Consider the following 66614-nt stretch of genomic DNA (forward strand, 5'->3'; position numbering starts at 1 on the left):
ATTGAGCCCTATGGGAGACTTTCCTTGGGCCGGGTTGGAGCTGCAGAGTGCCATTGAGCCCTATGGGAGACTTTCCTTGGGCCGGGTTGGAGCTGCAGAGTGACATTGAGCCCTATGGGAGACTTTCCTTGGGCCGGGTTGGAGCTGCAGAGTGCCATTGAGCCCTATGGGAGACTTTCCTTGGGCCGGGTTGGAGCTGCAGAGTGCCATTGAGTCCTATGGGAGACTTTCCTTGGGCCGGGTTGGAGCTGCAGAGTGCCATTGAGCCCTATTGGAGACTTTCCTTGGGCCGGGTTGGAGCTGCAGAGTGCTATTGAGTCCTATGGGAGACGTCAATATGAAAAAGTCGTGACTTTTCGCGCAAGTCGTAATGGTTACGAAAAAGTCGCGTCAATTTCCGAAAAATCGTAACGGCGACGAAAAAATCGCAAAAAATATGAAAAAATCGCAAAATGTTCGTTTTCCAATCGGAATTTTTCCAATTCAGATTCGTGGGTTAGTAAATGTGCCCCCATGTTTCCTGAGGCCTTGCTTGCTTGTAACAACAAACATTATTGAGACACAGACAGACAATATAGCAAACCTTACTATGGGACAGTAGATGGCAGCTCATATTAAAGGAGAAGGAAAGGCTAATAAAGAGTTAATCCCAAGCTGCAGGCATACCTTCAGTTGTCTCAATAGTGCCCTTAAGTCTCCCCATATTTCTTCCGTTCAGAAGATCAGAAGCCAAACACGGAGAAAAAACGCTGAGCTGGGTAAAGAAGATTCCCATAATGCAACGCTCCTGCCCAGACTTGGGGAGTTGGACTGTAGGCGGCGCATGCGCACAAACAGGAGTGCTCCCCCTAGCGTCTGGTTGCAATGGTGACCACCGCCCCTATTAGAAGCGGATGCAGCGGCAACTGGGGCCATTAGAAGAGGACGCAGCCAGCAGGTGCTGGGGGGGAAGAGGCGCGAGGAGAGGAGCGGGCGGGCTTTTGTGACAAGAAGAAGCAGGTGCTGGGAGAGGCGAGCGGGGAGGGGAGCGGAGTGGAGCGGGGGGGTGACAAGAGGACACAGCCGGCTGACGGGCGGGGAGAGGAGAGGAGCGGGGTGGGCTTTTGTGACAAGAGGACGCAGGTGCTGGGAGGGGGAGAGGCGAGTGGGGAGGGGAGCGGAGTGGAGCGGGGGGGGTGGTGACAAGAGGACACAGCCAGCTGACAGGTGTTGGGGGGCGAGAGGCAAGCGGGGAGGTGAGCGGAGCGGATCGTAGGGGGGGTTGTGACATTTTGTGCTCTCATGAACGCGTCTAGGGGGAGGAATAAATTAAGAGCATGCGCTTTTAGTTTGCAGGCACCATCTTGCAGACATCAGTGCTAAAAACATGGCGGTGCAGACACAGGAGAAATACTGTTTACTTCGGGAGGACCGTACTGGTCAAAGGAGCATTTTTATAAGAAATGATTTCAGTGTTCAGGTACATGCAGGGGCCCTCTATTACATACTAAAAGATCAGTAAAACCCTTTCCTTCTCCTTTAAGCTCTCTTTATATGTGAACAGAAATAACATTACCTGACAACTCAAGCAGATATTTTTTTTAAAAAAAACACCTCAGGTCTGCTCGTTTTAGGACTATATCCATTATCTCATGTTGAGAATTACTTATTAACTAAAGACTGAAAAAAGGGCAGAAAGGCTGGTAAAACTTAGCTTTCTGCTCCTATTATCTTATGTCACGCAATAAGGTTACAGTTTGTGTTCTCTATAAAATCCTCTGTTTAACATATGACTCACAAGTCTAGAACTGTTCATGTAAATTCTCAAGAAGTTGTAGCTGATCTGCAGAGAAGAGACCATTGCTGGAGCCGGCACACAGATTCTGGGACAGGATTCACAAGGTACAGAGGCCGTTGCCAATACAGGGACCTGTGGGATTGTTATATATGGGCCCTGTACTAAGGTGCAGATACAGGCAGGGAATGTAACAGAGTGGGCAGGACAGGGTCGGACTGGGGGGTGCAGGGCCCACCGGGGCTCCCACCCCAGGGGCCCTGCAGGTGCCCCAGCCGCGTCCCCTAACCCCCCCCCAGGGGCCCCCTAACCCCCCCGAAGGGCCCCCGCCTGACGTCCTCCCCGAGCGCGTATAAATTGAACGCGTCGGGGAGGAACAGTCAGTAGCGGGGAGCGCCGGCAAAGGTCGGACTGGGCCGCTGGGGCCCACTAGGGCCGGGGCCCACCGGGATTTTTCCCGTTGTCCCGGCGGCCCAGTCCGACCCTGGGGCAGGATATTATTATAATGCAATATATATACATGTACCTTATAGCTGGATGGGCTGTGGGGCCGGCAATGGGTCTGGTTTCACTGCTTGTAACAAATCTTGCATCAAAGGAACATGTTTATCAATTAAGGGGAAAGATTACAGTATAGCTCAAGGGGAGAACTGGTTTCTTGGGATATTTTACCCAGTGCCTAAGCATCAAAATCACACAGGTCCCCATATTTATCAAATGGTGAGTTCTTTCACCCACTGATAAATACACTTCTAATAATCCGATAGGAATTAACAGAACGTGGGTGGGTTTTTATGTATTAAGCTCTAAACGCACATTTTGATAAATCTGCCCCATATTCAAGCAATAATAACATGCTTTATATTTCTATTAAATCTTTGCTTAGATTAGAAAGAAATCTTTTTCAACCAAACATACTGTAGTTTGGTAAATCTATGCATTTTGGGCATCAAACTGTTCATTAGGCCCTTGGCGTTCATAGTTAGAATGTTTTATGTTGGTACATTTTGAAAAATGGGTTATATTATGAGGCAAAATGCAAGCTTTGTGAAGATTTTCAGAATTTTTTTGTTCTGTTTAGCATAGCTTTGTAGTTTGGTAGTTTGCAGTAGAAAGATGTATTTACGCATTTTTGTTTCTTCTGAATGTGTACTTTCAGAAAATATATGGTTTTCTAGGGGCTCCGTACTGTTAGGGGGTCTTATGGCACATAATACATATCCTGGATGCTTATATCGCAGCTTTCAGAGCGTCAGACTATTTTAATTTGGTTTCCTCTGTACCCCACATAGTTTGGTAAATCTCTGCATATTGGGCATCAAACTGTTCAGTAGGCCCCTGGCGTTCATATTTAGAGTGTTTTATGCTGATTATATACATATATATATATGTATATATACTTAATGTATATATATATATATCCGGATGCGTTATAGTTCTGCTTATGTTTACACCGGGAAAATATATATCTGGGTGCGTTATAGTTCTGCTTATGTTTACACCGGGAGAAATATATATCTGGGTGTGTTATAGTTCTGCTTATGTTTACACCGGGAGAAATATATATCTGGGTGTGTTATAGTTCTGCTTATGTTTACACCGGGAGAAAATATATCTGGGTGTGTTATAGTTCTGCTTATGTTTACACCGGGAGAAATATATATCTGGGTGTGTTATAGTTCTGCTTATGTTTACACCGGGAGAAATATATATCTGGGTGTGTTATAGTTCTGCTTATGTTTACACCGGGAGAAATATATATCTGGGTGTGTTATAGTTCTGCAGATGAAGGTTTCCAGATGAAGGTTTCTGTGTGAGACCGAAACATTGAGTAATAAACCTTTCTATTTTTAGATTTACATTTTGCTCACAATTCTTTAAATCCTAGGAGTGCTGTCCTTGTTCCAGTATATATATATATATATAGTCCCAGCACAGGAAGCACACCACAAACAAAGTTATAACTGCCCGGGTGCTCATGCAAGAAAATATACACACAGAGAAGCAATAGAGGCCAGCACTCACGGGACGTTTCAGTTCCTAACAGGAACTTTCATTAGGGAAAGCCTTTCCCTGATGAAAGTTCCTGTTAGGAACTGAAACATCGTATGAATAAAAAACCATGTAGATATATTTTTTGTATATCATTTATTTTTGCTGATAAGCTATTTCACAAAGTTCCGTGGGTGCTGGCCTCTATTGCTTCGCAATTTGTATATATATTTATATATAAAGTCAAAATGCAATACTGGCACTCACGTATAAATCTCAAATCCGCCTGGGTGCAGTCTTCACAGTGAAACCGAGATAAGAAGAAAAAGAAGCCGCTCTCTCAGGACTTAGGTGCAAAAATAAAAAGTAATTTATTGAGTAGACGAACTGACGTTTCGGCTGAACACCTCAGCCTTTCTCAAAGTCAAAAACACATTGTGAATGCTAACATTAAATACAGTGACTGGCGGGAAAATACAAACAGAAACTGGGTGTGACGTCACAGTTTCACGTAGTCCAATACACATCAAGCGTGAAATACTCATTAGCATAATAAAAATGCGTGTCTCATTGTTTATGTATAAACAAATGCTTTGTACATCCGCAATAAACATAACACCTAAAGAAAGAATCGATACCAGTGGACAGAAAGAGTGAAACTAAAAGTATCACGTATAAACAAACAATGTATCAGATATTGAGTTGAAAGGAAATTATCCAACATGTAACAAGTAGTGAGAGACAAAGTGACACAGGGGTGAGGTTACAGTTAACACGACCAGGGGGAAGCAGTATATAAGGAGCAGAGAGTATAAGTAGCCACAAGAGTATATATACCTGCTTGTTAAGGTAGCGGGAGCTGTTAGCTATGAGTGAGAGACAAAGTGACACAGGGGTGAGGTTACAGTTAGCACGACAAGGGGGGAGCAGTATATGTAAAGAACAAAGAGTATAAGTGGCCGAAAGGGTATATATACCTGCTTGTTAAGGTAGTGGGAGCCGTTAGTAAAGAGGCAAAATGTCAGAGGCACCAATGGGACCACATAATGCCCTGAGCAAATGCTATCTTAGAGTGCAGCAGTCCTTGGGCCAACATTAGGTAGTAAATTGGGTTCAGGGTTACCACTCACTTTGCCAGTTGTAGGCGTAATCGTAGAAGGCTTGTCTTTCAAAGTAGAACCATCCCGGATAATAGGCTGCACTGTTGCATGATCCCAGGCAGTATATGCATGCAATCAATTCAACAGGTCTTGCCTACAGGACAGGGTTTACACAGTTTAACGCTGTTTGTGTTGTGGGTATATAGCCCATAAATAAAGAGTTGGTACCCAAATTATGGCCGAATGGCCCGAGACAGGGACTGGTCAGCACAGGTGGTATTAGTACCCCCCATATGGAGGACATAAACCAACCAGGCATTCCTATAGTGTCCCGTCAAAATGGAAGTAAAAAACAATGCCCATGTTAGAAGCTTGGTCATAGGTTGCTGCAGGTGTCTATTAAATAAATCTCAGTAGCACAACCGCAAGTCACTGCAGTCGTGTGCCACAGTTAAGGGATGCTGGAGATATTAAGCTAATCTACACGAGAGCAGGTAGTTTGTAAGTATTTTATAGACAGCAGAATTGAAAACAGAAATGTCAAAAGGACGTATTTTAAGAGGGAAAATACATGCACTGTAAAGAGCGGAGCCGGGAAGCAACTGAAACCCAAACGAGGGGAGGCACACTTATTGATACAAATACACCGACTGTGACAAAAAACACGTAACACATAACAATGATTAAAAAGTAGCTAGGCATAACAATGATTCTAGAGTAGCTAGACACTATATAGGAACTTGTAGGAACTGAATGTTCAAAATTATTGTTAACCAACAAATCCAATAGCAGTGCCTACAAGCCTGTATTACATTCAGTGTCAAAATAGGTGTATAGAAAAATGTACAGACCAATTACTGCTTTGCATATCATGAAATGACGATTACATGCATTTACTCGTGTGTTGTAATAAAGGTGATGGTTACAAGAGATCAGTCAAGCTAATTCGCCTTCAATTATGGTAAATAAAATGGTGAATATGAGACAAGTTCATTCAATCCAAAAGGACTCAGCGTGTTGAGTTTGTGGATCCAGCGGAGTTCAGCTCGCAATAGTAGCTTTTCTCTATTACCACCACGAACCGGAGGTGGAATAAAGTCTATAATCATGCTCCTCATACTAGCCAGCGAGTGATGGTGTGTCAAAAAATGTAGGGCTACCGGAGTGTCTGCCTTTCCTGTGTCTATTGCAGTACGGATTGCCGATCTATGGTTCGCCATACGATCGCGAAATGTCGTGATGGTTTTGCCAATGTAGTATAAACCACAGGGACATCTGATGAAGTATATTATGAACTTGGATGTGCAGGTCACCCGATGCTTGATGGATATTGGCTTGCCTGTATGCGGGTGATGAAACACGGATCCTGTGATTAAGTTCCCACATGTTGTACAAGATGGACATTTGAAACATCCCGGTTTAGTATTACTAAGCCACGTGGTTGGTTTATCTAATGCAGTGCTGTCCAACTTCTGTTGTACCGAGGGCCGGAATTTTTCCGACCTACGTGGTGGAGGGCCGATAATGGAAGCCAGTTTTGACCACTCCCCTTTTTGAAACCGCACCCACTTGAAACCACACCCATGTTATCACATGACCATACCCATATTAATGGTTGTAGTACAGCAAAAACCTGCCATACTCTGCCTGCCCTACCCTGCCTGTGTGCCATACTCTGCCTACCCTACCCTGCCTTTGTGTGTGCCATACTTTGCCTTCCCTACCCTGCCTGTGTGTGCCATACTCTGCCTGCCCTACCCTGCCTGCGTGCCATACTTTCACTGTGTGTGCCATTCTTGGCTGGTTTGTGCCATACTTGGCCTGTGTGTGCCATACTCTGCCTGCCCTACCCTGCCTGTGTGTGCCATACTCTGCCTGCCCTACCCTGCCTGTGTGTGCCATACTCTGCTTGCCCTATGATGCCTGTGTGTATGGCACACACAGGCAGCATACAGTGACACAATGCTGGCACTGCTCCTACAGTCTGCACAATAACTATATATTAAAAAACTTTTTTTTGCAGTACCACCTCAGTATATGTTCTTTTTGTAGTATGCAGGGATTATTTGTGGGTTTCTACTGCTCCTGAGGTGTGAACAGGGGAACATGTGGGTGATTACAGCCTGAGCCTGAGGTGTGAACACTGCAGGGGGTGAACAATGCAGAGATTAAAAGGTGTGAACAACACAGGGGATTACATATTTAAACAATACAGCCTGATTACAGCCTGAATCTGAGGTGAGAACCATGCAGGGGGGGCAGTTAATCACAGTACTGATACCATTTAAAGCTTACACAAGAGTAAGCCATCAAAGCAGCCAGACAGGTGGGGGGCCACACAGAGGGGGGTCTTTTTGTAGACTATTACTTACAACCGTTGGTACAAGGCATGTCCACTTATATCAAAGACTCTGGTGACTTTTTGGATAAATTACTCCAATTGCAACCTTTGCCTCCCCATGTATGCCTAGCCACAATGGATGTGTCCTCGCTATATACAGTAATTCCTACTAATCAAGGTCTTGAAGTGGTTAGAGATTCTCTGCTTAGACAACCTGCAACCAATAGACCACCAATAGACTTTTTGATACATCTATTACAGTTTTGCCTTACCATGAACTATTTTAAATTTGAAAGATCGTTCTTTTTACAAACAAGCGGAACCAGTATGGGTTCGAATGTAGCACCTTCCTTCGCGAATCTGTACATGTCAAATTATGAACATACTCATATTTTACCCAATTATGGGACCTACATTTTCAAATTGTACCGCTACATCGATGATTTGTTCATCCTATGGACTGGTACATGTGAACAATTTTCGTCTATGATCACTGAACTAAACTCCTTGCCCTCACCAATCCGCTTTACTGCATCAATTGACACACAACAAATATCATTTTTGGATCTGACCATTACACTAACACCAACGGGAATCCATACTACCACATATAGGAAACCAACGGATCGTAACACTCTTCTTCACCACTCCTCTTGCCATCCACCACATCTCCTTAAGAGCATTCCTTTTTCACAGATGCTCCGTATGGTCAGAAATAATTCTCATCCGATACACTTGGAAGAACAACTCGAAGATCTGATTGAGCGATTTTTGAAAAGAGGATATAACTTCCATCATTTGGTATCCTGCAAAGAAAAAGCACTGTCCTATAGCCAAAAGGATCTCCTGGGGGTCCGGAAAAATAAATCGGATACTATGCCAGAGAGACTCACTTTTCTAACCACCTACAGTCAGGACAAAAAACCAATGATTGAGTCAATCCACAATCACTGGTCAGTGATGGCCAAAGACAAGACACTTCCACCCATATTTAGAACTCCCCCCCGCATTGCATACAGACGTGGGCGGAGTCTAAGGGATCTGCTGATGAAAACAGACCCCATACACTGTTATACATTAGATAAACCAACCACGTGGCTTAGTAATACTAAACCGGGATGTTTCAAATGTCCATCTTGTACAACATGTGGGAACTTAATCACAGGATCCGTGTTTCATCACCCGCATACAGGCAAGCCAATATCCATCAAGCATCGGGTGACCTGCACATCCAAGTTCATAATATACTTCATCAGATGTCCCTGTGGTTTATACTACATTGGCAAAACCATCACGACATTTCGCGATCGTATGGCGAACCATAGATCGGCAATCCGTACTGCAATAGACACAGGAAAGGCAGACACTCCGGTAGCCCTACATTTTTTGACACACCATCACTCGCTGGCTAGTATGAGGAGCATGATTATAGACTTTATTCCACCTCCGGTTCGTGGTGGTAATAGAGAAAAGCTACTATTGCAAGCTGAACTCCGCTGGATCCACAAACTCAACACGCTGAGTCCTTTTGGATTGAATGAACTTGTCTCATATTCACCATTTTATTTACCATAATTGAAGGCGAATTAGCTTGACTGATCTCTTGTAACCATCACCTTTATTACAACACACGAGTAAATGCATGTAATCGTCATTTCATGATATGCAAAGCAGTAATTGGTCTGTACATTTTTCTATACACCTATTTTGACACTGAATGTAATACAGGCTTGTAGGCACTGCTATTGGATTTGTTGGTTAACAATAATTTTGAACATTCAGTTCCTACAAGTTCCTATATAGTGTCTAGCTACTCTAGAATCATTGTTATGCCTAGCTACTTTTTAATCATTGTTATGTGTTACGTTTTTTGTCACAGTCGGTGTATTTGTATCAATAAGTGTGCCTCCCCTCGTTTGGGTTTCAGTTGCTTCCCGGCTCCGCTCTTTACAGTGCATGTATTTTCCCTCTTAAAACACGTCCTTTTGACATTTCTGTTTTCAATTCTGCTGTCTATAAAATACTTACAAACTACCTGCTCTCGTGTAGATTAGCTTAATATCTCCAGCATCCCTTAACTGTGGCACACGACTGCAGTGACTTGCGGTTGTGCTACTGAGATTTATTTAATAGACACCTGCAGCAACCTATGACCAAGCTTCTAACATGGGCATTGTTTTTTACTTCCATTTTGACGGGACACTATAGGAATGCCTGGTTGGTTTATGTCCTCCATATGGGGGGTACTAATACCACCTGTGCTGACCAGTCCCTGTCTCGGGCCGTTCGGCCATAATTTGGGTACCAACTCTTTATTTATGGGCTATATACCCACAACACAAACAGCGTTAAACTGTGTAAACCCTGTCCTGTAGGCAAGACCTGTTGAATTGATTGCATGCATATACTGCCTGGGATCATGCAACAGTGCAGCCTATTATCCGGGATGGTTCTACTTTGAAAGACAAGCCTTCTACGATTACGCCTACAACTGGCAAAGTGAGTGGTAACCCTGAACCCAATTTACTACCTAATGTTGGCCCAAGGACTGCTGCACTCTAAGATAGCATTTGCTCAGGGCATTATGTGGTCCCATTGGTGCCTCTGACATTTTGCCTCTTTACTAACGGCTCCCACTACCTTAAACAAGCAGGTATATATACCCTTTCGGCCACTTATACTCTTTGTTCTTTACATATACTGCTCCCCCCTTGTCGTGCTAACTGTAACCTCACCCCTGTGTCACTTTGTCTCTCACTCATAGCTAACAGCTCCCGCTACCTTAACAAGCAGGTATATATACTCTTGTGGCTACTTATACTCTCTGCTCCTTATATACTGCTTCCCCCTGGTCGTGTTAACTGTAACCTCACCCCTGTGTCACTTTGTCTCTCACTACTTGTTACATGTTGGATAATTTCCTTTCAACTCAATATCTGATACATTGTTTGTTTATACGTGATACTTTTAGTTTCACTCTTTCTGTCCACTGGTATCGATTCTTTCTTTAGGTGTTATGTTTATTGCGGATGTACAAAGCATTTGTTTATACATAAACAATGAGACACGCATTTTTTATTATGCTAATGAGTATTTCACGCTTGATGTGTATTGGACTACGTGAAACTGTGACGTCACATCCAGTTTCTGTTTGTATTTTCCCGCCAGTCACTGTATTTAATGTTAGCATTCACAATGTGTTTTTGACTTTGAGAAAGGCTGAGGTGTTCAGCCGAAACGTCAGTTCGTCTACTCAATAAATTACTTTTTATTTTTGCACCTAAGTCCTGAGAGAGCGGCTTCTTTTTCTTCTTATTTATATATAAATGTAGGATACAGAATAGGGTAAAATACAAGCTTTAAGACAATTTTCAGAAATTACATAAAAATTGTTACAGTTAGCTTAGCTTTGCTGTTTGGTGCTTTGCCATACAAAGACATATTTACCCATTTTACATTAGGCAGAATATGTATTTCCTACTTTTACTACATTTATTTCTGCTACCAAAAAATATTCCACCTGATTTACACGCCATGAAATATGTATGCACTAACTTCCTTTTGGAGTCTCTAAATGCCAGATACATCAGTGATCCTATGCACAATTGGCATCAAAATGTTCTGTGGACCCTCGGCTTTCATATTTTTTTTTTCACTTGGTTTTGCTTTAAAAGCAGTGGGTGAGCTTTAGCCTATAGGATAAACCCATGTAAATGGGATTTCTTGGAGCTTGTTTGGAATTCATTCCCAGAATTCCTTTTGTTAATTTGTATCTGTATGAGGCAGTCTCCTCAACCCTTATGATTTGTTTGTGAATCCATAATTTTTTATAGAAACTGCTAAATTCAGTAAAGCATTGCTGTTTGGTACTTAGGAGTTGGAGACATGGGTACCCATTTTGGATTCGGCAGAATGTGTACTTTTCAAAAATGTATGGTTTCCTGGGGTAAACCTAATGTTCCAGGATTTTTGGCTTTGGAATCTAAAGTATGTCGTATTCTGCTGTAATGCTTTGAAAATTTAGTAATTTACTGCTGGAAGTTTTTGATCTATAGAAGTCAGAAATCTCCATAAAACTATACATATCAGGTATTGGCATGTTCGGGAGACATGAGGCTTTCCAAATCAGTAGAATTTTTGTCCATAAAATAAAATATGTTTCTGGTATAAACACCTATATCATGAAAAATATTAATTATTCTTTTTTGTTTTGTATTTTGAGCTCTACATCTTGTTCCAGAAATGGAAACACACAAAAACAACATGAGGTGTATTAGGCACGGGAGCCATACATATTGATACCTAGTTTCAAGTTGCAGTTGGTCACTTGAAAATAAGTTGACAGTGATTAGGGAGTGATGTATCTGCATTTGTACAATATACATTTAATAATAGGGGTAGTAATGCTAATGGCTGCTGTACCTTACAATAGAGAGAGCAATGATTCCAACAATATGTAAATCTGAATAATGCAGCCGTAAGGGGGGAGCAGGGAGTCACTCTGATACAGAGACAGATGCTTGGGGTCTAGAAAGAGCTGATTGTACTGAGGCAGCAGCACAGGGGCCTGGGTAAGTTCCCAGGCAATACAGAAGGATATTAACCTGTGCACAAATCAGTAGTATGTAGGTGTGCGGGCCTGAGACCGGCTTGTTCCCTATGGTTTGGGCAGGTTTGAGCTGGTGAATTTACTCCCAGTAACGGTTCCCCTTCTCCAACTGTGATGGTGTCCCAGCATTAGCATCTACATATTACCTGCCCTGCCCCAGCTTCTCCAGTCTGTCTCTTTGCCCCACCCATCCATGACATCACCAAAGGGGGCAGGTTTAAACACTTTGGAGAAGGATCAATTCGGGTTGTGGCCGGGTCAGTGTGAGTTGTCAATTAGTCGCCCTGTGCATCACTAATAATATCCACCCACTTGGCCCCCCTGTGCTGCTGTATGGGTATCCAGGAAGGATTCCCAGCTGTGGGAGCCCACATTTTTATCATTAATGGGCCACTGTAACTTTAAAGGGCACCTGTCACCCTGAAATTGCTTCCCCCACCACAGGCATGGCCTAATAGAGTACACTCTCCAGTTGGGGGAACAATAGCTTTTCTCACAGCATTTTTTTCCCCCAAACTATTGTTTTCCCCAGCTGGAGTGTGGCTCTATTAGTTCTATTATCTCTATTAGCTCTATTAGCTCTATTAGCCTGCACCTCTGGTGGGGGAAGTAGTTTCATGCTGATAGTTGCCCTTTTAGATTTCATAATAAATTGCACTTGGAACAATTATTAGTGGGATAGTTTATTGTATCTCTTGTGCAAACTAAGGGTTAATCCATTAGCCACATATTGTGCAAAGCCATGGGGCACAGAAACAGGGTGCCATTACAGTAACAGTAACTGTTATATTACACATTCAACCAACAGGGAAACTTGAATCTTCCAATAAATCCCAGGTACCTTTCCATGTAACATTGGTTTGGCTGCGGCGCTGCCCAGGGACAGTATTTAATAAGAAACTGAGATTATGGAACAAATTGTCAGTGTTTCAGTATGTATGTTTGTATATATGTATATTTTTATTTATGTTTTAAGTGCTCAATTTGTGTGCGTGTATATGTGCTATTTGCGTGTATATATGCTTAGATTTGCGCAGACGTGGCTGCATTTAAATCTTTCCGCCTGTTCATTTGTGGTGTATTTCTGACTGCGCGTTCTTCACCAGTATATCCGCAGATTTGAGCTACAATAAACTCAGTGCAATATTTATTGAAATTAATTTAGGCATGTCATTAATAAAACCATGTTAATGTTTCTGACATTAACATTTACCCTTTTTTTAACTTTGTACAGGTATAGGACCCATTATCCAGAATGCCCGGAACCAAGGGTATTCCGGATAAGGGGTCTTTCCGTAATTTGGATCTTCATACCTTAAGTCTATTAAAAAATCAATAAAACATTAATTAAACTCAATAAGATTATTTTGCATCCAGTAAGGATTACAACAACAACAACAAACATTTGTAAAGCGCTTTTCTCCCGTGGGACACAATCTTAGTTTGGATCAAATACAAAGCACTGTTTTATTTTTACAGAGAAAAAGGAAATAATTTTTTAAAATCTGAATTATTTGCTTATAATGGAGTCTATGGGAGACAGGCTTTCCGTAATTCTGAGCTTTCTGGATATCGGGTTTCCGGATAAGGGATCCCATACCTGTACTTATTTATAAAGCCAGTTGCACAACAATGCACACCAATTGTCGCACTGTGCAATATAATGAACGCAACCAAACTGATTTTGCCAACAATTTAGCCGTAACCCTGAGCCATCTATGCACATAATTTAAGTTTTGCGACCTCATATGCGCATGTTTGTATGGCGCAGCCGTTTGCCTCAAAACTAGCGCATTAAACTTTAAGCGACTGTTTGCACTATACTGTTAAATATGCTTATGCACAGGGCTAAAGTTTTTTTTTAGAACCTTTACAGTTTGTTTTTATGTGTACATGTTGTCAGAAAGGGAACATTCCAGCCCCTTATATACAGGGTACAGCATATTAACACATATTCTCTATTTTGTCAATAAATGTTTGGATGTTCCTTTTAGAACACAGATTTCTTCATATACAGATTAGGTACAAGCGGTGCTGTAACCCGTTAATTTATATATTTCCCAATTGCAGATTAGGCTGTTGGTTGGTGATTATGGGACCTGCTATTCTCAAGATTGTGCATTTCTTTGGGCTCTTCATTCTCTGTTCCATGTTTGAAGGATCCCTTTCGGGTAAGTGTTTATTTTATATACACAGAATGTCTTTATGCCAGTAGTGGGTGCTGAGGTTTCAAATCTGAAGGATAGTAATGGCAGCCCATTACCCTTGCACCTTCCCATTCCTACTGCTAGAACTCCATGACTAAAGCTAATGTATGAAATGTAACTTCTAATTGAATGAGTTAAAAAGATGTCAGCTGAATGTTAGAATAAAGGAGTATAGTACCGGTTCTGCTAATATCACTCAAGGATCCAGAGATCAGTTATTGAAAAAAATCTTATACTTGAATCCAAACTCAGTCAGTGGCATGGGTAGCAATTATATACTGAATGTAACATGTTACAAGTATTCAGGCCATTTGTTAGTATCAATCTCCCTTGCATGGCAACAACTGTACCCAGTGCAGCAGTGCTGCAGTGACTGTATTACAGTCATTCAGTTTGCTCTGGCTGTATTACAGTCATTCAGTTTGCTCCGGCTGTATTACAGTCATTCAGTTTGCTCTGGCTGTATTACAGTCATTCAGTTTGCTCTGGCTGTATTACAGTCATTCAGTTTGCTCCGGCTGTATTACAGTTCATTCAGTTTGCTCCGGCTGTATTACAGTCATTCAGTTTGCTCCGGCTCTATTACAGTTCATTCAGTTTGCTCCAGCTGTATTACAGTTCATTCAGTTTGCTCCAGCTGTATTACAGTTCATTCAGTTTGCTCCAGCTCTATTACAGTTCAGTCAGTTTGCTCCGCTCTATTACAGTTCATTCAGTTTGCTCTGGCTGTATTACAGTTCATTCAGTTTGCTCCGGCTGTATTACAGTTCATTCAGTTTGCTCCGGCTCTATTACAGTTCAGTCAGTTTGCTCCGGCTCTATTACAGTTCATTCAGTTTGCTCCGGCTGTATTACAGTTCATTCAGTTTGCTCCGGCTCTATTACAGTTCAGTCAGTTTGCTCCGGCTCTATTACAGTTCATTCAGTTTGCTCCGGCTGTATTACAGTTCATTCAGTTTGCTCCGGCTGTATTACAGTTCATTCAGTTTGCTCCAGCTCTATTACAGTTCAGTCAGTTTGCTCCGCTCTATTACAGTTCATTCAGTTTGCTCTGGCTGTATTACAGTTCATTCAGTTTGCTCCGGCTGTATTACAGTTCATTCAGTTTGCTCCGGCTCTATTACAGTTCAGTCAGTTTGCTCCGGCTCTATTACAGTTCATTCAGTTTGCTCCGGCTGTATTACAGTTCATTCAGTTTGCTCCGGCTCTATTACAGTTCATTCAGTTTGCTCCGGCTCTATTACAGTTCATTCAGTTTGCTCCGGCTGTATTACAGTTCATTCAGTTTGCTCCGGCTGTATTACAGTTCATTCAGTTTGCTCCGGCTGTATTACAGTTCATTCAGAAATGTGTGTCATCTGCTAAGTTTAGTCTGGAGGCAACTCCTCCTGCCGCCATTTAATCCCTTCATCGATTTGGGTGGGGGGTGCTTTTGTTTAATTTGCTATTGTAATTGGGTGCTGACGTTTCTGGAAGAATCTGTACCTATAAATTAAAAATATTCGATAATTACCTCAATGCGATGGAAATAACGCTTTGCAATTATCTGGATTTTTGCACATGCGATATGAGTAGTAACACATGCAAAATGAGTTTTGATGAATCGGTACTTAATTAAAGAACACTTTTTAATGCATAAAACTATCTGTTAAGTGATAATGACCTTTTTTGAATCAGCCCCAAAGTCAAGTTACTGTCAAAAAGATGAGGAAGGTGGTCCCTGCCCTGTAGAGCATATTCATGGGGTCCCTGTCCCCGACTTCACCAGAGTGACTAACAACACTCTTCTGCCTCCAGCACAGTGCTGCTTCCACTGTGAACACAGGCAGCCAAAGAGACAGACCCCCCCCTGCTAAACACTATATCTCAGTGCCAAGGGAGTGGTCTCCCTGTTACCCAATAAACACACATATGAACTCAAAACTGATACATGGGCCTTTGCCCAGAAACAGCACAAAACCAGGAAGCTGCAGGGTTTAAAGCCATAGGGACTAGTTAACCCTATGGATCCCTACATTCACCCGGGGGGAAACCCATTCCGTCCCGGCAATGGTTCAAACACATTTCAAGCATAATATACAGTGCAAGAATCAGTGCAACACACAGTACCAAACATCCCCTTCAAGTACCCTCTCCTGAGGCATAGCGGGTACAATGGTTCCTGTGGACATAAAGAGGTTAAGGCACAAACATTAACTTTATTAAGCCCACTTCTGCCCCACCTTTATGGGCAACAGAACATGATCATCCCCCTAAGTGTCTCTGTCCTTGGGAGTCCATAGGGGTGACCAACCAGTGGGAAATCCGGGCATAACCTCGCACCTTAGGTTTCTCCCAACCTCCCGGCCTTTATCCGCCATCTCTTTGGACAATAAAGCAGGGTCTATGGAAAGTCACTACAGTTGGGGTGTTCCACCGCCGCAGTAACACCCGGGGGAAATGGCTTTCTTACCCCCCTCTCACAGCAATCCAGTCCGCAGCCGCAGTCATCTGGAACTTATCCGGTTGCAGTCCTCAGTGGTAGCAGCCGCTTACCAACTCCCAATCAGGCAGCATGTCTCGCTTGCATCTGGGTCCGAGGTCTGTCACAAAATGGCCGACGCTCCGCGAAGTCTCGTCAACAAGCGTGACTTCCCGCGGGATCTCACAGAAGCGCGCCAAACTCCACAGCGATTGATTGATGGCTTCAACAGCCAATGGGTACTCATGGGGGAACCTTCAAGCCCGAACCCACGGCCAAACACAACGTAGAATTCACGATCAGCATCCACAGGTGCCTTTTCCTATCGAGTCCGGCAGCATGTCAGCAAAATTTAAAAGTACATGCACACCAGCTCAGCACCCTCAGGATAATGCTCCGCCCTGTTCAAGGATGGCTCTGCCCCACGTTGGGCGCCTTAAATGTAACCCTTTCTTGGCTGTAACAAGCCAATAGCACGACTAGATAGGTCTAGAGCATGGGGTACATGCGACTCAGTCCTTCAGGATGGGCCTTCGCTATGTGGAAGTAACCAAACGGAGCTATGGCGTAGTGCAACTACAACTCACTGTAGCTGTGTGTAGTGCAGAATAACAAATGGGCGCCAGAAGGTTCTTGCAGTTGAACAGTAGAACTGGTTTCTTTTCAGCGACAAGCAATTTGCAGGGTATATTTGCAATATACTCACACACATCAGTCAGCATAGCTTTCTCTGAGGACAGCACAGAGAGGGGGCACACCCGCTCCTCCCAACTCCCCTTGAGCCTGGGCAGGGTCAGTGCCACCGGTTCAGTTGCTCACTCTGTGGAACAGTCAGCTGGATACCACACTCCTCAGGCCCCACGGCAACTTTGGATCAGGGTTCAAACTACCTGCCTCCTAGGTCTAAACCGTGGCCCTACGCTAAGGCAACAATGCCTGTCTGGAAGGGACTCCCACAGCTACTTTCCTCTGAGCCAAACTGCTCATGCTCTCTTCCCTCACTATCTCACTTTCCTAGCAAGTGCTCCACAAAACTTGCTATCTAACTGCTCCTCATTCACAGGGTCTCTGTCCCCGACTTCACCAGAGTGGCTGACACACTCTGGGGCACATGGCTTTACTGGGGGCCTAGTTCTTCTGCCTCCAGCACAGTGCTGCTTCCCCTGTGAACACAGGCAGCCAAAGAGGCAGCCCTACCCCCCTGCTAAACACTATATCTGTGTCCCAAGGGAGTGGTCTCCCTGTTACCCAATAATCACACATATGAACTCAAAACTGATACATGGGTCTTTGCCCAGTAACAGCACAAAACCAGGAAGCTGCAGGGTTTAAAGCCATAGGGACTAGTTAACCCTATGGATCCCTACACTTACATAGTAACATAGTAACAAGGCAGAAAGGTTTCAGTTGGGAAGTGCAGTATTCTAGTCCTAATGTACATGTGAACCATTTATATGTGTTTCTTTCTCTATATATCTATTTTATTTATATTCATTGCTCAGTAAGGATGAGTTCTTGCCTACTGTGCCTTCCTGTATATGAGTGTAACGGGCTGTTCCCCTGTGTATAGGGCAGATCAGTGATGTTGGATATGATCTGTCACATATTAACCAAACTGGCTGCCATCAGCCTTCGTATTTGGTTCCAAACATGCTGAGGATATTGGCTGCCGATTGTACAGTGGTGTGAAAAACTATTTGCCCTGATTTCTTATTCTTTTGCATGTTTGTCACACAAAATGTTTCTGATCATCAAACACATTTAACTATTAGTCAAACACAAAATGCAGTTTTTAAATGAGGGTTTTTATTATTTAGGGAGAAAAAAATCCAAACCTACATGGCCCTGTGTGAAAAAGTAATTGCCCCTGAACCTAATAACTGGTTGGGCCACCCTTAGCAGCAATAACTGCAATCAAGCGTTTGCAATAACTTGCAATGACTCTTTTACAGCGCTCTGGAGGAATTTTGGCCCACTCATCTTTGCAGAATTGTTGTAATTCAGCTTTATTTGAGGGTTTTCTAGCATGAACCGCCTTTTTAAGGTCATGCCACAACATCTCAATAGGATTCAGGTCAGGACTTTGACTAGGCCACTCCAAAGTCTTCATTTTGTTTTTCTTCAGCCATTCAGAGGTGGATTTGCTGGTGTGTTTTGGGTCATTGTCCTGCTGCAGCACCCAAGATCGCTTCAGCTTGAGTTGACGAACAGATGGCCGGACATTCTCCTTCAGGATTTTTTGGTAGACAGTAGAATTCATGGTTCCATCTATCACAGCAAGCCTTCCAGGTCCTGAAGCAGCAAAACAACCCCAGACCATTACACTACCACCACCATATTTTACTGTTGGTATGATGTTCTTTTTCTGAAATGCTGTGTTACTTTTACGCCAGATGTAACGGGACACGCACCTTCCTAAAAGTTCAACTTTTGTCTCATCGGTCCACAAGGTATTTTCCCAAAAGTCTTGGCAATCATTGAGATGTTTTTTAGCAAAATTGAGACGAGCCATAATGTTCTTTTTGCTTAAAAGTGGTTTGCGCCTTGGAAATCTGCCATGCAGGCCGTTTTTGCCCAGTCTCTTTCTTATGGTGGAGTTGTGAACACTGACCTTAATGGAGGCAAGTGAGGCCTGCAGTTCTTTAGATGTTGTCCTGGGGTCTTTTGTGGCCTCTCGGATGAGTTGTCTCTGCGCTCTTGGGGTAATTTTGGTCGGCCGGCCACTCCTGGGAAGGTTCACCACTGTTCCATGTTTTTGCCATTTGTGGATAATGGCTCTCACTGTGGTTCGCTGGAGTCCCAAAGCTTTAGAAATGGCTTTATAACCTTTACCAGACTGATAGATCTCAATTACTTTTGTTCTCATTTGTTCCTGAATTTCTTTGGATCTTGGCATGATGTCTAGCTTTTGAGGTGCTTTTGGTCTACTTCTCTGTGTCAGGTAGCTCCTATTTAAGTGATTTCTTGATTGAAACAGGTGTGGCAGTAATCAGGCCTGGGGGTGACTACAGAAATTGATATTGAAATTGAAAATTGAAATTGATAAACCACAGTTAAGTTATTTTTTAACAAGGGGGGCAATCACTTTTTCACACAGGGCCATGTAGATTTGGAGTTTTTTTTCTCCCTTAATAACGTAAACCTTCATTTAAAAACTGCATTTTGTGTTCAATTATGTTATCTTTGACTAATAGTTAACGGTTTTTGATGAGCAGAAACATTTAAGTGTGACAAACATGCAAAAGAATAAGAAATCAGGCAAATAGTTTTTCACACCACTGTATATAACTATGAGCTGAACTGCTATATGATTCTCTGCATAATCCCACAATCGGGCAAGTGCCAAACTGCAGCAGCAAAGTCTGCGCTACACACTGTAACTGCCCTGCTCAGCCAGATTGGTCAGTGATGCTGAAAGGTCATCTTTGTGCTTGGAGATATGTCTGTGCATCTGAAATTCTTTCAAATAATTATCTTTCAAATCATTTTCAATTATTCTATGCTGTGTTTTTAACAGTCAGATTTACGGTTTCTTCTACAACATCAGTTGTTGCTGCACTTGGATCAGATGTGGTGTTACCTTGTCATCTGACCCCTGAGATGAACGCAGAGAAGATGGAAATCCGTTGGTTTAAGCCTATGTACCAGCCCTATGTTCATCTTTATATTAATGGGAAAGACGATTACACAGCCCAGATGCCACAGTTTGCTAACAGAACAGAACTGCTAAAAGAGAACATCACTAGAGGAATTTTCCCTTTAAAGATCCGTAATGTCACAGCTCAGGATTCTGGGGAATATTATTGTTTTGTTGAGTCCACTGAACATCACGGTATGGCAGCAGTACAGCTACAGGTTACTGGTAAGTGAGCAGAGTTTTACTAAAGCCTCTCTGGTATTTTTTTAATTGATAATGATTATACTGGTCCTTAGGCTACTACTTAAACCTGGCAACTGAGAAATGATATGTCCCTATATTATGGAAAGAAATACAGATTGGCACAGAGTTTTAGCCATCTCCATCTTGGCCCTGCTTGATTCCCATTAATCAGAGAGCAGGCACGTGTGCATTGGGTGCTGGGATCCTGTGCCGGTGCAAATGAAGTCTCCCATCACAGGGATCCAAGCAGGGATTAGACATGACAATGTATAAGTGCTCAGTGTTCCCTGGGTCACTGGGAGTACTAGTGGGCCTCTGAGTACCATCCTGTGATGGGCAAGTGGATATGGGCAGGTTAGCTGCTTACAGAGGTGCAGTTATATTGAATTAACAGGGTACAGCACAGAGGTATATTTATAGGTTATGGTGCCTAAGCCCTTAATGAAGGATATTGCCCCTCAATTTTTGGGAAAAACTTTATTCAGTCATTTTGCCTTCCCATTTTGATATCATGCCTTTCCACTGGCGATTTGCTATGTTGCCAGTGGAAAGGCATTTTGGAGAGATTAATTGCCAATGGTAGAAGAGATTTATGGCGGGTGACTAACATCTCAGTGGGGCATTGGCCTTATACTTTACAATATATCCAATATATAAATAGTATGTTCTAACATCAGAATGCACTGTTTATAACATAAAAAGCCCAGAACTCTGACAAGCTCTTCTATCAGTATGGTATGTCACAGCCTATTGCAATGCAAACAAACAAACCAAACAAATTATACAGAGAACATAAGTACTGCTTTGGATTTGGGTTTTTTTCTCCAAATTGAGAATATCACGGCAAAAAACGTGTTTGCAAATATATTAGCATTTAAGTTTTTCAAACTCGAATATTTGAGATTTATTAAAGTAAAAAATCAAAAATTGACATAAAAAGATGGTGGCTCTGAGGTGACGGCCAGGAACGTACAGGGAAACAAATGAAAAAAATGTAGGAGCAGAGGAGTGAGGGGATATGAATGTTAGAAGATGGAATTTGTATACTATCCTTTGCTTAACAGGCAGCCATGATTGGGATATTACTTGGGGCTGAGCAGGTTCCCTCTTGGGAGAGAGCAGGAGGGTCCTGGCAGCAGAGTTTAAGATTGATTGCAGGGGAGAGAGGTGGGAGTCTGGGGGGCTGGTTAGTTGGAGATTGCAGTAGTCTAAATGGGATAGAATAAGGTCATAGATTAGCAGTTACTTGTGAAAGAAAGGGGGTATCTTAGTAACACTGTGAATGAAAAAAATAGCAGTCAGCTGTATCAAAAGCAGAAGAGAAATCCAGGAGAATGAGAATAGGAAAGTGTCCTTTGGCCTTGGCAGCCTGGACATTCCAGGAATGGGGGTAAGAAAGAGACAGGGAGAGAGTTAGACAGGATTGATCCAGTAAATAAAATGTGATTAGCAGCGCCGGATTTGTCCTTTCGGCGCCCCTAGGCCACCCCCGTTGGTCGCCCCTAAGCCCCCCCCCCGTGTGCGCATGCGCGAATGCGGAACCACCGCCCCCATGTGCGCATGCGCGAACGCGGAACCACCGCCCCCGTGTGCGCATGCGCGAACTCTGAACCACCACCCCCCGGTCGCAAGCGCTCATGCGCAAGCATTTAAAGTCCGATACGGAGCAGTGGGGAGAGGTCCCCATTGCTCCGTAAGGGAGGCAAACTTACACATTTTATTGCGGCGGGGCGGCATGCCGCCCCTAAATTTTTGCCGCCCTAGGCCCGGGCCTTTGTGGCCTCGCCACAAATCCGGGCCTGGTGATTAGTACTCATACCAGTCACACAGGAAAAGCCCTAGTGGGCCCCAGCGGCCCAGAACCAACCATTGCCGGCGCTCCCCCGGCCGACTGTTCCTCCCCTGACGGTGGACCCTGCAATCCCCAGTTTGACCCTGGCTGTCATTAATACTCATGAAAACCTATTTAAGTTAGTTAGATATATAAGCTTGTGAGCTAAGGGGCTCTGACCAAATGTGTAACCTTAAAGTGGGGCTTGAACCAAAAAAGTCTCCGAGCCACTGCTGTACGGAGTTATTGCTGTGTGTAGCCCGGCAGTACAACTGCACCGCTAATTACATTTCTCTGTTTGTAGCTGTGGGAAGTCTCCCTGTAATTACCTCCAACACATTTACAAGTAATGACACTGCCTTTTGTGGGTCCTGTGGCTGGCTTCCAGAACCTTCCCTCATATGGACTGATACCCAGGGGAACCGAGTCATCCCATCTATGGGAAATGTGTACAAAGATGAGAAAAGTTTCTATTGCATCTTTAGTATAATATTTCTACCAAATGCTTCTAATATCACTTGCACTGTCTCCAATTCCATAAATCAGAGCAAATATGACTCCAGGCAGATCAGAGGTGAGTTACAGTCTTCCAATTAGTCTGCCTATACGGTAAAGTGGTGATGGGCGAAATGTTTCCCCAGGCATGGATTCGTGGCGAATTTCCGCGTTTGCGATTATTTCGCAAAACGAATGAAAAAATTCGCCGTGGAAAAATTTGCACGTCGAAAAATTGTCACCGGCACCAAAAAAGAATAGCCGTGTGACAAAATAATAGCCGCGGGCGACAAAATAATAGCCATGTGACAAAATAATAGCCCCGTGTGACAAAATAATAGCCATGCAACAAAATAATAGCCCCGTGTGACAAAATAATAGCCATGCGACAAAATAATAGCCCCGTGTGACAAAATAATAGCCATGCAACAAAATAATAGCCGCGGGCAACAAAAGAATAGTCGCGGGCGACAATATTTTTTGCCGCATGACATTTTCGCCATTTTGCGGATTTTTTGAAAGATTTGCAAATTTTTTGGCGAAGTGAAACGGAACAGATTCGCTCATCACTACTGTCAAGAAATCATTCTGGCTTATCTAGAGTCTCAGTGGGTGAAGTTACCTGCAGTGTCTGAGGGAATTGCCTTGTGTTGTCATTTTGGGTGTTGGGGTGCCCAGGTATCTAATAGCTTCACTGGCAGGTACGTCTGCGTTTCTGTGTATCTGTCGCCTGTCCCACAGTTCCACCAACGGTTCCAAGTGATTGTCAGAAAAGGCTCAGGATCACTCCCTACTCATCTCTGTCACCTTCCTGTGAGTTCAGACGGGTAACAAACACCTGAGATCATGGTGGGCTCCATTGCCTTTACAGGGCTAATGTTATTTAGAGAAATATTTGTAGGAACATTTCATGCCCGTTGCACTTGTGAAACTTGTTGATACTTGAAGTTCTTCTTTAAGACTGTCAAAGTATGGGATCTGTTATCTGGAAACCTATTATCCAGAAAGCTCAGAATTAACGGTAAGGGTGTCTCCCATACACTCCATTTTAATCAAATAATTAAAAATGATTTCCTTTTTCTCCTTTTTAATAAAATATCTCGTACCTGCCCCAACTACGAAATAATTCTATTGGGTTTATTATTATTTTTTTTATCAGACTTAAGGTATGGAGATCCAAATTATGGAAAGATCTGTAATTTGGAATTATCAAATTATTATTTTATTATTATAATTATATAATCTTATATTATATATTACGGTATATTTATTATAATAATTATTATAATTATTATTTTGGATTATTATAATCTGAACGATTCCGGAAAACCCCAGGTCCTGAGCATTCTGTATGACAGGTCCCATACCTGTACTTTAGTTAATATAGCTGTACCATTCTAATCTCACTTTTTTAACAGAAGCCTTACTAAAACTGTGCCTATGATTGTACATCTCCTGGCACGCCCAGGTTTAAAGTGTGTCCCAAGCAATGATTTATACACAAACGGAATCATGTCTCCTTTTCATGTGAAGCTTTTGCTCTTTGTATAAAGCAAAGAGTTGTGATTAAAAAAATAGAATAAAAAATCTAAACTATATTGTTTATCCATTCATAGACCCTGTCTGTTTCATGCAGGGGTAAGTGAGAATGGGGGTAGGTGGGTATTAGAAGCCCAACAGTGGGGCAGGTATAAATGCTTAGACAAAGATAAATTACATGACATTCTGTGGTTTTAAATTAATTCTATGTATATTTTCCCTATAGAAACAGGACTTCCAGAAGCCTGCAGGGATCAGTACAGTCGCTACATTGTATTCTGGCCTTGTCTGACTTATTTGCTTGTTTGTATTGGGTATATATGCCATCAAAGCATGAAACTCAGTAAGTACCTAAAGAGATTTATTGCCACCTGATATACATGACATGTTGGAATGGAATATTTATGTGTATATAGTGTAATTCCTCAGGAAGCTAAACTGTTCCCTTTCCCAGGCCCAGTCCCAGGTCAGACCAAGCCACATCCACCCGAATTGCAACAGTTGCTCCTGCGGCTGCTAATGGAAATGTGGCCACTATCTCAGGGCATAAGGCCGGCATTAGGTCTTTGGAAAGTACTTGTGTGAATCCAAATCCTAATTGGCATATTATAATTAGAGAAAGATAAAAATGGCATTGTCTGTGAATAAATCCTTGTGTGCAGCTGTTCATATGACTTTAACGGTTTGTATTTACACTGTACAGGCTATAAGAAAACATGTTTATAAAATTTAATTTTTAAGTACTCTTCCTATCACAATTTCATGATTTTTTTGGTATTTTGTCATTTTGTTTTTGCATTTTGTTAAAATAAGATGAAGCAATAAGTAAATGAGAAATTGTTTTGCCATTGTCACTTTTTATGCCTCTTATGTGACATTACATGTTCAATTCATTGGACAAAATATATGAAGTGCTATTTAGTATAACTCATATCTGCATACCGTTGCCATTCTTTGCCCCTGCTTGCTGGAGCCTCTATAGGCTTTGTAAGGCCTGAATTGGACTTTATAGTTGATAACAGAGGTCTATGGAGGTTACATATTAAAAGGCACAAACTTTGCAGAGGAGTAGTAATCTATTGCAACCAATCACCATGTAGCAATTACTGGTCACCTGTTTAAAATCAAACATCTTATTGGTTGCTAAGTTACCACACCTGGGCAAACTTAGTGCCTTTTGTTACATATGAGGGAATGGGTTTTATTTAAAGACTGCTGCCTGGGAAAGCCCCCCTCCCCAAAGTAAATAAAAGACATGTAACCCTTTCTTGGCACATTCACTAAATTTTGGCTGTATATAGCTTTGATACAGGAGATTTTGTTCTCTTTGATTATAAGATACTGGGATATAGTGCAGTGCCTCCACCTAGTGGACACTACCCCTTTGATTCAACCCTCATCTCCTTCAGGGGAGTCACTTTCGGATATGGAAGGCTCATAGTAGGACTTCTGTACTGTTCCGGGCCTGATGACCCATCACATGGCACTTGTAACATTTCCCTTGGAATTTCTTACGTCGCCGGCAGTTTGGCCTATTCTATCACACCGGTAACACTTTGGAGGTTTCCTCATCTCAGCTGAGGTTTTGGCTCTCTCAGACAATTGAGCCTTTAATTCTTTCAACTCTTTGCAAAGTTTTTTATTTTCCTCCAGCAGTTTTGCATCAGCAGGGGACTTCTCTGCATGCCCTAGGGTGGAACTCCTCCTCACCCTCACATAGGCATCAGCCTCCTCCCGCCGATCTATCTCCATCAGAGCAACATAGCCAGGGGTTGGTGTATCCTGGTAGTAAGCTCTAATTGTCACGGCAACAGGGTCACTATTTAAAGTCCCTCTCCTCATTTGGCGAATCCTCAGGGAATCCATTTCAGAGCTTTGGATTACCCCACGACTCACCAGCAGTCTCAAGCCTTGCTCCACCCACACCAGATAGGCAGACAGGGCTTCCTTCTCCTTCTGGAAGGTAGAGTGGAAGTTGTGGAGCATCTCTGTAGTACTTGCTACAGGGCCAAATGTCACCTCTAGGACTTCAATCAGGTCACCTGAAGTAGCATCAGGGTGACTAACTAGGTAGGATTTCCCCACATCCACAGCAGGGCAGCGAAGGCTCTCAAGGATCTTCTTCCTCATGGTTGCCTCAGGGCCGGACCAATCTCTCACGAACACCACAGTGGAGTCTCTCCAACTCTCAAAGGACTCCTCACCCGAGGGTACCGGATCTGTGCCTGAAAACACTTTAAGTCTTTTAAAATTACCATTCCAGGCCAGCTGAGTCAGTTGGTCAGTCAGTAGTCCCAGCGCACTCACAATATCAGGGGTATCCAGCTGGCCTCCTGAGCTAGGCCGACTCCCCTTGGAGACCGCGCTCTCACTGGATGGACATTGCTTTACTTGACTCTGTTCAGCTGGCGAATCAAACAGTCTCTTATTGGGCAGCACACCCCCCGTGCTGTAACTGCAAACTGGGAAACAAGGGTGTCAACATGGGTAGTTAAATCATCTGCGTCATCAGACAGATCTGGCAGAACAACCCTCCATGGCCCTTCATCTCCCGCCTCAATATCCTGGGGAACCCTCTCACGGTCTAGCTCTCTGGGGCTCTCTATAAGGACATTCAGCAGAACCCTGGCAGAATCTCGCCGTGACGCAGCCACGCTTGGGCAATAAAATATTGGTTCCCCATCAAGAATTTCATAAATAAAATCTTCTTTTACTCTTGGCATCATGGGCCCCACAACAGCAACCTTCCGGGGGTTAATTCCCAAAGCATTGCACCACTGGCGAACAGTTTGTGGGGTTTCATGTGCAGACATGCTTTCATCCAACATTCCCAGCTTCCCAATAGAATCTCAGCAGTGCCTCCAAAATGTAACCCTTTCTTGGCACATTCACTTAATATGGGCTGTATACAAGAAATTAATTAATCCAGAGGGCCGCCCTATTATTGCAGGTATAGATTCCTTAACATCTAAACTATCTTTATATATAGATCTCTATTTGTAGCCTGTAGTACCCTGTATCCAGTCTTATTTAAAAGATTCTGGAGCAGTGATGGAGATGTTACATGGCATTTCTTGGGAATGTGGATATATTTTGGTAACAGCGGACATTTCGGCCCTCTACACCTCTATTGAACACAGTAGGGGTGTAGAGGGGGTAATGAGAATATTAGAAAAGTTTAATTTCCCGGAATCGAAACAAAGAGAATTTTTGAAGGAATCAATGCTTTTTATATTACAACATAATTACTTTAAGTTTGGTAAAGATTTCTTTCTCCAGATCAGGGGGACGGCTATGGGAACTCGGTTTGCCCCTAGATATGCGAATTTATTTTTGGGAGATTGGGAAGATAGACACATTTGGGGCCCTAACCGTTCACCAGCATTGAAAGTATACCATCGTTATATCGACAATTTGTTGATTATTTGAGATACTAGGGTCTCTTCTATAGAGGAATTTTTTAAGACCCTCAATGAAAATGATGACGATTTAAAATTTTCCTTTAAATATAGTGATACAAGTATAGAGTTCTTAGATTTGGAAATTTTCGTTGAAGATGGTAAAATATGTACAAGAACTTATTTTAAGGGGGTCGATAGAAATACCTATATACTTAAAAGTAGCCATCACAGAGATATTTGGCTCAATAATATACCTAGAAGTCAATTCACTAGAATACGTAGAAATTGTACTAATGATTGTGATTTTATGGAACAGAGTACTTTTCTCTTTCAGAGATTTGTGGAAAAAATGTACGACAGAAAGCACCTTATAAGCAAATTTGTTAAAGTAGCGGGTGATAGTTTTTCTGTGTTTCTTCCAAGGTTAGGTAGGTTAATCAGAGCAGACCAAATAGGGTCTATTCCTTTCAAAAAGACCCAGGATACCCAGATGAAAGATGCTTTGGATTCCTTTCTTGAAAGTGAATGTGTTGGGGAGGCATGTGTGGGAGACATGCCAATGTCCATATGTAATTACAAAAGGGGCAGGTATGACAATAAGGGCAAAATGAAAGATAAAGAGGTCATTGATTTGGAGAGAGTTAGACCATTAGTGAGGACCAAACAGAAAAAGTACTTTATTAATAAAATAGAAGAAATGGTAGTGTTACAACCCACTGTCAATGAGCCGTCCAAAGTGTATGGCGAGTTGGCTTTAGTGGTGCGGTACCACTGTAAATTAAGAGAGATAATACATTTGCTTGAAAAATATTGGCCTATATTATTGAATGACCCCTTTTTGAAGAATAATTTACCTAAAAGTTTACCCGTGATCTATAAGAAAAATAAATCTTTAAGGGATATCCTAGCACCTACAGTTTTGAGACAACATAGAAAAAACCCTGCTACTAAGGGAGAGTCTATTTTAGATTATTTTTGCAGCACTTTAAAGGAAAAGGAAAAAGGGAAGAACTTGGGGTCTGGGGGCTGGCATGTGTGCGGTAGATGTTCCCAATGTAATTATTGTCTGAAAAAAATTACCAGCATGGAATGTTATAACACAAAGAAAAAATATCGAATTAGGAATCATATTTCATGCTGGTCTCAATACGCAATATATGTAGTTGAATGTAGCTGCAGTAAGAAATATGCGGGATGAACTATAAGGTCATTTCGTACGAGGTTGTATGAACATATTCTGAAAATTAGATTGGGTTCCTCTGAAATACCATTATATAAACATTTTAAGGATGTACATACCTCAGATGTGAGGCACCTTAAAGCATGGGCCATTGAACAAGTAGAGGTAGACTATAGAGGTGGTGACAGACTGGCAACCTTGGATAGAAGAGAATCCTTAACAATGCCCTCAGCATAAAGGTGCTGACATACTGGTAGCTAGGGTTTAAGGAGAATCCATTTGGATTTCCAAATATATGTGAACCAGCAGGCTGTATTAAAAATTGGAATACTAGGAGTATTTTGGAATAGGGTCTAGTAATGTGGTCATCTAATGAATATTACCAGCGTGTGTGCTGGGTAGCCTTAATATGGGTTCTTATACCCTAAATAACTATTGCCTATTCCCTTTCAGTAATACTATTAGGGTGCATGGGAGTAGTGTGTTTTTTTTTTCTTTTTCATTTATACGGTTATTTATATTTGTTTTTAATTTATGTGGCTTTTATTCAGTTAGTTGATCCTTTTTAAAATATTGTGCCTAATAAGTTTTAATTCATATAAAATGTGTATTTGAAGGGTTAGTAACGGGTTAATTCATTAATGATGTTGAGTGCATGCGGGTATATAATGGGGGAGGTTAGTCCCTAGGGACTTGGTAGTCCATGAGGAAGCACAGAGCCAGAGTGCCTCTCTCAGTTTGATCCCAAGTAAGTTCCCAGCCGGGACAAGGGAGGGTTCGTGTCTGTATTTAAGTCCACATAAGGCTAATCTTCTTATTATGTGCCTGTGACTGTGTGGAGGGTATAGGTTAATTTATTAGCGTACTGTGTACGCAGCAATTATTATATTCTTATGCCCATTTGTATTCCCATTACCTGCACTGAGTGAGAGAGGAAGTAGAGGTTATATTGTCTTAATCTATCTACCGAATGTTTTTTATTCGGTTCTATAGCCGCGATTTTTATTGCCAGCTGTTCAATATTGCATTCCATACATGGATAAGCTAATCAAGGAGCTAATACCTATATGGTACTCTGAGGCTCTGTCTTCTTTTGCTTATTAATTGGGGGGTATTGAGAGTTTTTAACCTACTATTTTATGGATTATCCTTTTTGAAGTTGTAAATATGGGTCAGATTAATGAATTCCATTTAAATTTCTATTGAGGGAATGATATTTATTAATTGCGCAGAGAGCATAAATCACATTTGCCCCCGGCTCATTTAAGTGCTATAAACACTGTAGAGAAGCTCATTTACTGTATATAAACTGGAGCTTCTGTAGCAAAATGAGTTGTATTTGTGTTGGTAACAGTAAGTTGTGGTGCTGCTGCTAGCCATACAGAGATGGGTATATGTTTATATGGGCCCTGAGCAGATATAGAGGGCTGTGAGGCTAAATGGTGCTGAGTGCAAGGGAACCCCCGGGCTGGAATAGTTCTATAGTGTCTCTTTTTGTACAGACTGTAAGAACTTGTATTAATATGTCCATCTGTGTGTATATAAAATAGAAGTACTCTTCCTATTAAAAGTTCATGACTTTTTTGCCTTTTGTCTGTTTTCAGGAAATAAAGATGAAGTGATAAGTAAGTGAGAAATTGTTTTTCCGCCATTACTTTTTATTTTTCATAATACAATGTAATATAAACATTATCTTGTGGAAATAAGAAACTTTCTAAATAGAAATAATTAATGATCCTATACTATATCTGGGTGGGCAACATTAGCGCTGTCCCAGTGCCTGCATTGGGCAGATTGAGGCCAGTTAGGGGGGTGCGACATGGCCCTTGGGGATTGGCTTAAGCTTTACTGATTTGGGAAGGTTGTGCCAGGGTGATTACTGCTATTGGCCAAAGCTCCTGACCGCTGAGGATTGTGGGGGGTTTACAGTCCAAAATGAATTTACAAAATACTTCACTGAACTCTATAGTTCTGAATTTCAGCAGTCAATATTATAATAAACCAGGCTCACCCAGACCAGATGGGATTTATGCTCAGTGACATTGGCATCAACATCAGATGCTTTTTTGAAAACACATACTATACACAGGACATGGCTGAGTGATGGGATTGGCCTTGTCTATGGGAATTTACAGTTCCACTATGACCTAAGAGGTATATGGCAGGGCCACAGCCCTACGTATATGAACCCCCAGGGCACTGGCAAAATTTGAAAAAGTTAATGCCCCAGACATTGGATGACTCAGTAGCACATTAATGATAGATGGACATTATAACATGATATAACATTATAATGTGGCAGTAACACTGAGCACTTCCTTGTGTAAACAGACTTTATTTGAGCTACTTCAAAGGAAGCCCATCTTCTAAAGTCCTATTCCTTCTGTCCTTCCATCTTCACCCTATCAGTATTCTCTCACCACTGCGACTTTTCCCCTTCTACCTCTTCTGTCTAATTTTCTACTCTTCTATCTTCAATGTTGAATAAAACGTTAAAGGAGAACTAAACCTTAAAAATGAATATACAGGTATCGGACCCCTTATCCGGAAACCCATTATCCAGAAAGCTCCGAATTACGGAAAGCCTGTCTCCCATAGACTCCATTATAATCAAATAATTAGGATTTTTAAAATTGATTTCCTTTTTCTCTGTAATAATAAAACAGTACCTGTACTTGATCCCAACTAAGATATAATTACCCCTTATTGGGGCAGAACAGCCCTATTGGGTTTATTTCATGGTTAAATGATTCCCTTTTCTCTGTAATAATAAAACAGTACCTGTACTTGATCCCAACTAAGATATAATTACTCCTTATTGGGGCAGAACAGCCCTATTGGGTTTATTTAATGGTTAAATGATTCCCTTTTCTCTGTAATAATAAAACAGTACCTGTACTTGATCCCAACTAAGATATAATTACCCCTTATTGGGGGCAGAACAGCCCTATTGAGTTTATTTCATGGTTAAATGATTCCTTTTTCTCTGTAATAATAAAACAGTACCTGTACTTGATCCCAACTAAGATATAATTACCCCTTATTGGGGGCAGAACAGCCCTATTGGGTTTATTTCATGGTTAAATGATTCCCTTTTCTCTGTAATAATAAAACAGTACCTTTACTTGATCCCAACTAAGATATAATTACCCCTTATTGGGGCAGAACAGCACTATTGGGTTTATTTAATGGTTAAATGATTCCCTTTTCTCTGTAATAATAAAACAGTACCTGTACTTGATCCCAACTAAGATATAATTACCCCTTATTGGGGCAGAACAGCCCTATTGGGTTTATTTAATGGTTAAATGATTCCCTTTTCTCTGTAATAATAAAACAGTACCTGTACTTGATCCCAACTAAGATATAATTACCCCTTATTGGGGCAGAACAGTCCTATTGGGTTTATTTCATGGTTAAATGATTCCCTTTTCTCTGTAATAATAAAACAGTACCTGTAATTGATCCCAACTAAGATATAATTACCCCTTATTGGGGGCAGAACAGCCCTATTGGGTTTATTTAATGGTTAAATGATTCCCTTTTTTCTGTAATAATAAAACAGTACCTGTACTTGATCCCAACTAAGATATAATTACTCCTTATTGGATGCAAAACAATCCTATTGGATTTAATTAATGGTTTATTGATTTTTTAGTAGACTTAAGGTATGAAGATCCAAATTATGGAAAGACCCCTTATCCGGAATACCCTTGGTCCTGAGCATTCTGGATAACGGGTCCCATACCTGTACCTAGAAATCCCATATTTTATCTACTGAGCTTTGTACAGGCTGAGCTTTTTATTATCATTTCCAGCATTCCTGGACTGGATATCGTTTTTGTGGGTAATTTCTTTGCTCAGGAAACAGATCAAAGGCCCCAGATGTCCTTTCCCAACTCCTTCCAGAGCAGAGAAACATCAGAACCCTTCTCTGTTTCCCTTCTGAAGGGATATCTCTCTGTCTGTAGTTACAGCAGGTGGCACTATTGTTATAAAATTCATTATATTGGCAGTTAAAGGGGTTGTTCACCTTTGAGTTAACTTTTAGTATGATGTAGAGTGATATTCTGAGACAATTTGCAATTGGTCTTAATTTTTTTATTTGTGGTCTTTAAATTTTTCCCTTTTTGTTATCTAGTTTCTAGGGTTCAAATTACCTTAGTAACCAGAGAGCGGCTTCAATGAGAGGCTGGTATATGAATAGGAGAGGACCTGACCCACTGTTGAAAGTTGGAAAGAGTAAGAGAAAGCAAATAGTTCAAAAACCTATGAAAAATAATAATGGAGACCAGCTAAAAAGTTGCTTATAATTGGCCTTTCTATAACATACTTAATGTTAACTCAAAGGTGAACCTCCCCTTTAAATAACTCTGAAACTGGAAAAAATAATGAATGTAAATGGCAAAAGTGCCTGGAAACTCCCCGAGCAATATTACATTAGATTTTTTTATAGTTTACTTTTACATAGAGGGTAATTGGGTGACTTTCTATATATTTCTATTGGCACAGCAACAATGCAGGGCCCCGGGCCCCTAAGAATTAGAACAGATATTGGGTTTGTACAGACTCAGTTGTGTAAATGAATTCACATGTTTATTCCCAGGAGAGAGTGACACTGTGGGTTCTGGGCAGTGGGTTTCTCACCATTTGTATTTCCAACCTCATTCCCTTGAGTCTCTCCGACCCCCAAACATAAATAACATGATCTCCCCCTTCATTTGCAGAACGACTCCGGGCGGCACCGGATAACTGTGAGTAATGGCTCCCCTGTCCTCTTATTTACTGTTACTGCTACAGGAACTTCAGTGCAGCTATGGGATCCGACAGTCTGTGTTTAGCCAGCGGGGTATTCAGCGGGTTATTCAGCGGGTTATTCAGTGGGTTATTCAGCGGGTTATTCAGCAGGTTATTCAGCGGGTTATTCAGCAGGTTATTCAGCGGGTTATTCAGCGGGTTATTCAGCGGGTTATTCTGGGGGTTATTCAGCAGGTTATTCAGCGGGTTATTCAGCGGGTTATTCAGCAGGTTATTCAGCGGGTTATTCAGCGGGTTATTCAGCGGGTTATTCAGCGGGTTATTCAGCGGGTTATTCTGGGGGTTATTCAGCAGGTTATTCAGCGGGTTATTCAGCGGGTTATTCAGCGGGTTATTCAGCGGGTTATTCAGCGGGTTATTCTGGGGGTTATTCAGTGGGTTATTCAGCGGGTTATTCTGGGGGTTATTCAGCGGGTTATTCAGCGGGTTATTCTGGGGGTTATTCAGCGAGTTATTCAGCGGGTTATTCAGCGGGTTATTCTGGGGGTTATTCAGCGGGTTATTCAGCGGGTTATTCAGTGGGTTATTCAGCGGGTTATTCAGCGGGTTATTCTGGGGGTTATTCAGCGGGTTATTCAGCGGGTTATTCAGCAGGTTATTCAGCGGGTTATTCAGTGGGTTATTCAGCGGGTTATTCAGCGGGTTATTCAGCGGGTTATTCAGCGGGTTATTCAGCGGGTTATTCAGTGGGTTATTCAGCGGGTTATTCAGCGGGTTATTTAACACTGAACAATGTTTTTGTTGCAGGCAAACAGAATGAGCACCACAGCGAGGAAGGTAAGCGGCTTTAATAGAGAGTGCAAGGGATTTTTATCAATGTAGTTCTGATAATTGAGAAGTAAATTAGTATTAAAGAGACATTTGAGGCAGCAGATTTCTATCCTTTCCCTCATACAGATCTCTCATCCTGTTTCTGAAATGAATGGGAGGGTTGGAATTAGGAGTTTGAGCCATAATAGTTTTGCAAGAGGATAATATTATACAGAGTATGTGGGTGTGGGAACAGAATCTCCCAGACACTGGGGCTCAGTGCAGCCCCCCAAGCCCTATATATTACTCATGGTTTGCTTTAGAGCTTTATACATTACTGTGTGTGTATAAGCTGAATAACCCTGCCCCTACACTGGGGCTATATCATATTATTGTACCTCAGCACTGGGAAAGTGCAACAGCACTGCCAGACTCCAGCCTATCCAGTTGGGTTAAACACTTACATATTGGGGTAAATGGATATGCACATGTAGATTTATTGGCTGATTACACAGAATGTGAAGTAATATATTGCTTAATTACATTTCATTTCCCTCCGCAGGATACGTCTCTAATGGCTGTACCCCATCTGATCATGGAACTCAAGGGAAAGGGAAAAATTCTGCAGTTCACTCACAAAGTACTGTACAGGTATATTGGCAAAACCATTGGTAGCAGTTACATGGGAAATGCATCCGTTTTGCTCTATAAATCTTTGAACTTTTCCCCATTGTGTCCAACTCAGGGTAAAGGGTCTCTATGCTAAAGAGGTGGGCACAAAATCATACCCCCCATTTATTTATTTATTTTATTAAAAAATGGACAGCTTTCAATGAGGGGGGGGGCATAACCTATTCACATTGAGCCAGAGGGGCTTATCAGACCCCACCATTGAAGCTCTTGCTCTTTAGGGCCAAGGGGCCTCAGTTACCCCCAGGGGTTCCCCGGGACCCCACAGGTTGCAGTGGGCCATTGCCTGACTAAGTCCATGAATTTACCTTAATCCCTGACCAGTTAAGAGATGGGAAGTTAACCTACTAGGAATGTTTCCAGTGACCCAAACCTGCTCATACCCACAGTAGGGCTCCTGATCAGCTGCCCCTTCTTTTGTTTTGTGTTGGGCAAAAAACAACAAAAAAGAAAACCAAGGGAAACAGCCCTAAGGATAAAAAAAATGTATAAAATGTATTGTCACCAACCCCACAGTCCTACATATCATATTGGCCTGTATATGGGGACCATCCAAGCAATATCTGGTTGAAAATCAGTCAGATATTGATCAAGCAGGTTTAAAAATCAGGACAAGACTCCATCAGCTCCTTGATGTGCCCTCCCAGCAACAACCTGCATCCATATTGTTGAGAGCCCAACAGAAGAATCAGCCCCATGTTGCCCAGCTCAGTGTGGGAATATTGGGTTAAGAGACGCTCATTTGGCTCTTTATATATACGCCCAGCTTTAGATTTAAACCTGACACCTCCAAGTTGAATAAATATTCAGTAAATACTGCCCAAACCTGCATTTCAGTCTAATTAAATGAGCCCTTGTGCTTTGGGCTTCTGTCAGTCCAACTCTACCCCTGCCCTTTAGCAGGAAGCTCTGTGCCCCCAAAGATGCCTCAGTAGCCCCCCATCTTCTTTTCTGCTGATTCCCTGCCCATACTCTGTGCTGCTGGCACTTACCTGAGCTTCTTAAAGAGACAGTACTGACTGGTGGGTGAGATGGCGCTAGCAGGGCTGACATCAGGGGAAGCTCCTCCCAGGGGCAGGGCTTCTGCCAAAGGTGCTGAGTTTGGGAGGGTCAGGCTTATTATCATGTTTTTATAAAGTGCCAACATATTTCCCACAACAGGGGCCCTGCACCCCTTAAGGTGCTCCCGCTGGCTGCGTCCTCCAACGCACTCCCCACAGGGGCCCCCTCCTAACATCCTCCCTTGAGCGTGGATAAGTGAAACGTGTTAGGGGAGGACACCGGCAGCTGGGGGAGCGGCAATAGGCATCGGGTCTGGGCCGCTGGGGCCCACAGGGTTTTTTCCTGGCTCAGCTCACAGTCCCAGATTCTTACTGAAAAGTCCCATATTTGATCTCCTGCACTGAACCCAAACTTCACTAAATAAGTAGCTTTTGGCAGAACCCAGAATACTCACCCCCTGCACTGAGATACAATTGTAACTAATAAACTAAACAGGTCTCTTGGGGGAACTGAGACTCACAGCTTAAACGGCAATTTCACCTTCATTAGCAAAACTGTAATAACACATAAAACAAGAACACAAAACCCCCAGAAATGTTTTCGAACTTTAAATAACCTGCCAATTTTTGTAAAATGGGAGTGATATTTAGGGGGTGTGGCTGCAAAAATGGGCACGGTCAAAATGTTCTTTATGTCCCTCTTTACATTTTTCAAATGTTGGTTGGTATGTAATTATGCATATATATATATATATATATAACAGAGTTGCATTATGCTGATTAGTGATTGGCATTATCCCTGTGGCACTGAGCGTATATAACACACTTTGTGGATACATTTTAAACTCTGTCCCCCATATGTAATAAAAGGCACTAAGTTTGCCCATCAGCAGTAACCCATAGCAACCAATAAGATGTTTGCTTTTAAACAGATGACCAGTAAATGTCAGTGTGTATATAATATGTATGTATAGACGGATATATTTATAGGTACTTATTGTATATACTGGGCAGTATGTAATGGAAAATGTGTATATGAATGTGAGAATATTTTTTATATACAGACATACAATGCCTTTGTGCTTATATATTTTACAGAGAGCTGTTTTCAGAACTATAACTGTAAATAATAAACTTGTTCTTGTATAAAAAGAAGAAATTTCATTTGTGTGTTTGTTCTTTATGTGCTGGGGCACAGTGTGACCAATTGCAACAAAACCTCTTATCAATGGGAATAGGTACAGGGCAGCAAAAAATAGTTGACCGGCACAATGAGAGTAATGCAAGCGGGGCTTGGCCCCTGTGTGTTTATTCAAAAAATAGCAGCAACGTTTCAGGGCCATACCCCTTCATCAGGCATACAAACCAGTGCAGTCAACATGATTAAATAGTCTCACATTCCAAGCCATTTCAAAGTGTACAAATGCATAATTCATAATAACACGTCTCAGTAAATCAGAGCAATGTCCATAAGTGAAACCTTCATGAAAAAAGAGACATCATTCCAATAATATCAATCTGTAAAAAAGTTGTACATTTTTAAAAAAAAAAATAAGTCCATATGTACATCAACTACACAAACATTATCCCACCCAAAAATTCTCTATACACTTGATACCTATTATTGTCACTTATTACCTTTCAATATTGGCAACAATAGGACTCACTAAAGTTTCAAGTTAACAATGTTACCAAATAAACTAACCCAGAAACAGGAGACAATTAGCTGGAAAATTAACAGTAAAATTAACTGTCCACTGCATAATTCATCAGTCATATTTTATATCTGCAGAAAAGAATATGTACATAATTAACCATTATCATGATACTACCATGCGATCATAAAAAGCATGACATAATACTCTCTTCGTTTAGACCCCTAGGGAGTTTTTAAGGCCCAAATCCAATAACATTCCTTTTGTAATAAAATTCTCTTAGTGTCTCGACCCTCAGGCTGTGCACTGAGTAAGAATTGTTGGAGGAGGTAAGGGTGTGCTGGGTGAACTTTCCTTGTTGAATAGGTACAGGGCCCATATCCTAATGCCCCATATCCTAATGCCCCATATCCTAATGCCCCATATCCTAATGCCCCATATCCTAATGCCCCATATCCTAATGCCCCATATCCTAGGGCCCCATATCCTAATGCCCCATATCCTAATGCCCCATATCCTAATGCCCCATATCCTAATGCCCCATATCCTAATGCCCCATATCCTAATGCCCCATATCCTAGGGCCCCATATCCTAGGGCCCCATATCCTAATGCCCCATATCCTAGGGTCCCATATCCTAATGCCCCATATCCTAATGCCCCATATCCTAGGGTCCCATATCCTAATGCCCCATATCCTAATGCCCCATATCCTAATGCCCCATATCCTAATGCCCCATATCCTAATGCTGCCCCATATCCTAGGGCCCCATATCCTAGGGCCCCATATCCTAATGCCCCATATCCTGGGGCCCCATATCCTAATGCCCCATATCCTAGGGTCCCATATCCTAATGCCCCATATCCTAATGCCCCATATCCTAGGGTCCCATATCCTAATGCTCCATACCCTAGGGCCCTGCTGATATGATTCATGTTACAGTCTATAACTCAGTTGCACCCAGAATACTATTTTCAGGGACCATTCCCCGTGCAGCTCTCTGTTGGTGACTTACACACATTAGGTTTGATGGGCACTGAACCAACAGGAGCATTACATGCAGGTATGTACTGTGAGTACAAAGGGTAGGCTAATTATTGTGAGCTCTTGTAATGTGTTAGTAACATAGGGCTTAGAATTGTAATATAGGGCTTAGAATTGTAATATAGGGCTTAGAATTGTAATACAGGGCTTAGAATTGTAATATAGGGCTTAGAATTGTAATACAGGGCTTAGAATTGTAATATAGGAGTTAGAATTGTAATATAGGAGTTAGAATTGTAATATAGGGGTTAGAATTGTAATATAGGGCTTAGAATTGTAATATAGGGCTTAGAATTGTAATATAGGGCTTAGAATTGTAATATAGGGGTTAGAATTGTAATATAGGGCTTAGAATTGTAATATAGGAGTTAGAATTGTAATATGGGGGTTAGAGTTGTAATATAGGGCTTAGAATTGTAATATAGGGCTTAGAATTGTAATATAGGGCTTAGAATTGTAATATAGGGGTTAGAATTGTAATATAGGGCTTAGAATTGTAATATAGGGGTTAGAATTGTAATATAGGAGTTAGAATTGTAATATAGGGGTTAGAATTGTAATATAGGGCTTAGAATTGTAATATAGGGCTTAGAATTGTAATATAGGGCTTTGAATTGTAATATAGGGCTTAGAATTGTAATATAGGGGTTAGAATTGTAATATAGGGCTTAGAATTGTAATATAGGGCTTAGAATTGTAATATAGGGGTTAGAATTGTAATATAGGGCTTAGAATTGTAATATAGGGCTTAGAATTGTAATATAGGAGTTAGAATTGTAATATAGGAGTTAGAATTGTAATATAGGAGTTAGAATTGTAATATAGGGCTTAGTGTTGTAATACAGGGGTTAGAATTGTAATATAGGGCTTAAAATTGTAATATAGGGGTTAGAATTGTAATATAGGGGTTAGAGTTGTAATATAGGGGTTAGAATTGTATGTGAAACATGCAGGATCAGTGATTACCACACACAGTATAACACACACACACACAATAACACACACACATATAATAATACTACAGTGAATAATTCATTACTTAGCCCATGTGAGGGGAATTACAGAGGGTAACTGATTATATTAATTCAGTATAACCAGGAGCCCCACAGCCTTTGATGCCTTACCTTCAGGCCCCACAAACCATGCAATGAGCCTAAATTCCTGCTGCCCAATCACGTGCCTGAGGCAAAGCTACTGACCCCCAGCCCCCCGGTGTATTATAGATTTGTAGGGGACTGGTAAATTATGCCCCTGTATCCCAGGAGTACTGTTGCCCAGAGTAGGGTTCCCAGTGTACAGACTCAGGGCTAGATAGAGAATTGCCTGGGTTCCACTGGGAGAAGTATAACCTGAAAGCTGTGAGTAACCCTTTGTTGCCCTGCGGGGAGAGAGTCATTGTGAACAATATTGTGAGTATTGTCTGACCTGGGATATACAAGAGACCTGCGCTGTAGTCTGTTAATCCTCCTATGTGGCTCTGTAAATGTAAAAAGTTCCTGTTTGTTTTGTCCCATAACCTGTGTTACTATGGAATTGCTCATAGCATATTGGGCTCCTTAGGGGCTGATTCACAAACACTGGGCGCACAATTCCACAAGTGCAGTTAACAAAAGCAGCCAATAAGCAATTAGCTCTGAACAGCCTATTACAAGTTAGAAAATATAAGGCCTGGATGGTTGCTATGGGTAACTGCACTGCTGCAATTTAGCACCAATATGTGTTAATCAATACAATAACTGTCTATAAATGGGCTGATCATACTTTTCTGACTGAGAACAGAAACCTGTAGTCATATATATATATATATATTTGTATAAATACAGATTTTAAAAGAATATAAAGAACACAATCTAAAAAAAGTTTTACTATTTATTATCTAGTATAAATAAATTTGAAGCAACTGGACTTGTTTAGTAATCATTGAAGACGTTTCACTACTCATCCGAGCAGCTTCTTCAGTTCAACTGACTGGTATGGGAAGTCCTCAGCATATATACTCTTCCACTAATCCAATCACAATGGCACTATGTAACTCAGTGGACAACAACATCAAGTTCACAAGGGAGGATGTCCATGAGAACAAACTTGCTTTTTTGGACTGTTTGATATCCATTCAAGAGGGGGGTATCTTGAAAACAGAAGTATACAGGAAACCCACTCATACGGATCAATATCTGTTGTTTGATTCCCACCATCCGCTGGAACACAAACTGGGTGTCATTAGAACTCTACACCACAGGGCGGAAAGTGTAACAACTGATACAGAGTCCAAGGACAAGGAATGTAAACATCTCAGAGGAGCACTGAAAGCTTGTGGCTACCCAGACTGGGCCTTTGTCAAAACAAGAGCAACTAAGCCCAACAGGAACACCAAAAGGAATAACCGTCCTGAGGCAGAGAGAAGGCGCAATATAGTCACCCCCTATGTAGCAGGAGTGTCGGAGAAACTCAGGAGAATTTTCAACAAACACCACATCCCTGTGTTTTTCAAACCTAGCAACACACTGAGACAAAAACTTGTACACCCAAAGGATCCAACACCAAAGGAAAAACAAAGCAATGTTGTATACGCAGTCCAGTGTAGCGAGGAGTGCACAGACCTTTACATTGGTGAGACAAAGCAACTGCTCTCTAAGCGAATGGCTCAGCATAGGAGGGCGAACACTACAGGCCAGGACTCTGCTGTCTTTCTACACCTAAAAGACAAGGGACACTCCTTTGAAAATAGCAATGTCCAAATTTTGGACAAAGAAGACCGCTGGTTTGAAAGAGGTGTAAAAGAGGCCATTCATGTCAAAGTGGAGAAACCATCCCTTAACAGAGGCGGGGGACTTCGACACCATCTGTCTGCTACATACAATGCTGTTCTAACATCTGTACCCCGGCAGTTTCAGAACTCTTCACACATCCATTCATGCAACTCTAACAAGTAACACCTGTTTGAAGAGTTGCATGATACTTGGGTAATCCTTTCAAAGTAACTCCACAGCATTCACACCTCTGTGAGTTTCAGATGTCACCTTTCTGAAGAGTTACATAGTGCCATTGTGATTGGATTAGTGGAAGAGTATATATGCTGAGGACTTCCCATACCAGTCAGTTGAACTGAAGAAGCTGCTCGGATGAGTAGTGAAACGTCTTCAATGATTACTAAACAAGTCCAGTTGCTTCAAATTTATTTATACTAGATATACCATGACCTGGATGAATGAAAATCTTCATAGACTTACTATTTATTCTTTGTGTCTCTCCCTATACCTATTCCATTAGGTACGGGAGAGAGGTGGGTGGAATGTGAGTTTGTGGGTCAGTTGGGACAGGGGAAGGAATACAGGGAATTAGTAGCATTAAATACTCACACAATCCCTTCTATGCCCAGTGGCACTGGCTGCAATAACTGCCCCCTGTTATGGTACCTCTGGGTTGGGGGAACACTAGCGATGCACCAAATCTTGGATTCCTCCAAGATTGATGAGAAGACATGGAAATGGGTAAATAGATAGACTATGTGAAATAAAAATGTTAGATAGGCAAAAATGTACGTATAAAGGCTGGATCTCTAACATAATAGCCAGAACACTACTTCCTGCTTTGCAGCTCTCTAAGCTGTTAGCAGCCGGTAACCAGTCAGTGACTTGAGGGGGCCATATGGGATACATTTTGTGAGTTTAATCATTTAGCTACAATGTATTTCTTAATATCCCCCATTGCTGATTGCCATTCATTGCCACTTTTTTTTATGGAAATTAGAGCTTTTGCTGCATAAGGTGATTTCTTAGTACATGTTTAGTGGACATATTATAATGGAGTAAACATGAAATAAACCCAATAGGGCTGTTCTGCCCCCAATAAGGGGTAATTATATCTTAGTTGGGATCAAGTACAGGTACTGTTTTATTATTACAGAGAAAAGGGAATCATTTAACCATGAAATAAACCCAATAGGGCTGTTCTGCCCCAATAAGGGGTAATTATATCTTAGTTGGGATCAAGTACAGGTACTGTTTTATTATTACAGAGAAAAGGGAATCATTTAACCATGAAATAAACCCAATAGGGCTGTTCTGCCCCAATAAGGGGTAATTATATCTTAGTTGGGATCAAGTACAGGTACTGTTTTATTATTACAGAGAAAAGGGAATCATTTAACCATTAAATAAACCCAATAGGGCTGTTCTGCCCCCAATAAGGGGTAATTATATCTTAGTTGGGATCAAGTACAGGTACTGTTTTATTATTACAGAGAAAAGGGAATCATTTAACCATTAAATAAACCCAATAGGGCTGTTCTGCCCCCAATAAGGGGTAATTATATCTTAGTTGGGATCAAGTACAGGTACTGTTTTATTATTACAGAGAAAAGGGAATCATTTAACCATTAAATAAACCCAATAGGGCTGTTCTGCCCCCAATAAGGGGTAATTATATCTTAGTTGGGATCAAGTACAGGTACTGTTTTATTATTACAGAGAAAAGGGAATCATTTAACCATTAAATAAACCCAATAGGGTTGTTCTGCCCCCAATAAGGGGTAATTATATCTTAGTTGGGATCAAGTACAGGTACTGTTTTATTATTACAGAGAAGTTATTATGACAGGGTTTCCAGATAACAGATGTGGTATCCATGATCCATTATCCAGAAAGTTCTGAATTACAGGAAGGCCATCCCTCCATTATAAGACTCTTTCCTCCTTTTCTGCAGGAGGCTCATTGGTGGTGTTGATTTCTTCCTTTATGTTAGGAGGACCTTGTTCTGAAGAGAAAAATAGTTTAAAAAAAATGAGTCAGAATTGTAATGTTTCCAAAGTGTTGAGGTCACAATTATGCAAAAATACATATTGCAGCTAAAAAACTCCTGTTGCTGTAAAAACACACAGTTGCATAGATACTAAAAAAAGTAGTGAAACAGGGGACCAGGGAATATGCATTATGCAATTCTAGTGATGAGCGAATCTGTCCCGTTTTTGCTTTCAAACTATTTGGGAAATGGCGAAAATGGTGTGTGTCCTGCGACTATTTTTTTGATGCATGATTATTCTTTTGACATGCGACTATTCTTTTAACGCCCGCAACAATTTTTTTGATGCGTGACTATTATTTTGAAGCCCGCAACAATTTTTTTGATGCGTGACTATTATTTTGAAGCCCGCAACAATTTTTTTGATGCGTGACTATTCTTTTGACGTCCGCAACAATTTTTTTGATGCGTGACTATTCTTTTGACGTCCGCAACAATTTTTTTGATGCATGAGTATTCTTTTGACGCGCAACTATTTTTTTGACGCCTGCGACTATTCTTTTGACGCCCGTGACTATTTATTTTGATGCACAACAATTCTTTTGATGCAGGCGAACATTTTTGGACGTGCAGCGAATTTTTCAGCTGCAAATTTTTTCATTCGTTTCGCAAAACAATCCGCCAATGGCAAAAAACGGAAATTCGCCGCAAATCCATGCCTGGTGAAACAATTAGCCCATTACTAATCAATTCCCCCCTCTTTTGAGAATACAATTATAATCACTGGAGGAATCATATCCCCTGAGTATAAACATTATACCTGCTACAGACCTGTCCTTGCCTACAAATGTGGTAAGTTACTGAGCTGAGTAGGTTCCATGCTTTGCTGTAGGGAGGGGCTTCACCCCAATGAGGAGGGAAAACTCCTACTGCCTCTTTGAATTGTGGGTGCATTTGGTGTATTGTATAAACAGCAAAACATTAATGCTGAATCAACAGCCAGAGGCAAAATGCATTTGTTTCTATCTGCATATCTGATAATTCAGCTGTTGGGCAACTAAAGAGATAGAAGTGGCCGTTGGGCCCGGCTCCCACACAGTATTGAACATTATTTGCTATTGTGAGGCACAGTGGGAGGCACATACGGTGTTACAACTCCAGCATCAAGAAGGAACAGATATTACATTCTGCTGGGAGAAAAGAGAGAAGATTTTACAATTACTCACATACAGAGAATGAACTTTGCCTACATGTACCAATACACAGTAGAATACTTTAACAGATTAAATATCATAGTTTCCCGTGTGAATAGTACATACATTTGCAGTCCATGTGACTTGCTGAACAGAAAGCAATAAACCCTATATAACTCTATAAATGGCACCATAAGCAAAGGCAGTTCAGGGAGGGGTACTGAGCTAGTCAGTCAGAAAGTAAAACCAACCAAAACAAAAGCTGGAGAAAAGGTTATCTAATAAGAGAGTAAACTATCCCCTAATCCTACATGTAATAAAAGGCATTAAGTTTGCCCAGGAGCAGTGACCAAAAGCAGCCAATAAGATGTTTGCTGTTAAACAGATGACCAGTAAATGCTTCCTGTTGATTGGCTGCTATGGGTTACTGCTCCTGGGCAAATTTAGTGCCTTTTATTACATAACCCCATTGTCACATGTTCCATTTTGACCACTGTGGTCACTGTCCACTTGTCACCAGGGACCAGTGCTGTTAATGAATGAAGTGCCACATGGAAGGTGAAATGCTTTCATTCGCTAACATTACAATGGCTGATTGGCCGACAGGGGTGTTACTCAATCCCCACAGTTTTTAAACCGCTGATTTAGAAATATTGTATGGCAATTTAAAGGCTAATTCCTTCCCAAGAGGTCATATTGGCCTACAGGGAGCACGTCTGCACACAAAGTACCTTTCCCCAATAGAAATGTCCACTTCCATGCAGCCTATTATTGCTAAAGATTTGTACTATATACATTCTTTCAAAAGGGATAATAAGCCAGTATTCTACCCCCAGTGGCAGCTTGTTCACAAGGGTACCCTCTGGGGCCATATCACTAGAAATTGCAGTAAGCTCTGAGTTGCTGGACTCTTACCAGCACCCTTAGGGGTATATTCATCATGCTGTTTAAAAAGTGGAGTAAAACATTACTGGTGATCTTGCTCATAGCAACCAATCAGATGCCTTACTCTGGTTTTCTAACTGTTGAAATGTAATTGCTGATTGGTTGCCTTGGGCAACATCACCGGTAATGCTTCACTCCACAGCATAAAATATGAATAAATATATATATACCCCTTAGTCACATTGTGGGCATATTGGCTGGTAGCTCAGCCATTTCACTTGGGTTATGGTTGAAGTTCTAGGCCTCCTCTACTAGCTAATTCCAGCAGCAGAACCCTCTCCCTGCCTCCCTCAGCATTTGCAGCATTGTCCTAAAAATGAGCAAACACTAGTGATGGGCGAAATGTTTCGCCAGGCATGGATTCGCGGCGAATTTCCGCGTTTCGCCATTGGCGGATTGTTTCGCGAAATGGATGAAAAAATTTGCAGCAGAAAAATTCACCGCACGTCCAAAAATTGTCGTAAACAATACCGGAGTATAGTCTTGCGGTGTAAAAAAAGAATTGTCACGGGCGTCAAAAGAATAGCCGCGCGACAAAATAATAGCCGCAGGCGACAAAATAATAGCCGCGTGCGACGAAACAATAGCCGCACGACAAAATAATAGCCGCGGGCGACGAAACAATAGCCGCGTGCGACGAAACAATAGCCGCGCGACAAAATAATAGCCGCGGGCGACGAAACAATAGCCGCGCAACAAAATAATAGCTGCGGGCGACAAAACAATAGCCGCGCGACAAAATAATAGCCGCGGGCGACGAAACAATAGCCGCGCGATAAAATAATAGCTGCGGGCGACGAAACAATAGCCGCGTGACAAAATAATAGCCGCGGGCGACGAAACAATAGGCGCGCGACAAAATAATAGCCGCGGGCGACGGAACAATAACCGCGCGACAAAATAATAGCCGCGGCGACAAATGTTTTTTGTCGCACAACAGAATCGCTCATCACTAGCAAACACTATAACATTTCTTGGTAGGGAATTCCATCAAGCTAACTGCCCTTACAATTAAGGAACTATTTGTGTTCCAATGGTGCAACCGTCCTCCGCTCTCAGAGGATGATCCTCTACGGCAGGGCTCCCCAACCTTTCTTACTCGTGAGCCACAGTCACATGTAAAAAGACTTGGGGAGCAACACAAGCACCATAAAAGTTCATGGAGGAGCCAAATAAGGGCTGTGATTGGCTATTAGGGGCCTCTATGCACCCTATCAGCTTACAGGGGCTTTATTTGGTAGGAAATCTTGTTTTTATTCAACCAAAACTTGCCCCCAAGTCAGGAATTCAAAAATAACTCCCTGGTTTGGGGGCACTGAGAGCAACACCCAAGGGGTTGGGGAGCAACATGTTGCCCTGAGCCACTGGTTGGGGATCCCTGTTTTACAGCCATTGAGCAGCTAATCTAGTGGCCCACAGCCGGCAACTTTACCTCTACCTGTCACCGGTACACCTTGCACTCATTTTAGATTAAAATATGAATAATACGGATAATAAACATGGTACAATACATACACATATAACTGCAGTTGTTCCTTGATAAAATAATGCATTCAAATCAATTATATAGGCAAACTAAGAGCAGAAATGGGAATAGAACCCAAGACCAGACGCTGTTCCTTAAGGTGAAGGCGGCAGAACTGAAAAACCCCAACGGCACAGGGCCGGCTTCATCCCACCACTCAGACTGCCCATAAACCCATTTATATTTGGTATGGGCACATTCAAGGGATATGGGGATTCGTGGAGCAGATGTATTATTTTTTGCTCAAAAAAATAAAAAATGTTTCTGGTGACAGGTAGAGCCGGATATCTTATTGCAGAAATTAAACAGATATAGAAAACTCAAAATAAAAATCTATATTTAACTTCTAAGTAAAGTAAAATTTGCTGCCCAGAAAATTCCCATTAAAAATGTACAAAAAGTGCAAATGAAGCGTGGCAGGGCAGAATCCAGCTAATTACTCGTGGGCCTAATTATTAGAGCCGGGAAGGGTCGCCAACTGGCCAGTATTTTACTGACCCGGCCGGTAAAAATGATCCCTGAAGCCAACGTAATTAATAGGGAAGATGTATAAAGATGTAGGAAGGCCGGTATTTTTTCCCAGAAGAGTTGACAACCCAAGAACTGGTCCAACATGGAAAGGCGTGTAAGGCGGGTACCCTGCCCCCTGCGGCCTCTCAGCAACTCTCCCCTCAGCCTCTCCTTTAATTTACCCCATACCCCCGGTGCAAAGTACAACAAGGAAACTGGTTGGGTGCAGCCTATAAAGCTCTATAAAGTTCTATATGAAATGCAACCTCTGTCACACAGTCATTTGCAGGGCAGGAACTTTGGAAAAGAAACTTCTCCAGAGGCTGCAGCCAATCTATAGAGAAAGAAGATAATTTGAGACGGGAACCTGTGTGCGGAGTCACTAAGGTAAAGGGGGGTCATTTGCCAACACAGGGGCCAAAGCATGGGTATGTGCGCCCCTCAGTGCCCTTATATTCCTGTAACAGGATGGAGCTGGGCTCACTGCCTTCAACAACTCCCTGTTATGGGGACTGCAATGTCATACTGGAATATATAGTCATTTACTGTTCCTTATATCAGGATGGGCTATAGGGCAGGTAATGGGGCTGCTCTCAAACCTTAGGCTGTCTGTATGTGAATGATTTTGGTAGAGCAAAGACAATGTTGAGGTAACCATAGTTGGGGTGTATATATAAGTCCTACTAGTAGCTGAATTAACTGAATCGCTTTAAAAAGGGGTTAGATGGCTTTTTAGCATGTAAGGGAATACAGGGTTATGGGAGACAGCTCTTAGTACTGGGCCGATTGCCATCTTGGGGTCAGGAAATTTTTTTCCCCCTCTGAGGCAAATTAGAGGCTTCAGATGGGGTTTTTTGCCTTCCTCTGGATCAACTAGCAGTTAGGCAGGTTATATATAGGCATTATGGTTGAACGTGATGGACGTATGTCTTTTTTCAACCTAACTTACTATGTTACTATGTTACTATCACGCTGAGGAATGAGAAGGTATAACATCTTTTTGAATGACAGTTTGGGTCGATACTGTGATGTGCCAGTTGCTATACTGAGCCAACTTTATCAAGTGTAAACGTAAACGTAATCGGTGAAACTTCTGGATGACAGTGTGAGCTGGTACTGCGAAGTGCCAGTCGTCTTATAGGGCAATCTTTAATACTCATGTAAAAGTAAATTACAAAGTTATTAGCTGTTTCACCAATACAACAGGTAGGGAGAAATAGTAGTAACAATAGCACCATAAAAGTTCATGGAGGAGCCAAATAAGGGCTGTGATTGGCTATTAGGGGCCTCTATGCACCCTATCAGCTTACAGGGGCTTTATTTGGTAGGAAATCTTGTTTTTATTCAACCAAAACTTGCCCCCAAGTCAGGAATTCAAAAATAACTCCCTGGTTTGGGGGCACTGAGAGCAACATCCAAGGGGTTGGATCAATCTCTTTAGTCACAACTTTGATTGCATAGTAATTAGTGGTTGTAAGAAAGGTTCCAGCTCAATAACTGTTGGAAGTGAGCAGAAATTGGTTTCAGAACTAAGACTAACCTACTATAATTACATTTGTTAACATCGCAGTACGAGTATTAATAGAATTGGTCATTAAGTTGTGATAATTTAGTAGCCAAGTATTAGGTTACGGCGGGTACCTGGGCTTTCATTTTCCTACTTTATTTCCTTACTATTGGTTTTAACATAAGATTTTAACGTTCACCTTTGAGTTAGCTTCTAGTATGATGTAGAGAGTAATATTCTGAGACAATTTGCACTTGGTCTTCATTTTTTATTATTTGTAGTTCATTAGTTATTTAACTTTTTGTTCAGCAGCTCTCTAGTTTATAGTTTCAGCAGCTATCTGGTTGCTAGGGTCCAAGTTACCTTAGCAACCAGGGAGCAGTTTGAATGAGAGACTGATATATGAATAGGAGAGGGGCTGAATAGGAAAATAAGTAATAAAAAGTAACAATAACAATAAAACTGTAGCCTCACTGTGTAATAGCTGGGCTTTGTGTGTGTGTTTTTATGGGAGAGGGGATTTTAGCCTAAGTGGTGTATAAATAATATTGACATTATAATGATATGTTTATTGCACATAATTACTATGCTGAGATACTCGGGACCTACCGGAGTATAGTCTTTTCTTGGTGTGGTTGGTATATTCTATGTATTCAGATTCTACGAGAGTTGCTCCCCCATCTTCTTGGATTGGGGGGAACTTTTCATGATAATTTTGTTCCCATTCTGTCTATGATTTTGACTTTTTACTCTTAAATATGTTGAATTTTCCCTTGCAGATTTGGGTGTTTGTTGGAGAGGATGTTACCCACAATGCATCTGATTCAGTTGGTCGCTATTGGCTTGCTGTTTGGGGCATCGGAGTCACAGTCAGGTAAGTTCTGTGCCACAAATACATATTTGTGTCGGGTTTGGTGGGATTTTCAGCAACCCACATCACACATTGGGGCACCCCCTTTCTACTCATTCCTATGGGATTTTTATCATAGGGTGAACTCTAACTTTCACCCACTAATATATACACTTCTAAATATCACATAGGAATGAATAGAAAGTGGGTGAGCTCTACTCTCACATTTTGATAAATCTGCCCCATTGCTCTTAAATTCAGGTTTTTATTTTCTTACTCAAATTACAGTAAAAGCGCATAAATGAACGCAAAGTTCATATAAAAATCTTTATTTTCATTTACACAAAATACTACAGAATGTACTACATATTAGTGATGTGCTGGTCGACTAAAACACAACTCGCATCTGACCCTAACCTGCCCACACCCAGCCCGAACCCCACCCAACCGGGCTAGTCCCCTCTATTTATAGACCCAAGGCTGACCCGCCTATCAATGACATCACAAAAGGGGCGGGGTGGGTGTGCACCTATAAATCTAGCCAGCACAAATGTTGTACCAAGGTCAGTCTGAACTTCCAACCCACAGGTATCAGGCCTTCCCCTGCATCACTTCTATATATGTTTTATGCAAGGAAGGGATCCCTTATCCAGACACCTGTTAACTAAAAAGCTCATAATTATAGGAAGTTCATCTCCCATAGAGCCTATTTTAAAGCAATAATTCTGATATTAAAAATTTATTTCCTATTATTCTGTAATAATAAAACAGTACCTGTACTTGATCCCAACTAAGATATAATTACCCCTTATTGGGGGCAGAACAGCCCTATTGGGTTTATTTCATGGTTAAATGATTCCCTTTTCTCGGTAATAATAAAACAGTACCTGTACTTGATCCCAACTAAGATATAATTACCCCTTATTGGGGCAGAACAGCCCTATTGGGTTTATTTAATGGTTAAATGATTCCCTTTTCTCTGTAATAATAAAACAGTACCTGTACTTGATCCCAACTAAGATATAATTACCCCTTATTGGGGGCAGAACAGCCCTATTGGGTTTATTTCATGGTTAAATGATTCCCTTTTCTCTGTAATAATAAAACAGTACCTGTACTTGATCCCAACTAAGATATAATTACCCCTTATTGGGGGCAGAACAGCCCTATTGGGTTTATTTAATGGTTAAATGATTCCCTTTTCTCTGTAATAATAAAACAGTACCTGTACTTGATCCCAACTAAGATATAATTACCCCTTATTGGGGGCAGAACAGCCCTATTGGGTTTATTTCATGGTTAAATGATTCCCTTTTCTCTGTAATAATAAAACAGTACCTGTACTTGATCCCAACTAAGATATAATTACCCCTTATTGGGGCAGAACAGCCCTATTGGGTTTATTTCATGGTTAAATGATTCCCTTTTCTCTGTAATAATAAAACAGTACCTGTACTTGATCCCAACTAAGATATAATTACCCCTTATTGGGGGCAGAACAGCCCTATTGGGTTTATTTAATGGTTAAATGATTCCCTTTTCTCTGAGTGCTAGGGAGTCAGATCCATATACAAATGTGTGTAACTGGATATACAACTGATCACATGATGTTGTTCATTTTATCTCCTTTCATTTTCACCCTGGTTTACATTGCACAATACAATCATTGTGACTCATTTGGATGTGATTTTCTTGCTACTGGAATTGGCTCAGTCATAAATGGGGAGAGTACATTGCTTATGGCCACTGTGCCATTGTATGTACTTTGCAACAATTCATTTGCACTGAAAAACCTCATAAACCCCTTTATTTGCCTTATGTCCAATAAAAAGACACTTTAGTGAATTATTTTATATATTTTGCAGGCAGATTTACTGTCTCGGCAGGACCACCGGTGTCTGCTTCCATAGGTTCTAATGCCGCACTGCATTGTAACTTGGTTCCTCAGATGAACGCTGAGAACATGACAATTAGATGGTTCAGAACCTCATTCATTCCCTATGTGCATATGTACAATCGAGGGGAAGAAGACCAGTCAATGCAGATGGTACAGTTTGCTAACAGAACAGAACTCCTGAAGCAGAACATCACTAGGGGAGGCGTGGCTTTGCTGATCCGGAACGTCACATTTCAGGATTTGGGGACATATTTTTGTCATTTTGAGTCGGATAGGCTTCATGGGATGACGACCGTTCAGTTAAACAGCACCGGTAAGCTACTATTATATTCTTATTTTTGGGATGGTTCCCCGTTAAGCTAAGACGCTAAGGCTAATGTAGATGGGGTGCACATAAACAAGTGCTAAGAATCTGTCCCTACACTCCAAAAAGCTTATTTTTGAAAAGTAGGGGCACATGGAACAGAATTTATATATATGAATATGGACTGACAGTGTCAGAAACATGTCAAAGAGATTCTGTCATGTTTTTTACTAAACGCATACATTAATATCGCTTCTTCAACATAATCCTGCATTGAAATCTGTTTCTCAAAAGACCAAATTTAATTTTGAAAATTGTCATGGGGCTAGCCATATTCTTAGCTTCCCAAGTGGCCCATGTGACCTGTGCTCTGATAAACTTCAATCACACTTTACAGCTGCGCTGCAAGTTGGAGTGATACCCCCCCTCACCCCCATCAGCCAATCAGCAGAACAATGGGAAGGGAGCAAGATAGCAGCTCCCAGTAGGTATCAGAATAGCACTCAATAGTAAGAAAACCAAGTCCGGCTTGGGACTCCTCCAGTTACATGGGAGTAGGAGAAACAATAGGTTAGCTCAAAGCAGTTCTAATGTATAGCGCTGGCTGAAAGCTCAGACTCAGGCACACTTTACTGCTGCGCTGCAAGTTGGAGTGATACCCCCCCCTCACCCCCAGCAGCCGATCAGCAGAACAATGGGAAGGGAGCAAGATAGCAGCTCCCAGTAGGTATCAGAATAGCACTCAATAGTAAGAAATCCAAGTCCGGCTTGGGACTCCTCCAGTTACATGGGAGTAGGAGAAACAATAGGTTAGCTCAAAGCAGTTCTAATGTATAGCGCTGGCTGAAAGCTCAGACTCAGGCACACTTTACTGCTGCGCTGCAAGTTGGAGTGATACCCCCCCCTCACCCCCAGCAGCCGATCAGCAGAACAATGGGAAGGGAGCAAGATAGCAGCTCCCAGTAGGTATCAGAATAGCACTCAATAGTAAGAAATCCAAGTCCGGCTTGGGACTCCTCCAGTTACATGGGAGTAAACTCCTCATGGATCTGGACAATGTAACATAGTAAAGTAAAAACTCTAACAATGAAAATAAAAACCATAAAAATCATGATAGAAAACCTTTTAACTCCTCATGGAGCTAAGAGAAGATTCGGTGTTTGGTGAATTCAGTGCAATCCCACTAACAAGTGGCTGAGTAGAGTTTTCCTATCCAACCGTAAGTGCTGATTTATTAAAATAACATAGTATAACATAGTAAGTTGGGTTGAAAAAAGACATACGTCCATCAAGTTCAACCATAATGCCTGTATATAACCTGCCTAACTACTAGTTGATCCAGAGGAAGGCAAAAAACCCCATCTGAAGCCTCTCTAATTTGCCCCAGAGGGGAAAAAATTCCTTCCTGACTCCAAGATGGCAATCGGCCCAGTCCCTGGGGCAACTTGTACTAAAATGTAAGATCCACTTTTCCCATGATTCAAGGAAATATACAGCAGAAAAAGCGACAGTATATTCAAGATCAAGTTTTAAAACTCAGTCACAATTTATAAAAGAAAAAACTCAAATTCCAATAAAATTTACTTCCACTGACTTCTAAATAATCTCTTTCAAGTAACTTCTATACTCAAGTTTATTGGGGGGGTTCTTAACTGTGAGGAGCCCCCTGTGTTGCTTCCAATGCAAGTTCTGTTGTTCTAATCTAACTTTTGTTTTCTATAGAAATGAAGCCTTTCCCATCATATCACTGCCAACATGATATCCGCGCCATCATCATCGCCTGCTTTATTATGTACATAAGCTTGCTTTTATGTTTATGTATACAATGGATGAAGCTTAGTAAGTATCTAAAGATTTTCCATGGGTGTGTGTTGGGCAGACGGTTAGTTAGTTTGAAAATTTTGGTTGGGCAGGCTTAAGGGACCTTTACTATCAGTAGGAGTGTCAAGTTTAAAGCAATACCGTCACAGGAAAATATGTTTGGTACAAACCCCATCAGTTAATAGAGCTTCTCCAGCAGAATCCTACATTGTAATCTGTTTTTCCCATGGGGCTAGCCATATTCTTCATTTCCCAGGGTGCCACAGCCATGTAACCTGTGCTCTGATAAACTTCAGTCTCACTTTACTGCTGCGCTGCAAGTTGGAGTGATATCCTCACCCCCCTCACCCCCAGCAGCCGATCAGCAGAACAATGGGAAGGGAGCAAGATAGCAGCTCCCAGTAGGTATCAGAATAGCACTCAATAGTAAGAAATCCAAGTCCGGCTTGGGACTCCTCCAGTTACATGGGAGTAGGAGAAACAATAGGTTAGCTGAAAGCAGTTCTAATGAGTAGCGCTGGCTGAAAGCTCAGACTCAGGCACAAGGCACTGAGATGGCGCCTACACACCAATATTACAGCTACAAATACATTTGTTGGTTGAAGAATAAAAGGTTAAATGGCAGAGGGAATTATTTGCTGTGTAACAGTGTCATTTAGAAATAAAAAGTGCCCCATAAATATCATGGCAGTGTCCATTTAACTGTAACAATACATCAACTACTCAATTTTTTCTTTATCTTTGGGGTAAGCTGCCACACAACAGGATACAGATGTGCTGATCAATTAGATGTCTGTGTAATTTGGCTACACACAGGGATGTGCCAGTACAATGAGGCCACAACCTGACTTACACATCATATGAGTGGGGTTAACACTTAATTGCGCTGCTTCTGTAATGTATCTGTTTTCTTTAACAGGAGAAAAGAAGAAAGAAATACGTAAGTACATTGTTGTGTTGCCAGCACTTATTGCTTTTAACATAGATATATGCTATACTGCAAAAGAAAAGTTGTCATGGGAGATTTGAAGGGCGTGGATGAGGGAAGGAGGTCAGGTGACAGAAGATCAGCCCTTCCTTCCTCTTGTCCTGGAATAGCAATGATTGGCTGGGGGGCAGCTTTGTTGCTATTGGGAAAACCGGGGACAGATTTCAGAGGCGGGGACACTTGCCGGGGGCAATTTTGCCATTACAGAGGAAGCAGACCCTGCAGTTGCAGTAGGGTTACCACCCCTGCCGGCGAATGTCACTGGGCAGGGTGCGGGCAGTAATGTCACAGGGGTGGGGAAGAGGCGGGACCGTGATGTCACTGGACGGGGCTATGACGCTGTGATTGGCCAATTACCACATCAAGCTTAGTGAGTCCTGCCCATTTTTTCTAATTTGGGAAACTGGGCAGGAGGTTTTGTCCTTTCAGAAGGGCAGACAGGTGGCAGGGGGACCCAGGAGTGTAGGGGGCCCAGTAAGGCTCTAATTAATGAGCAATTTTAATGTTTAATTGTGTTGCATTGTGGTTTTCTTAACTATAACATGATTTCTCCCTTCCTTTACAGAAAGACTCCGGGCAGCCTGTGTGTCCCATGTGAGTAACTGTTTCACGACAATGTATATACACAGAGATATAACTGGGGTTATCTATAGAACTAGGGTTTTCTGGACATGAAAATAAATAGTTTTGCCATCAGAATGGATTTCAACTGGATTTGTTCACATTCTACATAATGGGTTTCAGGGATAAAGAATCTTGCACAGGGAATTCACCCCAACTGAAACAACATTAGCGCCCTCTGCTGGTATTAAATGTAAAATTCCAGTGTAAAGAGCAGCAGCTTGAAAATGTACCTGTCGTCTGAATGTTTCCCTTTAACTTGAATGGGCTGTGCCTTAAATATAACAATGTACGATTATGGTGTTAAATATGGGGATCAGACAGTATATAATACACAGATTTAAAAATTTGCCATTTATTTTACACTGCTTTTAACAACTTTCAAAAGTAAATCATTTTACACAGCATGATAAAAAGGCCCCCGACAATACTGATGTGTCTAAATATATATATATATATAATGCACAAGAGCCATGGTGAGTATCCTGTAAATTATATCCTTATAAATGCTGCTTAGTGATGTCATCAGTTATAATCACTGCTTAGTGATGTCATCAGTTATAATCACTGCTTAGTGATGTCATTTCTGTCACATGACTCACTGGTATGTGATTAAAACTGATAATAGTTTAACATCTGTCACTCCAAGGAAACCGAAATTCAGCTACTCAGGAACCTGTAGTCTAAATGAAAGATTGAGCCCATCAGATTCAGTTGGGAAGTTCACACTAGCAGCAGCTCAGCATTATTTAAGCCCACACCCTGGAGTCTATAGGCGCAAAGGCTGTGAGATGCGCAGGGACAGAGTTAAGCATCCTTACACGGGCATATAAAATCTATTGACACATTATTTGCATCTATTTTTTCAGGAGGGATTGTTTTATTGAAGTTCGGCATAAGGTATGTTGTAAATTTGTACTTTCATTTATACGGACTGTGAATAACTGCAACACTTTAATGGGAGAATATGGACAGGGCACCTCATCACTTTATAAAGGTTGTGTGTATATATATATATAGTTACATTTATGGAGGTTACATTTCTTATATTAGAAACTTTATCTAATGGAAATATAAAACTTTCTAAATATGAACAATTAAAAAGTCTGTTCCGTTTCTGAAATAATCAAGTTACACTGCACTCTCCCCTCTCAGCATCTGTCTCTCTCTCAATGCAGAAGTCGGGGTCAGAGTTTGATTGACAGGTAGGTCTAATGCTTCTTTTAGGGGGGGCTCCCTTTCCTGATAACTCACATAACTGACTCCAGCACAAACAAAATAAATAACTATGGCACAAACCCTGCAAGTAAAGAGACAGCAAATCTGTAGGCAAATGGTGCCAGCCCCCCAAAGGTTATATTAGATCTAACTGTCAATCAAAACCTGACTCCACCTACTGCATGAAGAGAGAACGAAAAGAGACAGATGATGAAAGGGGAGAGTAAAGAGCAACTTTGTTATTTCAGAACCAGGAAAGAATTTCAACTGATTATATTTAGAAAGTTTCTTGCTTATATGCAATTTTCATTTTATTGTGTACATTTTATGAATTAAGTGTAACACCATGTGGTGAGGTTGAGTTATTGCACAATCCAACATTCTGAATGTAACTGTGTTGAAAGAATTTCAGTGGAAACATTATTAAACCTGTTTGATATCAGTTAGGCACATTTCACTTGACCATAGGGTATATACTGAATGCACAATCACTGGCTGTTATCATTGATAAAGGCCCTAATAAGGACCAAAACTTTAGCAACATGCATGTATGTAAATAAATCATGATTTTTTTTTTTAATATATGAGAGTGCTGGTCCTATTGAAAGCTTTTAAATTGACATTGACCAAACACCTTTGATGTGGATTGTATTTATCTTAAAAAACATTCTTTTTATTGTAGGCAAAGAGAACTTGCTCCAGAAATAGGAAGGCGGGACTCAATGGGAAGAGCAGCGGCTTTATACAAAATGTCCCTCTTTTATTCTCATCTTATGGAAACTGCAATTTTATGACAGACTGTGATTCTGCCGCATTGAGAGTTATTCCTTGCCAATTCTGCCATCTCTCCGACTGTGACTCTACAGGGCAGGGATCTCCTTCCTCCGGTCTCTTAAAAGCACTTTATTTTTTGTTTTGATGCCTGAATGTTCTATTATTGTATTGTCTTACGGCATTTACAGTTATATGAATGTATCAATGGAGTCACCTCGCTGGGCTGGGCCTGTATAGAGCTCCTGGTAAAACATTCTAAATTACTAAAATTGATTTTAATGCCCATTTTATTGACTTAATTACCTGAAACTGTGATGAAATTAAACAATTGTAAATAAACATTTAGAAGGTTTTACTTTTTTGCTCCTCTTGGCAGTAAATGGAAGTTCTAGTCCATTCTCACCTAATAGAATGATATGGTCTCTGAGAAGCTGTGTATCCATCTGTTCACTGGAGCTTAATCTAAATATGTTCCTTGTATTGGTATTATTCTCCAATTATTATTTTATCTGAGTACCCATGAAGCTTCATTGGCTCAGGATGTGGATGACAATCACTCAGGACACATTTACACAGCTGCAAATCAATTACTGACAGACTCTATCCTGTTGGGTTGCGCCTCTCCATTCTCCCCGATTCGGCAGCTAATCGGCCCGTGTATGGGCAGAACAGAGCTGCCTGGCCGACCGATATCTGGCCTGAAATCGGCCAGATCTCGATCGGCCAGGTTAGAAAATCCGGTCGGATCGGGGACCGCATCGGCTCGTTGATGCGGTCCCCGAACCGACTGCCCCATAAGATCAAATGTAATCCGATCGTTTGGCCCCAGGGCCAAACGATCGGATTATTTTTTTTTCAAGTCCCTTCCTACCCGATATCGCCCACCCGTAGGTGGGGATATCGGGTGAAGATCCGCTCGCTTGGCGACGTCGCCAAGTGAGCGGATCTTATAGTGTATGGGCACCTTAAGTGATATGAACTGACAGACTCTATCCTGTTGGGTTGCGCCTCTCCATTCTCCCCACTAGGGGTCAGTATGTTACATGTTACCAGCAGCTCTGAGTGTAAGTGATATGAACTGACAGACTCTATCCTGTTGGGTTGCGCCTCTCCATTCTCCCCACTAGGGGTCAGTATGTTACATGTTACCAGCAGCTCTGAGTGTAAGTGATATGAACTGACAGACTCTATCCTGTTGGGTTGCGCCTCTCCATTCTCCCCACTAGGGGTCAGTATGTTACATGTCAGCAGCAGCTCTGAGTGTAAGTGATATGAACTGACAGACTCTATCCTGTTGGGTTGCGCCTCTCCATTCTCCCCACTAGGGGTCAGTATGTTACATGTTACCAGCAGCTCTGAGTGTAAGTGATATGAACTGACAGACTCTTTCCTGTTGGGTTGCTTTTCTCTATTCTCCCCACTAGGGGTCAGTATGTTACATGTCACCAGCAGCTCTGAGTGTAAGTGATATGAACTGACAGACTCTATCCTGTTGGGTTGCTATTCTCTATTCTCCCCACTAGGGGTCAGTATGTTACATGTCACCAGCAGCTCTGAGTATCCCTAATACATAATGGAAGACGGGGCTTTGAATGTCAGTGCAGCTTCAGGTACAAAAACTTCCTTAAGTTGTGGTTGCTCTGAGATATCAAAAATAAACTCCTATTGTTGCATTTAAGGGTGATTAGTCGCCCGCGGTAGTAGAAATTTATCGCTGGTGACTAATATCTTTGTGGGGCATTAGCTTTATTGGGGTTGTTCACCTTTGTGTTAACTTTAGTATGATGTAGAGAATGATATTCTGAGACAATTTGCAATTGGTCTGCATTTTCTATTATTTGTAGTTTTTGAATTATTTAAATTTTTATTCAGCAGTACTCCAGCTTACAGTTTGAACAGCTATCTGGTTGCTAGGGCCCAAATTACCTTAGCAACCAGGGAGTGGTTTGAATGAGAGACTGGTATATGAATAGGAGAGGGGTTGAACAGAAAAATAAGTGATAAAAAGTAACAATAACAATAAAACTGGAGCCTCACAGAGCAATAGGTTTTGGCTGCCGGGGTCAGTGACCTCCATTCAAAAGCTGCAAAGAGTTTGAAGAAGAAGGCAAATGATTCAAAGACTATTAGAAATAAATAATGAAGACCAATTAAAAAGTTGCTTAGAATTGACCATTCTGTAACATACTGAAAGTTAAATTAAAGGTGAACCGCCCCTTTAATAACAAAATACACCTTTATTGGGAGGGAAGGCCCTGCTGGACTGTACAGAGATATTGTACCCAGGGTGAATGCGGGGACTGCAGTCGTCGCTTTGTTGACACTGAGGGTGTGAGTGATTGGGCAGCGCCAGGGCTGCTCCGTGATCCCCACAACAAGGAAATAAGAAGCGAAAGTGATTTAGTTACGGGTGGAACCAACCGGGAGCTGAAGGGACAGTCACTAATACGGAGCAGCTTGCCCTAACCCTGCGCTCAGTAAGAGATTCCACCAAACATTTATTTTTTAATGTTACAGGCAGTGGGCAGGACATGGGGCTGGCAGAATGTATTGCTCTGACTGGTTGCTAGGGGCAGTAGCATGGTAATGCCTTGTTATGATATGTCAGGCTGAATTTGTAGCCTTTAGTTATAACAGGGAATAGTGAAAGCGATGGGAGTGACAGGGGATAGAAATGATAATACAGAGCTACTTCTCACAGTACTAATAAACTCGTATATAGTTGGAGAATAGCGCTAATTGTTTTTAACCCTCTAAGTACCAGCAGAAACTCGCTTGTCTTTTGCACTCAGTGCCGGAAGTGTTTTTGTACTCTCTTACCTTAGGTTTATTTCATAGGGGGACGGCTTTTAGTTGGTGCAAGAGCTCTCAGGCCACCCAAAATAATACAAAAAAGATAATTCTGAATTGTGACATTTAAAACACATGTCACGGGGCCCCATAAGTAGTGTTACTTCATGTTAATACATATAAGTGACTTTGAGCTTCTCAGAGACTTTACTGTCAGCTGGCAGGGGGTCAGTTATTGTATGTTCCTGTAATATGAGTCCCTCAGCGCGCCAGTCTATCTGGCCAATAAGATTTTAGCATTCCATGGGGGGGCAACCCCAATGCAGCAAAATATGAACATGGAAGTTTCCAAAGCTTTAATCGCCCATCAACTTACCCTTTAATCCCATGCCCCCTATCTGAACAACAGGCTGCACCAATACATAGCATCAGAGAACTACTCAGAATATGTTTTAGCAGTGTCGGACTGGGACCCCAGGGGCCACCAGAAAACCTTAGCCCATAGGCCCCCTCCCCAAACTATTTTTCCTCCTTTCCTCACCCAACCTAGTCTCTTTTATTTACATGCTAGCATCTATCCTTCCATCTATTTCTCCTCTTTCTTCCCATTCAGGAATAGGGAATGGCCATGAAACAGGCCAAATGGTCAGGAGCAGGAGGGCCCACTGACCCCTGGGCCCACCGGGAGTTTTCCTGGTATCTTGGGGGGCCAGTCCGACACTGTGTTTTAGTAAAACTTACGGTATTACGCTTGAATTTTACCCCAAAATCTCAGGCTTGACCAACCAACCAATTAGATTACCCAGATACAGAGTTTCGGAGAGATACTAAGCAGCCCAGTTTGGCAAAAACCAAACATGTACTGAGGGGTTTTCCATCTTCCTACCCCAAAATCACAGGCCTCCCTATCCGACCAATGAGGCCATCCCGTAGTATTAGAACACTACTCAGCAGTCCATTGTGGCCTTTAGCATGGGGAAAAGGGCCATTTAATAAAATAATTCTTCTCAAAATATGATATGGTGGAAAAATGGAGGAATAAGAAATTGAATTTGATGTCAACTGTAGAGGGGTAAAGAAAAAGAACTGTGTGGCCTGAATGTTGCCTACAAAGTGCTTATTGATATTAAAATCTAGTCGTAAGTCATGCTTAAATTCTGTTATAGACAAGGGTGGAGACCGTTATGAGATTAACTTGCACTTTATTATTTTGCTCATTTTATGGTTTATTCCTTTTATTTTATATCACGTATTACTTTTATTTCCACAGCTTGTTTACTCTAGATAAGTTGTACATTGTGGGCCTTCAGGGGCCAGGCTGCCAGTGCTGCACCATGGACATTCCCAGGTTACTCAGTGATCTTTGCAGCAGGCAAGTGGTTAATGTTATGCTCTGAAATATTTGTATTTTTTTACATTTTTGTAAATGTATGTAAGAAGAGAGGTGTCTGGGCTAAGAAGGAATGCAATATTTCTGGTTAAAGACCAAGTGCAAAGTGTCCTGCAATACTGCCAGGCTTTATGAAAGTTACAGGCAGCTTTGCTCTTGGTGGTATAAGCCGCGCCCCCTGAGGTTTTTATTTGGGGGGACTCCTGGCTCTGGTACGTTACCCCGCTGAATGGGCCATGATTAGGTGGAATCAAATGCAGGAAGACACAAAGGAACACTCCCCAGGCGATAAAAAAGATTCAACATTTCATGGGGTACCAGGGTCGCCGGGACACCAGGAAAAACCCAGTGGGTTCCAGCCATAGTGGGCCCTGGCAGCCCAGACCCGACCCTTGCTGGCGCTCCCCTGGCCAACCATTCCTGCCTTGATGAGGTAAATGTATGCGCGCTTGGGGAGGACGCCGGGTGGGGGACCCTGTGGGGGGTTAGGGGGGCCCTGCGGGGAGTTAGGGGGGCCCAGTGGGGGACCCTGCGGGGGGTTAGAGGGGCTCAGCAGGGGGCCCTGTGGGGGGTTAGGGGGGCTCAGCGGGGGGCCCTGTGGGGGGTTAGGGGGGCTCAGCGGGGGGCCCTGTGGTGGGTTAGGGAGGCTCAGCGGGGGGCCCTGTGGGGGGTTAGGTAGGCTCAGCGGGGGGCCCTGTGGGGGGTTAGGGAGGCTCAGCGGGAGGCCCTGTGGGGGGTTAGGGAGGCTCAGCGGGGGGCCCTGTGGGGGGTTAGGGAGGCTCAGCGGGGGGCCCTGAGGGGGGTTAGGGAGGCTCAGCGGGGGGCCCTGTGGGGGGTTAGGTAGGCTCAGCGGGGGGCCCTGTGGGGGGTTAGGGAGGCTCAGCGGGAGGCCCTGTGGGGGGTTAGGGAGGCTCAGCGGGGGGCCCTGTGGGGGGTTAGGGAGGCTCAGCAGGGGGGCCCTGAGGGGGGTTAGGGAGGCTCAGCGGGGGGCCCTGAGGGGGGTTAGGGAGGCTCAGCGGGGGGCCCTGAGGGGGGTTAGGGAGGCTCAGCGGGGGGCCCTGTGGGGGGTTAGGGAGGCTCAGCGGGGGGCCCTGTGGGGGGTTAGGGAGGCTCAGCGGGGGGCCCTGTGGGGGGTTAGGGGGGCTCAGTGGGGGGTTGGGGGACAGGGACATTGGGGGCACCTGTAATGCATACATCCTTCATTTACAGATTCTGAATGAGGGTGAGTATGGGTTACAGGGGAGTAAATAGGTAGAAGGCAGGACTGGTTCATATACAAAAAGGGCTACAGGAAGAGGAGGCGGCAAATTCGCATTAATCTGTTTGCTTATTTATTCCCCTACAGCAAATTAGGCTGCGTTTTACTTAACATTCTCACCGGCATTGTCTTTTCCATCCTTTGGGCACTGTATAAAGTATCTCTCTCAGGTAAGCGCTTTTTATATACAGAATTTTTTTTCTGCCAAAGTGGGTGCTGAGGTTTCATGAAAGGGGTGGGTCATCTTTAAGTTAACTTTTATTATATCATAGAATGTCCTATTCATAGCAACTTTGCAAATGGTCTTCATTATTTATTTTGTTTAGTTTTTTAGTTATTCAGCATCCTTTTCTGTTTATTTCGAGCTTTCATATGGGGGTCACAGACCCCAGCAGAAGGAAACTATTGCTCTGTGAGGCTAAAATGTTATTGTTACTTTTTATTTTTTATTCTCCTGTTCTGTCCTGTGTCTATTGATATTCCAGGCTCTCATTCAAATCACAGCCTGGTTGCTAGGGTAAATAAGACCCTACCAACCAGATAGCTGCTAAAATACCAAATATCCAGGGAATAAAGTACCCCCTACTGTAAATGATAAGGATTTTAGAATTCACTGAGGGGTTCTGTGCCCATATAAAGGCACAAGGCTGCAGGCTGAGTTATACAGGGAACTCTGAGTATCACTCATGTATTATAAGGGATACTGTACCCCCTACTGTAAATGATAAGGATATTAGCAGTCACTGAGGGGTTCTGTGCCCATATAAAGGCACAAGGCTGCAGGCTGAGTTATACAGGGAACTCTGAGTATCACTCATGTATTATAAGGGATAGTGTACCCCCTACTGTAAATGATAAGGATATTAGCAGTCACTGAGGGGTTCTGTGCCCATATAAAGGCACAAGGCTGCAGGCTGAGTTATACAGGGAACTCTGAGTATCACTCATTTATTATAAGGGATAATGTACCCCCTACTGTAAATGATAAGGATATTAGCAGTCACTGAGGGGTTCTGTGCCCCCCATATAAAGGCACAAGGCTGCAGGCTGAGTTATACAGGGAACTCTGAGTATCACTCATGTATTATAAGGGATAATGTACCCCCTACTGTAAATGATAAGGATATTAAGGTCACTGAGGGGTTCTGTGCCCCCCATATAAAGGCACAAGGCTGCAGGCTGAGTTATACAGGGAACTCTGAGTATCACTCATGTATTATAAGGGATAATGTACCCCCTACTGTAAATGATAAGGATATTAGCAGTCACTGAGGGGTTCTGTGCCCCCCATATAAAGGCACAAGGCTGCAGGCTGAGTTATACAGGGAACTCTGAGTATCACTCATGTATTATAAGGGATAATGTACCCCCTACTGTAAATGATAAGGATATTAGCAGTCACTGAGGGGTTCTGTGCCCATATAAAGGCACAAGGCTGCAGGCTGAGTTATACAGGGAACTCTGAGTATCACTCATGTATTATAAGGGATAATGTACCCCCTACTGTAAATGATAAGGATATTAAGGTCACTGAGGGGTTCTGTGCCCCCCATATAAAGGCACAAGGCTGCAGGCTGAGTTATACAGGGAACTCTGAGTATCACTCATGTATTATAAGGGATAATGTACCCCCTACTGTAAATGATAAGGATATTAGCAGTCACTGAGGGGTTCTGTGCCCCCCATATAAAGGCACAAGGCTGCAGGCTGAGTTATACAGGGAACTCTGAGTATCACTCATGTATTATAAGGGATAATGTACCCCCTACTGTAAATGATAAGGATATTAGCAGTCACTGAGGGGTTCTGTGCCCATATAAAGGCACAAGGCTGCAGGCTGAGTTATACAGGGAACTCTGAGTATCACTCATGTATTATAAGGGATAATGTACCCCCTACTGTAAATGATAAGGATATTAGCAGTCACTGAGGGGTTCTGTGCCCATATAAAGGCACAAGGCTGCAGGCTGAGTTATACAGGGAACTCTGAGTATCACTCATGTATTATAAGGGATAATGTACCCCCTACTGTAAATGATAAGGATATTAGCAGTCACTGAGGGGTTCTGTGACCATATAAAGGCACAAGGCTGCAGGCTGAGTTATACAGGGAACTCTGAGTATCACTCATGTATTATAAGGGATAATGTACCCCCTACTGTAAATGATAAGGATATTAGCAGTCACTGAGGGGTTCTGTGCCCATATAAAGGCACAAGGCTGCAGGCTGAGTTATACAGGGAACTCTGAGTATCACTCATGTATTATAAGGGATAATGTACCCCCTACTGTAAATGATAAGGATATTAGCAGTCACTGAGGGGTTCTGTGACCATATAAAGGCACAAGGCTGCAGGCTGAGTTATACAGGGAACTCTGAGTATCACTCATGTATTATAAGGGATAATGTACCCCCTACTGTAAATGATAAGGATATTAGCAGTCACTGAGGGGTTCTGTGACCATATAAAGGCACAAGGCTGCAGGCTACAATGAATTATTACATCTCCAATGAAGCAGGTTATAAACAGACAGATAATATTTCTGCTCTGCTTAGCTCTGATGTAAAGTTGCCAACATGAACTGTTGCATTTGGTTCCAAGCAAAGATGTTGGTTAATCCATTAGGCTGGCAATTGCCTTGGTTACTGTATGTTATTATGAGCTGAACACAGAACATGCTTAGCTTTCTGTTTTCCCGGCCTGGTTATGTGCCAAACATCAGGGGCACTGTCTGTAGTGGCCGGTTTAGCTCATCCTGTTTGTAGCCAAATTGGCAAATGATACTGAATGGCCATGTTTACACATGTCTTAAGCTTAATTTCCAGTATGTGATCTAAATACGACCAAAAGAACAATTCCCAAGTTTCTTATATTTGTCAAAACTGCTCTTGTTATTTGTCATTTTAATTTAACCCAAAGGCTATTATGTTTAGATGCTTTTATTCTTAACCCTACGATTCTAAAAAGTTTAGTTGTGACCATGTAAGTGATTGTTACTAATTCTTCTTTACTATAATATATAGATAATACATGAAGGTCCCCTGTCTTGTTTTCTTTGCTGTTTATGGTACAGATATGGGATCCATTATCCAGAAAGATCCAAATTACAGAAAGGCCATCTCCCATAGACTCCTTTTTCTCTGTAATAATAAAACAGTACCTGTACTTGATCCCAACTAAGATATAATTACCCCTTATTGGGGGCAGAACAATCCTATTGGGTTTATTTCATGGTTAAATGATTCCCTTTTCTCTGTAATAATAAAACATTACCTGTACTTGATCCCAACTAAGATATAATTACCCCTTATTGGGGCAGAACAGCCCTATTGGGTTTATTTAATGGTTAAATGATTCCCTTTTCTCTGTAATAATAAAACAGTACCTGTACTTGATCCCAACTAAGATATAATTACCCCTTATTGGGGCAGAACAGCCCTATTGGGTTTATTTCATGGTTAAATGATTCCCTTTTCTCTGTAATAATAAAACAGTACCTGTACTTGATCCCAA

The 66614-nt window shown here is 42.0% G+C and overlaps 1 protein-coding gene across 1 annotated transcript; it reads left to right on the forward strand.

Annotated features, from left to right (window-relative positions):
* Positions 1–1366: 1366 nt before the first annotated feature.
* LOC100495374 (butyrophilin-like protein 2) lies at positions 1367–55089 on the forward strand. Its single transcript, XM_031891827.1, has 11 exons — positions 1367–1412; positions 1818–1881; positions 13887–13987; positions 20002–20346; positions 22500–22769; positions 30415–30435; positions 33538–33568; positions 49968–50062; positions 51904–52248; positions 53962–54078; positions 54980–55089. Exons 1-11 carry the CDS (start codon positions 1367–1369, stop codon positions 55087–55089), a joined length of 1545 nt encoding a protein of 514 aa, XP_031747687.1.
* Positions 55090–66614: the final 11525 nt, after the last annotated feature.

Source organism: Xenopus tropicalis, chromosome 8 (genome assembly GCF_000004195.4).
Source record: "Xenopus tropicalis strain Nigerian chromosome 8, UCB_Xtro_10.0, whole genome shotgun sequence".
NCBI lineage: Eukaryota > Metazoa > Chordata > Amphibia > Anura > Pipidae > Xenopus > Xenopus tropicalis.

What these genes read in the sequence shown, in the direction of transcription:
- LOC100495374 (XM_031891827.1), top strand. Translation starts at nt 1,367, where the DNA reads ATGGCGGTGCAGACACAGGAGAAATACTGTTTACTTCGGGAGGACC. An exon ending in AAATAAAGATGAAGTGATAA is followed by an intron (nt 30,436 to 33,537) that starts GTAAGTGAGAAA and finishes CTTCATTTGCAG; the next exon opens with AACGACTCCGGGCGGCACCG. An exon ending in CGTTCAGTTAAACAGCACCG is followed by an intron (nt 52,249 to 53,961) that starts GTAAGCTACTAT and finishes TGTTTTCTATAG; the next exon opens with AAATGAAGCCTTTCCCATCA.